Source organism: Periophthalmus magnuspinnatus, chromosome 24 (assembly GCF_009829125.3).
Source record: "Periophthalmus magnuspinnatus isolate fPerMag1 chromosome 24, fPerMag1.2.pri, whole genome shotgun sequence".
NCBI lineage: Eukaryota > Metazoa > Chordata > Actinopteri > Gobiiformes > Gobiidae > Periophthalmus > Periophthalmus magnuspinnatus.
In genome coordinates, this window is record NC_047149.1 from 18,193,301 (window position 1) to 18,250,241 (window position 56,941).

The 56,941-nt window shown below is 39.3% G+C and overlaps 1 protein-coding gene across 2 annotated transcripts; it reads right to left on the reverse strand.

The window, feature by feature from the left end:
* Nucleotides 1-13,971: 13,971 nt before the first annotated feature.
* Nucleotides 13,972-51,376, reverse strand: cd2ap (CD2-associated protein). Of its 2 annotated transcripts, XM_033991072.2 has the most exons (19): nucleotides 51,084-51,376; nucleotides 44,801-44,958; nucleotides 36,930-37,122; nucleotides 35,984-36,084; nucleotides 35,305-35,443; nucleotides 34,387-34,523; nucleotides 33,135-33,246; nucleotides 32,964-33,058; nucleotides 31,584-31,682; nucleotides 31,050-31,109; nucleotides 27,399-27,438; nucleotides 26,623-26,685; nucleotides 22,937-23,075; nucleotides 22,485-22,603; nucleotides 20,926-21,038; nucleotides 20,041-20,124; nucleotides 18,415-18,644; nucleotides 16,838-16,901; nucleotides 13,972-14,217 (listed from the first exon to the last, which is right to left on the reverse strand). In XM_033991072.2, exons 1-19 carry the CDS (start codon nucleotides 51,085-51,087, stop codon nucleotides 14,176-14,178), a joined length of 1,992 nt encoding a protein of 663 aa, XP_033846963.1. In that variant the 5' UTR covers nucleotides 51,088-51,376; the 3' UTR covers nucleotides 13,972-14,175. The 2 variants fall into 2 exon arrangements, with proteins under 2 accessions (XP_033846963.1, XP_055088227.1); XM_055232252.1 differs by lacking the exons at nucleotides 44,801-44,958; nucleotides 51,084-51,376 and adding an exon at nucleotides 39,084-39,154.
* Nucleotides 51,377-56,941: the final 5,565 nt, after the last annotated feature.

Sequence of the window (56,941 nt, forward strand, 5' to 3'; positions counted from 1 at the left end):
TGAGACAAAGACCTCCCTCTGAGTGGAACAGACCAGAAGGTCACTTCATCATGTGAAAGGGCCGAACTCAGCGGGACGCCCTGATTGGTCTGCAGTGAGGAAGCCCCGCCCCCTGGTGAGAGCTTTGGTCAGGTGTGACCCATGTAACTTTTCTGTTTCCAAAGAAAAGTTTTTCCTTTGGCTGTAACCTTCCACAGCATGGCATAAAATTAATCTCCATGGAGAATATTCTAAAGTGTAGTTTGAACTTTCTTTTTCACTAGAATCCACCTCCAGAAAGCTATATACAGTACATTTAAGTATTGATGACAAGTTGTGATATTTTGTCACAATGACCTAAATAAATGGTAGACAAAACTAATTGCACTGTGGATGTGTTAAAAGATAAAACAGAAGCACATTTTATCTTGAAAGCCCTGTTGAACCTATAGTTACTATGGAACGTGAGGTAAAGCAGCCTGATTACAGTCCATCAATCAGAGCGACCCTCACCATACTATAATTACTCTCGCTACTACTCAGGCTTCACTGATTTGATTTGTTCAGAGTGGCGCTGGAGCGGTGGGAGGAGGGCAGCTGAGAAGTCACACAAGATTCGATCACATATTTTCTACAATTTTGAGACAGAATTAACCTTCACTAAAGAATATTCTGTCCAATGTCAGCAACTAATATCATGGTGAAAATACCTTTTATTTCCATATTAGTAAAAAATATTCAGAGGTTGGTTATGTTCACACCACTTGAGTCATTTACAATGTAACAGGTGTCTTGCATGTATTGGTTCCTTCTCCCACTGTAAGTCTACAAGGGACAGAAGCTTTATGTTGACAATCTTAAATTATTTGAACATTTGTGTTTCTTGCACCACTGTGTCAGTTGTGTTGTTGTTTTTCTCATCTTTGTGGTCTATCGTATAAGATATTTCTAAAACAAAAAAATGTTATTTCCAGATAGTTACATTTTGTTCTTTTATTTGAGTAATTTCTTGGATCATTGTACTAAATTTTCTTGGGTCCTTGTTCTTAACAGTAAATCAAATTGAAGAGTGAGTCAGTCTTAAAGTACATGGTAAACAGTCATATTTTTATATAGTGCTTTTCCACCTTTAAGGCACTCAGAGCACTTTACATCAAGGAACCAGTCACCCATTCACACACACATTCATACACCAGTGTACACAGACACTGGGGGCGAGGAGGGTTAAGTATTCATCTGTGGGAGCTGGAATAACATCCACAACCTGTGGGTCAGTGGATCTGACCCCTCAACCAATCGTTATCATTATGTTGAGCGTGAGATTCAAACCACCAACCTTCGGATCAGTGGACAAACACTCTACCAACTGATCTACTGTCATCCGGTCATATACGCATACAGTTAACTGTATAGTCAAGTTTATGAAATTTTAAATCAAAATGATACATACATACAGTTTCTTTAACCCACTTGACTTAAGTTACAATCAGCATGAACAGTAGTTTTGAAGTTAACAGCTATTTTTTTTACGTTTTGTTCAGTAAAGATTGGAAATTCCAGGGCTGAAAATATCCAAATGATTCTAGTGAAGATGTATGGAGTTTAAAAACACAGTGGAGCACACCTGTATTACCACATGACATCACGAGGTGGTGAGTGTTTTCAGTTGCAGGGTTTATGTGTTAAAAATGTGTGAATGAAACAAAACACAACTCCAGGTGTCTTTTTGAAGAGGAAACAAAATTATAACATAGATCAGAAAATAAAGTAAGATGGGCCCTTTAAGAAAGTAAACAACATCTTCAACGTAACACGCTAAGAGAAGTAAAAATAGAACTGTGCTTATTCATGCAAAAAATGTGCTGTATCTTTCCCGCTCTGCTCTGTATTGTGAATGATGTTATAAATGCTGGGATATCATCGCCTGCTAACACAAAGCTGCAGGCGCTGCTCATTAGAACCACGACACAAATTCAGCTCAAATCAAAGTGAACAGTGAGCCTGATTAGCCCCATTAGCCGTGTTTGTGCTACAGCAGTGTGTTTCTAGGGGCAAACATCAACACTGAGTCACACAGCTCCTCTCACATGGATTCATGCAATATAATGTATGCTAATCCAACAACATGGCCAATCCAGGGTTTATCATAAACACACATCATAAACACTGATCACACATTTAGCCTAAACATCATGCCGGCTTATTTTCCCCAAAATGCCCAATGATATCTAAATTAAGAATAAAACTGTTTCTGACAATTATGGAATACACTGGGCTCTTTGTGAAGCTCTGTGTTTTGTCTCTGAAGTCACTCAAAGTGTAACTTAATAATAAAAACATCTCAACTCCGTCAGGTCCAAGCATTTGGGGGGTGTTTTTGCCATTTTTAAAAGAAACTTAACCATTGCAGATCAGTGTATGTGGTTTAAGTGGTAAAGTGCATTGAAATCTACAGCCTGATTTGTGTCAACTATTTACAGACATGTATTTTATTACATTAAACTCTAATGTACCTAAAAGTACCAGATTACAATGTAAGTTTTCATTTGTACTTTGATTGGACATGGTGGTCAATAACTCTTATTACAACATAAGTTGCCAGTTCAAATTTTGGTGCATCGTAATACATCTAATTTGATGTGTTTTTGTGTGTCTGACACATTGAGTTGACAATAATAGAATTATATCAGGAAATATGTCATTATTTTAGAAAAAAAAAGGGTTTTATTTAGAACCAGTTCCTTTATATTTCTGCACAGTTCAGACCTGACTCTACACAGATATACAACTCTCAAAAAATAGACTGTCCTTAAAAAATCAATAGAATGCCCTTAAAAAAATTGAATTACTATTTTCAGAGCTAAATTAAATCTAGTAACTCCCATCATGTCAGACATAGTTTGTAGATTTTTATTTTTATTGAAAATACCAAGAAATCCTTGAATTCTAACAGGGATTGGTTTTTATTTGCTCTTATTTCACCTCAGACTCACAAGTGAAGATCTACTCTGTGTAGTATTATTTCATAGTAATAGAGTAAACACAGAAGTCTGCACTAAACATAAAACTGTTTTATACTAGAATATTTCTGCCTCAGTATTTCATTTTCAGGTGGAAATATTTTGTTTACAAGACAAGAGAATGACAGGTTTTATTATTAATGGACATGGAGTGAGGAATTATAAGTCTATAAATAACATTTGTTCTTCATTATCAAAGTGCACTATGGGTAATAATCAGATGTTACATAATTGATGTGTAATTTCTTGATGTATGCACTGTATTTTCTTGTTTATTTAAGCCAAATTAGTCTTGCCCCAGTATTTATATATTGTATAAGCAGCTCTTCAGATCTAAATAAGTCCACTGTGTGCTGTTTGCATCTGATTGTAAAGCACTTTACTGTCTGATAATCAGGAACACACGTTAACATGCAAAGTATTGATAGCTTTATGCCAAGGTAAAACTCGGCTCTGGCTTCTAAAATTCATGAAAAGTACTTATGAACTCATAACGGTGGATTATTATGATGCTCGGGAATGTGTAATGTAAGGGAGGAATACATTTGGACCACTGCAAAATGAACTAGTTTGGTTTTTCACGTTTTTAAGTAAAAATTTGGGTTTCAGGAGGGAAAAAATCGAACTTTTCTAATTTATCTTATTCTGCCCCGGCCACGTTTGTCTGTAAATGCTACTAAACCACACTTTCTTTCTGACGGCACTTCCAGTTAAATGGGAATCCCATTCATTTCAATGGAGAATTTGAGAAAGCTTTTGCCAATAAAATATGATATAAAATAGGTTAATTTGTGTAAAATGTTCTATGTTCATGTAACCAACAAGTCAATCAGCCCTAAGTGAAATAATACAACCCCAATGACGATAGCGGCGGCCACAGCATCTTTTGGAATAATGATAAAAAACGCCACTTATCCTTATGTTACCGTAAATTTCGGACTACAGAGCGCACCTTGATATAAGCCGCACCAGCTAAATTTGAAGAGAAAATCAATTTTGTACATATATAAGCCGCACCTGAATAAAAGCCGCAGGTTTTCATATTGTAACATGAGATATTTACACAGAAAGACGGTGCACCGACACGCTTTTTTTTAAACTGTGCCTGAAAATTGGCACCAACACGACAACAACACGGGATGAACACATCTGCAGGTTTAGAAAATAAAGCTGCACCAACACGGAAAATCTGCTTTTATTTCCTCTGAAAACTTTTGTCGTCTTTTTACATTGACCAAGTTGGATTCATTGATGTCGAGCTTACGTGCAGTGGCTCTATTTCAGGGGTCGGCAACTCGCGGCTCCGGAGCCGTATGCGCCTCTTTCAGCCTCATACTGCGGCTCTGCGTGGCTTGGGAACTAACAGACACAGCTCACAGTCCTGCGTAAAGAGCCCTGATTTTGAGACGTTGTGCGCACAGGGGTCAGGAGCAACTTTGGCCCGTCCCTAATGACACACTAATAAGCTCGTCCGTAGATGTATCATGAAAATCCTGCTGGAAATCGCCACAGAAATCTATTTGATGTAGTAGCAAGTATATTATCTGCTCTTGTCTCCGCGGTGACGTATCACGTATAACACATCAGACACGACGCACAAAAGTAGAGCCACAAGCGAGTGAAAATGAGCCAAAACAAAAGTCTTTGGAGATCTTTTTAACAAAGGGGAAAAGGACAACTGAGGAGCCAGAAGAGGAGACTACGACCTCCAAGAAAAAGAAAGATAAATTTAACAGACAATGCCTACTTAAAATCTGGGTTTGTCGCTACAGGTGACTCTCACGCACAGAGTCCGCTCTGCGTAACATACGGGAAAAGCAAATACGGCAATGAAACCTTCAAAACTGCTTTGGCACATGGAGAATAAGCACTTGGGATTAAACGATACGCTACGAGTTTTTTTGTTGTTGTTTTTTTAAAGAAACTGCGGAGTAGAGTAGACATAATCACATAATCAGCGCGATGCATGATGCAGCGGTTTGGTGAGTTGTATTTTTTTATGCACTTAAGTTGTTTTTGCCATATTTATCTGCCACGTGTAGAAGGCTTGTCCGTGAAAGTAAAACCTACATTATTCCGTTACATTATTGTTATTATACAGTGTTATCTTCATTTTAGATGTCAAAAAGTATTTGCGGCTCCCAGTGTTTTATTTTATGTGGAAAGTGGGTCCAAATGGCTCTTTGCGTGTTAAAGGCCGACCCCTGCTCTGTTTCCTTTCTGTTTCTTTATCTTAAAAACTGCATCATATCCATTTCATGATGCGCAAAATGATCGTTCAAAATCAAAACTAGTGAATTCTTCAGAGCAGAATCTTTCCCCACGTCTGTCTCACTTTTACGTTTACAGCTAGAGAGCGCCCCCCAGGGTCCGTTATCCAGTAAAATTCCATATATAAGCCGCACTGCTGTAAAAGCCGCAGGGTTCAAAGCGTGGAAAAAAAGTAGCGGCTTATAATCCGAAATTTACGGTAAATCAAATCATTCATCATCTAAGTGCGCTAACAACCGCACCACGATGTCTCCTACATATGCAGCCATCCTCACGTGGACAATAAAACCATCCTTCTAATCTAAGGATAAGTAGTTCCTGGTTGTATTGGTTATAGGACAAATCAGCCATGTGTTCTCCCAAATCCAGAACATATGCTATCCGTCCAAACAACCCCACCTGAGTCGCTGTCCGCCGTCTGACATGCCCCTCGCCTCTTTTCCCCTTTCTCTTATTCCCCATAATGCAGTTCACCTCCGCCTCTTTCCATTATCAGAGCATCAGCATAATACGTCTTTACTAAATCCCCAAACCCCGCTGTCTCCCGCGGTGGGATCAGACTGCATTTAGGTGTCTGTCAATACCATGTGCCGATCCACTGCGCCATCAAGCTAACATGAACACTTCTCATCACGCTAATGTGATGAAACTTGATTGTAATGGGGTAGAATCTGAAAGTCAGCAATGGGGAATCAGGAGTTTGTGGCCTGTGCACTGGGGAAATCAATGGACTGGTTATAGTTTACTGATTTGTTAATTTATGTTAATAGATTAATTTTTTCAGACCTATGTTTAGTTTGTTTTTGACCGCTAACAAGCAGTCTTCCTCAGAGTGAAACACAGAAACATGCCCACGGGACTTTGAACCAGGACAAGGGGTTTATTTCACTCTCACACACCTGGGATACTGTAGACACCTGGCAGACCGCAGATGGCGATGTTGGTACCAAAAACCTGTTTAAATCAGCCGACCAGACACATCACGTAACCACTCTGAGGAAGACCGCTAGTGAGCAGTCGAAACGGTCAGGAACGAAAACAAACTAAATGAATCTATTAAAATAAATGAACGGAACGGAAGAAAAACTCTAGTCAAAACAATTATAAACAGTCTATTGATTTCCCCAGTGTACCACATACTCCTGCTTGTACCGCGCATGCCAATATATATATATATATATATATATATATATATATATATATATATATATATATATATATATATATATATATATATGTATTTTTTTTAATCTTTTTTTTTAATCTATTAAGTCTTTGTTCTTTGACTTGTTAAAGATGTTTTGTTTTCGTGCAAATGTAACTGTTAATGAGGTGAAAAACCTGCTGAAACTAAAGTGCTTTCCCTGAGTTCCCTGGTGACTGGCAATAAATAACAAACCTGCAGATTTGTGTGGATGTGTATCATAATAATGTTCTTATTATGGTCATGGCATTAAACTTATCTTTCTCCCTGGGGACAAGCAGGTTATTAAAAAGCAGGAGATATGGTGAGTGCCTCCGAGGGGCCCAGTATGTGAAGATGTAAGATGTAAAACACAGGTGATCTTCAAGGATATCAGATGAGGAACTAAATAAGCTAGCTGAACACAAGGAAAAATGTTTAGTCCTTTATTAGAAAAAAAAAAATAATAATAATAAAATAAAAAATAAAATAAAATAAAAAAATAAATAAAAAAATACCCCTTATGACAAGTGTTCCATCACCCTGGCTGAAGTCACCGAGGTGGTTAGCAAGCTCCTTGGTGGCAAGGCTCCGGGGGTGGATGAGATCCGTCCCGAGTACCTCAAGTCTCTGGATGTTGTGGGGCTGTCTTGGCTGACACGTCTTTGCAACATCGTGTGGCAGTCGGGGACAGTATCACTGGAGTGGCAGACCGGGGTGGTGGTCCCTCTGTATAAGAAGGGGGACCGGAGGGTGTGTTCCAATTACAGGGGAATCACACTCCTCAGCCTTCCCGGTAAGGTCTATTCCAGGGTACTGGAGAGGAGAATCCGACCGATAGTCGAACCTCGGATTCAGGAGGAGCAGTGTGGTTTTCGTCCTGGTCGTGGAACACTGGACCAGCTCTATACTCTCCATCGGGTCCTCGAGGGCTCATGGGAGTATGCCCAACCAGTCCACATGTGTTTTGTGGATCTGGAGAAGGCATTTGACCGTGTCCCTCGTGGTGTCCTTTGGGGGGTGCTCTGGGAGTATGGGGTCCGGGGCTCTTTGCTAAGGGCTGTCCGGTCCCTGTATGACCGGAGCAGGAGCTGTGTTCGCATTGCCGGCAGTAAGTCAGACCTGTTCCCGGTGCATGTTGGACTCCGCCAGGTCTGCCCTTTGTCACCGGTTCTGTTCATTATATTTATGGACAGAATTTCTAGGCGCAGCCAGGGGCCGGAGGGGGTCTGGTTTGGGAACCACAGGATTTCATCTCTGCTGTTTGCAGATGATGTTGTCCTGATGGCTTCTTCGAGCCAGGACCTGCAGCAGGCACTGGGGCGGTTTGCAGCCGAGTGTGAAGCGGCTGGGATGAGAATCAGCTCCTCCAAATCCGAGGCCATGGTTCTCGACCGGAAAAAGGTGGTTTGCTCTCTCCGGGTGGGTGGTGAGTCTCTGCCCCAAGTGGAGGAGTTCAAGTATCTCGGGGTCTTGTTCACGAGTGAGGGAAGGATGGAGCGGGAGATTGACAGGCTGATCGGTGCAGTGTCTGCAGTGATGCGGTCGCTGTATCGGTCCGTTGTGGTGAAGAAGGAGCTGAGCTGGAAGGCGAAGCTCTCGATTTACCGGTCAATCTACGTTCCTACCCTCACCTATGGTCATGAGCTCTGGGTAATGACCGAAAGGACAAGATCGCGGATACAAGCGGCCGAAATGGGTTTCCTCCGCAGAGTGGCTGGGCGCACCCTTAGGGATAGGGTGAGGAGCTCAGTCACATGGGAGAAGCTCGGAGTGGAGCCGCTGCTCCTACATGTTGAGAGGAACCAGCTGAGGTGGCTCGGGCATCTGCTCAGGATGCCTCCTGGACGCCTCCCTAGAGAGGTGTTCTGGGCATGTCCCACCGGGAGGAGGCCCCGGGGAAGACCCAGGACACGCTGGAGGGACTATGTCTCTCGGCTGGCCTGGGAACGCCTTGGGATGCCACCAGAGGAGCTGGAGGACGTGTCTGGGGTGGGGGAAGTTTGGGAGTCCCTGCTTAGACTGCTGCCCCCGCGACCCGGCTCCGGATAAGCAGAAGAAAATGAATGGATGGATAAATAAAATAATAAAATAAAAAATAAATAAATAAGAAAATTAAAATAAATAAAATTAAAAAATACAATAAAAAATTAAAATAAAATACAATACAATAAAAATAAAATAAAATAATACATGAAATAAATAATAAAATAAAAATAAAAATACAATAAAAAATAAATTTAAATAAATAAATAAAATTTAAAAAATTAAAATTAAAAATTAAATAAAATGAATCAGGCCTATGTGTTTCAAAATGCATAGACCAGCCAGTATATTAAAACGCTTCACTACCATTTGCACAATTTCCATGTGTTCAGGCAGCCTACTCCGTCACACAAACAGATTAACATGTGCAATATAAAATAAGAATGAAAACTGAATAAATGTTAAATCGATATGTTTAATGCCATACTGTGGAGTATTCTAGGCAAAGCAATAGCATTTTCATGGAGACAAGCAGGTGGCAGACCCTTTACAAAAGTTTCATAGTACACCTTTGGACAGACATATCTTGAAATAACTCAATTATTGGAAGTAAAAAGAATGTTTTGGTAGTTTTTTATTTGATTTTTTTTGTAATTTGTCTACTTAGAATAGCTTCACACAACAGGCAGAAGTATTTAAGGTCAAATGAAGTTGATGTCGGGGTTGATTCACAGTTGTTTGGATAGAATCAGTGACAGATCGGATGATGCTTTGTAGACACATGAGTCCGCGTCGCCCGGGGAACTGCGGACTCTAAACCACCAACAGTCTTTAGTACAACGGACTACATATAAGGATGAACAAAGTAGGCCCATAGGATTAGTTATGTAAAAAGTGTACATGTATTCAGCTGTACTAACCACATTTTCAAAGTAAGAAAAGTACACATATTAGTAGACAAAACTTCAGTAGACCCAAATAGTACACCCAGTATAACATGTTAATTATGCACTGACTTAAAAATATATAAATTCTGTGGGATAAAAGTGCCTCTTTTCCATTTGCATTAACAGTTCATTGCCTGCCTGCCAGCCATTCTATCATTCTATTTATTTATCTCTCATCCATCTCTCCCTTTCATCTACCTCTCCCTCTCAATCTCTTTCTCCATCTATCATTCTATTTATCTCTCCATCTCTCTCTCTCTCTCTCTCCCCATCTCCTCTTTATCCTCGTGTCATTGTGATTTGCTGCTTCACTTTGGGACTTGGTTCTTAGTCAAAGTGTTGGATTTGTGCTTTTAACTGTAAACTAAAAGCATGAATAAATCTAAACTTTACAGCTGCACTTATTGTTTAATGACCGAAATGTAATTTGTTTGTTACTTGAGACAACAACGACAAATCCTTGATTCGTTGAAAGACATATTTAAGGCTTTGTGTAAATGTTTGGCTACCAATACTAACCGATTATATACTTAATTTCCTTTTCCCACAAGTCCCAGGCTAACAACAAGTACGCAATTGTTCTTAATGTTTGGCTGGTAAAATTAAAGAAATTGATCTCCCCTGTTTTTCTGCTGGATAAAGTCAAAGAATTATGTCCATCCCTGTTCCCGTAGACTACACCGTTTTTGGTATTTAATTTAACTGTACTGTTTATCGTTTTATTTTGTTCTGGTGTTCACTCTAACGTAAAATCAAAATTAGCTATGCAGTTTTTGAAAGCTTAGAAACATGTCAGAAAATTCCAATTCTATGTATATTAGTTACAGTAGTACAGGAGTCTCAAACTCACGGTCCGGGGGCAAATTGCAGCCCGCAAGACAATATTTTGTGGCCCGCAGCACAATATGAAAGTTTAATGTTAGCGTGGCGTTACCGTGTTGCGGGTAGAAGGTTCCACCAAATTGCAAAAATCCATAAAAATCATGAAGAATTGGCATATTTCTTCATGTACGTTGAAAAGAGCGATGACGTTTGAGATTTTAACAAAGCTTTTTCTGTGGGATACTTGATGTGACCCAGCTTCACCCAGACTCTGCCTCCTGTGGACCTTAGATAATTTGAGTTTGAGCCCCCTGCAGTAGTAGAAACTGCCCTCCTACTTAAGAATGTACACAAATCTGTGCTTAAACTTAGTGCATCCCTCTATTCACTTTTAGTTGCCAGTTGAAAATGTTTTATGAAGGAGAAAAACAACTTGTCAAGCTCACAAACCAATCTATGTCGTGTATGTTTTTGCCCACAGCACAAATCCATATAAACATGGATCTACATTGCATTCAGCGAACCAAAACTTTGGCTCTGAATCAATAAAAGACTCTGCCCTCCACTTTCACACCTGTATGTTGAATATTTACCTGTCTATTTGGAGAACGGTTACGCAACGAAGTAAGAGTCCTCACAGAACCTAAGAAAAGTCTATCGGCGCTATTTGAGTTTGAAAAAGCATGACAAAGAAAACATTTGTATTAAAGATATTTATTTTGTATGGAATCTCAGCTCATGCAAGAATACAGCTCTTGTAAACAAACAAAACAAAAAAATCACATGAAAATATGTTATAAATGTGCTCCGATTTCTTCTCTTCTTGTGGAATGTAGAGTCAGTGGAAGAGTATGCGGTTTTATTGGTCCGATTTACGAGAGCGATTTTAAGACATTTGTGAGTTAAATGCGGAATGTCTGATTTCACAGCAGCTGAAACACAGCAGGTCGGCTGCTCCGCCTCCTCCTGCTGCCGCTGCCTTTAAGAATAGCATCTGTAGATTATATATTATTAAACACCATCTCCCAAATTTGTACAGTACTGGTTTGTCATTGTAAAAGCCCATTTGTGAAGTTATGAAATTAACAAAAACAAAAAATGAAGTAAAAGACGCACTATGTAACTTCTGCACTTGCCTGCTGCTTGTATCAATGGAGACGTAATTGCAGTATGGCATTAAATGTATCCATCTTGCAAAATGTATTCAATTACAGGTGCAAAAAATATATATATTCTTTCTAATTGTGAACAGGGTCTCCTCTCCACAGTTCTGACCTGTAAGGCGGCCCGTTTGCACCACCTGCTCGTCTCCATTCCAAATCTCCATGGAGACAGAGAGGCACAAAAGTTGCATAGTGCTCCTTGAAAGTGAAGTTAGAGAGAGTCTTAAGTCAAAGTGTCCAGAGCATCAAATAGTTTTAAAATGAAATGAAAAGTTATGCAGTTATTTAAGATGGCAGTTTTTCAGATTAGTAGAGTGGAAAATTTAATCTTGGAATTTAAACAAAGGACTTAACGCAATAAGACAAGTCTACAGTGGGGTTAAGTCTTCCTTTTACCCTGGTTTAAGATTTTTACACTTTATTTTTGTTTTCTAGCCACAAGTGAATTCATCCAGTTGTAGCAGTTGCAATGGAGCAACATGGGTTAGACTTGAGGCTCTCTCTTATTCCACTAGTTTTTACTTACATGGACAAGCAATACAAATGTATGAAGCATAAACAGAAATGCACCAATAACAATTAAAAAGCAGCAGAAAAAAAGGAGAAATTTAACTATTTGGGATGACGGTTAATTGTGTTAAAGTTACCATCTGCAATTAGATTGGCCAATCCGGTCCTGTAGTAAATCTGTCATATACTGGTAGGGAAAAATCTAATAAATTTACAGATAGTAGCTTTAAACCCAATAAATGTCATTCCATATTTGCATATAACTGCAGTGTACAGATTTTTCCATAAGAGTCAGCGTTGATATAAGGCTCTTTAAAACACCACACATGCTTTGATAGCAACTTAATATTTCATGTTTATATTTCATGACACTGCATCAGATATTGAGGATTATTACTAAAATCTGTATGCACTCTGTGTGGGCTGACTGCATGGAATTTGAATAGAAAACCAATCTATTCATACCTGTGGACTGCGGTAACCTGATATTTGAAGAAGCCAAAGTGATTGTTTTTGTAAGCTTTGGAATAGGATGAATGTGTGAGTGGACTTTGAGGTACAACTCTTTTGGGTGAATCCAGTTGGAGACAGATGTGGAATGTGAAAGGACAGATAAAGATAAAAAAAAAATTATATATGACTGAGCATCAACCATAACAAAAAAACAAACGTTTTGGATCAAACAGGGAATAGAGTGTGCCCACCAGGCAGGTAATTTGAAGTTTTAACACGTTTTAAGATTTTTTTCGCCCAGAGCCACGGTCAGAAGGACTAACACCTCCAGGTGAAATGAATAATAAAAAATGCATATTGCGTGCATCTGCTGCTCCAGTTCCATGTATATACAGTGGTCCCTCGCTGTATTTTGTGCAATTTTGCATGCTTTTTTTTTTTTTTTTTTACAATGTATGAACGCGCATTGTGTTCTGCGTCCAGATTGGTTAAGGGACTGTAGACTATTGTTAATCACTTTCCTCCGTGCCGTGTCTCCTGTACAGTAAACAATGCGTTCTGCCAAATTTACATAAATGTTCGATTGACACTACAGCGGAGCGGCGACAGGATGAAGAGGCACGGTCAGAGGATCTGTGAAATACATGAGTCACTATTAATTAAACAAGAGAAAAATGTGAGAAAATGTAAATGCCTGTCTGAGAAAAGTGTATAAAGTGTGTGGTGAGGGGTTTTACAGCCTTAAAATATATATAAAAATTGTAAAAAATAAAGCTGACTACTTTGCACATTTCACGGGTTATCCGCAATAAACGAGGGACCACTGTACATCAAATTTGATAATAATGCAAGTCAAAATAGTACACCTGTCAATCAATATATTTGAAATAATTTGGCATTTAATTTAATTTTTTATTTATCTTTTTATTTTGCTCTGGTGTTCACCGTTAGCCCTACATTTGGCTAAAATGCAAAGTAGCTGTGCGGTTTTTGAAGCTCATAAACATGTGGCTATTTCAAAGTTCAAAGTATTTCTAAGTTCAGAAAATTCCATTTCAATGCATGTTATTTACAGTGGCAGAAATATCGCTCCTACCGTAGTTGTCATCACTTAGTTTAGATGCTGAGAGAGATAAAGGACTTTAACAGAATGTGTATGTAATTTCCCAGTTTTAACAGAGATAGGAGAGAGCGACAGAAAAGGCCCTCTAAGTGGACTATAGGTATGTTGTCAGTAGACTTCAAAAATAGACATTTACAATATCATGCTAAAGATTCCAGACACCATTTTGGTAAAAATAAGCTCCCATTATAAACACTTAGAGATTTCGGAACAGGCACAGTAGTGTTACCCTGGATAGGAATGCAAGAAGACATAAAAAAGACAAAGAAAAAATTGCTGACAGGTGGAAAAAAAAGGAAAATTTATGTTAGCTTAAATCATGTTTTTAAAATCAATTCCTGTGGATTATAAAAAAAACAAAACAATGAAAAGAAGTGGAAGAAGCAAGCGCCCCCTGCTGTCCAAAGTCAGTAGTAGTGAGAGCGAGCCTCGTCCGCAGAGGACAGGTTTCAGCAGTAGTCTGCATAAGGCCGCAGCTTGTGTTGGCAAAAGAAAAAGAAACATCTGAACAAAATGATGTCAAGCTTGAAAAATGTGCAAAATAGAAATCTTACAAATACAGAGCGTCTATGTTTGTAAAAAGATTGTGCTGGAGGTGGTCCACTTTGAGACTTGGTCCTTCTCAAAAGAAGAGCCGTAAAACCCGCCCTCCAGTGCTCTGATTGGTCCACATATTGGAAGCTGACCGCCAGGCTTGTGTGTGATTGGATCACGAGCTTCACGTCAGGTGGACAGTCCGCTTCAGTTTTTCTATCTCGATCTGTACAAACCACACAGCACAGAAAACATGCATCTGTTTGAGGTAAAAGGTTTTACACAGACATTAGACCACACCCTGCTAATGTTACATACTGTATGTGAGTTTAAATACACTTCAAATACATCTGATTCATATGAACTCTGTGTGGCCTGGTGCAAAAGGGTTTACATATTTATACTTAAAATTAACTTTTGGAAACTACTTCTCCAAAAGTTCCAAGTTCTTTTAGTGAGCCAAAGGAACTCAATAATTTAATATTTTAAAGTTAAGAAGAGCAATAGAAGAGTGAGCTGTCTGTGTGATGTTAAGATGATGGTTAAAGTGTGTTCCTTGACTAAAAATGGATTTGAATTGAAACATAAAGTGAAAGTTTTAGCAGTGACATACGCAACTGCCAAAGTGAGGTCCGAAGACATCTACTGCAGTACACAACAAGCACATACAAGAAAATTGAGTTTGAAATAAAACACAATATTTCATTTCTTTAAATGTACTACTTCAAATAAGTATGAGGCCTATACCACCGTCTTTATTATGTGTTTATTGAGAATGTATGGCAACATTACTACTATTCCAACATGTAAGGAGTCTGTTTCTCTGAACCACATTGTTATTTCAATTTAAAAATTCTGATACAATGGATGGAAAGTGTCTCTGGTGCTATGTTTGAATTAGCTAACGAGATGAACGCAGCGCTAAAGTCATTACACGAACAAAACGCGCTGCCTGATCTGCGTCACTCATTCCTCCGGCTCTCCTCTCCTTCACCTGGAAACAATGATTCCCGGGGCTCTCCTGTTGGCATGATTCGGAGAATTGATCAGTCGGAGCTCCGCAGTGGCCCGTGGCTGTTGGGGAGGGGGATGGGTACTCTGCAGACCCCCTGGTGGTATATGGGGGATTAGCGTACTCGCAGTGGGTCCTCGCCCTCTCTGCCTGGGACCACGCTGTGCAAAGGTGTTTCTGAGCTCAATCCAATACTCTGACATTACGTCCACTCCCATCAAGGCCAACACGCTCACTCCTCACACAAGGAGAGGAGAATACTACTGACTTTTTCAATGCAACTCGGTTTTGTATGGCGTTGAAAGAACTCGCAATCCGTTTCTGTTTTCAGTCAGCAATAAAAGAATAGGATGTCACAAGTTTAATACAGTTTCTAACATTTCCTACTGGCCATTTTGCATTCATATTCATTCATACTTCAACTATAAGGTCCTCTTTCACCACAGGACAGAGTCACAACCAAGACCTCAATCTTATCCAGAATTTGGGAGAGGATTCAAAACGTCACAAATGGAAAATAAGTCTTAATATCCTTGAAGAAGATGGTTAAATATCTAAAATTAGCACAAATAATTTCACAGCCTTGTACAAGACTTTGAATTTGTCAGTAGTTAAAAAAACAAAAACAAAAACGTACAATTATTTTATTTTGCTTTAGTCATTCTGTTGACTCACTTCCAGTCAGAGACAATTCATTTACGTAGGACAAAAATAGCTTATAAATAGTGTGAATAGTTTGCATCTACTTATGTTCCTCAGTTAATTATTTTAAAAATTGTAAAGTGGAATTTTGTTGACTTCATCTAAAGCTGTAAATAAATTGTCTATATCAGTTAGAATAACTCAAATCACACAAAGGTCAGCAAGGATGGTTTGATATGGACTTTTTGTGCCACTATATTTCCTGCTGCTGTGGCCGATAACCAATAGTCGCACTACTAACATTATAATTTTAAAAGCTGGCCACAAATGTATGATATGCTATAGCAAGGCTCACAAAGGAACCTTTCACTTTTGTAAAAATAATAAGAAAATGTATTTCTCAGGGATATAACATGATTTATTCCATGATTATGTAAAAGTAAAGCCTTATTTTTTGCCTATTGCCTTTACTCTGCCCCTCACACTTTTTCCTCTAAATGCTCCAAACCGCAAAGCCCATTCATCTCAATGGAGAATTTGAGAAAAGTTTCACCTCAAAAATATGATATAAAGTAGGTTGATTGTTGAGATTGGAAAATAATAAAACCTTAATGATGATGACGGCAACTTCCGGGATAAGGTGAATATGCTCTTCCATTTCCATTTTGAGGACAAACTGAGAATGACACATGGGCACACAGAGACTCTGGCAGCTTCGGTCTGTGCCAAATGTCAGCAACTTTTTTAATATGGAAGTGATACAGATAAAACTCCAATCTCATAGATACCAAAAACATCTCTAAATATCAGTAACCTTAGATGCTTCTCACTAAAATGTAGAGTAACAACAAATGACATCTGTGACTCTGTCCCAATGCAATAAAACAGACTGGAAGATTTAGTTTATTCGAATTTAGATTGAAATCACAAACACAAAAAGGCACTGTGGTCCACCAATCAGGCCTGAATAGTACATAAATAACCTCGAATTAGGACTGCGTAAGAAGTCAGAATCCAATTGAGCAATAAAACCAATTCCTAGAAATATCCCATTGATCCCATGAACTTAGAGGTAGAATTTAAGTATTTCTTAGTGGTCCATTCCTGATCGTGTGTGTGCTCTGGGTGTGTGCTTAGTGGCTCTGATGTGTGTGGACAGGGCAGAGTGCGTCTCCATGGAGATCGTTGGTACCTGCAGAGCTTGCCGCTTGTGTCGCTCCTCCTCCAGCTCTCCGCGCAGTTCCAAGATCTCTTTCCTGAAAAAAACAAACACAAAAACACGTGGATTAAGTCAAGACACGTGTGGTCGATTCACTGCAGCATACTTTAAAAAACAGAGGCAATGTTCAGAAGCAGGGCTTTGCAATTAATCCAAGTTTAATTAAGATTAAATCATTTCTAATCATCAATGATCAGCTTGGGTCTTTATATTCCATTAGTATTGTAAGTATTTTTTTGTGCTTATTTGTGTTAAGGAACTTGATATTGAATGCATTTTTATTTGTTTTTATTAAGACAAAAAAAACACATCAAGATCAATATGAGAAAAAAAAGAATCCGAATTTTCCACAGAAACGTCTCAGTGGTTAATGTTAAAATTGAGATGGGACATACAGCGTCTACAAAAGTTGATTGAAAATGTGGTTCATAAATGTGTCTATAAAATGAAAAAAAAATCATCTGTCATTTATATGCTAGGATTATAAAGTTGGTCTAAGAGACTTTCAGGTGCTGAAAATGCATTTAAGGCCATAAAAGATAAAAACGCATATAATTTTGGCATGTAATGTGTAACAGGCAAGAGGACCTATTCAACATACATTTTAAATTTTGGTTCTACTTGCAGAGCAATAATGGCTTGAATATTTTCTATTTTTTGTTTTTCCCACAATTTCACTTTTAAGGTTCTGGGGTGTCTGTGGCTTTCATTCAAATACATTAAGATATTTACCAGCACTTTTTAACAAATTTTTTGATGAATTGCAAAATATATTTTTGTCAGTAATGCACAGCCCTTTTTTATCACTGGCACTGGTCGAGTGTGTCGGAGTCTTCCATCAACCTAATGCATGCTCAAAGACTAATCCTCCAGGGGGAACAAAAATATATTTTATAATCCCTGGATATTCTTCTCACACTGCTAGAAATCTCAAGTCGTGTTTCACTGGATCCGTTTCCCCAGAGATCTTATTCATCATTGGAGGTGGAATGAGGGCTCAGCTCAAATGTAGGTTGCAGAAGTGTGTTTGGCTCATAGTATTACTTAAGAAATTTAAATGGTTAACAGTCATGTTTAGTTGCTTGTTTTGCTTTTTGTCTGTCCTGGCCTAGAACTCTAAATCTGTCTGACAGATATAGATGTCATAAAGGTCACTCAAATTAGACTTTAATCTGACCTTTTCTGACCCCCCAAAAAATGTTGATTTAGTTAAAGCTACAACTGGTGAGTTAATTTGTGCTGTTAAACAAGTCCCTCTCAAATAACATTAAAAACCCAAACTAGACAGCATTTAGCCAGCAGTTTTTCAGTTAGTCACTCTCGCCATTTTGTTGAACACTTCACATCTCAATTGTTTTGACTGAAATGACTCAAGTAGGGCTGTGCATTTTGCAGTGCTCTGAGTACAGTCTGAGTCCTCCAAATGTGTTCAGTTGGAGGGGTTGTGACACAAATCTGCCAGTTTCGATGAAGTTTTGAGATTCAGTTTTTCTGGTGTGCATGTGTCAGTGTGTCTGAAATGCCTCATTTGCCGTGTTTAAACGTCTTACGATTGCTGAGCCTTGAGCAGCTCCACAGTCAATAGCAGCTCTCTCATCTGTCTCCTGAGCTCCTCGTAGCCTGCACCGTGGTCCTCTGGCTCCAGACGACCTTTCACCCCTGCGCTGGTGCTGTCCCCGCCGCCACCGCCACCACTAGAGGCAGGAGTGGTGGACTTGGCCTCAATGGATAAACTGGTCTTCAGATGAGAGGGGGACTGGGGCACATTGTTGATTGAAGGCTAGAAACAAATTGGAAACAAATCATTACACGGTTGACTGATAAACAATACATGAGATTATTAGTATTGCTCATGACACTGAAAATGCACAATTACTAGCATCAGTATCGGAACAACCGTAAATCATAATATGAGTATCAGCAAAAGCCCATTTTTTGAGGTATCAGCAAGTACTCAGAGCTAATCAACAATCCGATACCACTCTGTATTTTCCAGAATGTATATGCGTAGATGCGAGCACTGCCGCTGTTGACGTTGGTGGCAAGTGTTACCGCTAATACCCAGAGAAGGTTAAATGCAGACTGTGGAGGCTCTGCAAACACTTTAAACACGCTAATAATGGCAGCGAGACATTTGTGTTACCTCTTTGATACCTTCATTTAGTCTCTGGTTTGGATGCTGAACTTCATAAAATAACTACAGAGCACGCAGCCCAGCAACAGCGCTAACATCAACTTATAATAGCATAATTAATAGCACATGGTATAATAAACAATGTGCTCTGAGGATGAGCATCTTTTTTACAGATCTCCCTGCTGGGGAGGTTTTAAATATTTTTTTTCTTAGTGCTATTTCAGGTCTGTTTTGGTCCTGGTTCCTTTTTTTTTTTTTTTTTTTACATAGTCTGAGTAATAAATTATGTCTTTTACCTTATTTTAATTCGCAATAAATTACTGTGGCAAAAAGTATATTAAAAAATCTATTTGATCCATATCAAATAGTGCATGTGTTCTAGCACTGTGCTGCTCTACTGTGGAAAATAATATAAGAACTGTATGGATGTGTCCTCAAAGGCACTGTAGATCAGGATGACTCACGCACAGCCATGTCATTTCCCATTAGGCCTTCACTGTCAGATCAAATTGAATTTAATTGAACTGCACAATATATAATGCGTGTAATGTATGTGCAAAAAAAAAATAAAAAAAATCGGCTTTTCCATTAATCTGCTGGATAAAACTATTACATTTCAACAGAGGCATTCCTAAACAATGTGAAAAATTCTAATTAAAAACACTAGTAAACAAATAACACAATATACAACTGGAAGACGGTTGTAAAAACAGACAAACCCTCTTTGGGGAAGTTAAAGCCTGTACATGATTCTTGCAGATATTTGAGCAAAATGTGTCTTGCCCCAGTACAGATATAGTATATAGGAGTCAAAATAAGTCTACGCTCTACTGTCAGCATCTAATTATTAAGTGCATTATTGTCTGAGAATCAAGAAGTGCACGGTTAGTATTCTAGTTGATGTTGATAGCTTTACCGTGACGGCAACACTTGGTTCTTTGAAAGTTGTGAAAAGAACTTATAAACTCATATCTTTTAAAGTATATGCTCTATAAGAAAGTAATCCGCTCTTTATAATGGATTACTGCTTGCATTTCCTCACCTTTCTGGTTTCTGTTAGCTTTGGCTTGGTTGCATCCTCTTCATCAGTCTTAAAGGACTTCTCCACATTTACTTCCTTACTGGGCTAGAAATCAAACAAAAGCAAAAGTTATTTCAAACTTGGGACAGTTGAAAAAGTTACAAAATTATACAGAAAAATAATTTCATGGTGCCGAGTAGACTGGTTAAATTGGTTTTGATTGTTAATTAAGCATTTTGTTTCTTGATGTCAGACCGCATATTTTCGTGCCCTTTATTTTTCCCAACTTTGGCAGGCAGGAATAGGGACCATAAATGAAATCTAGTAATGGCAACAGACAACTATTAAGACTAATTATAAAATACAACATGTGATTGTATTTATACATAGTGACAGAAAATCCTGATTGAAATTTCCATTAGATGGACTGCAGAGCAGCGACTTCAATAGAGCTATTAAAGTGCCATAAAAAGCTGTCAGTGACATTTAATCAAACAGGGACGTTGTGTCCACTAGTCTCCTCTGAAGGACAAGAGAACAGAGAATAGACATGGAGGTGTGACTAGGTTATTTTCTGCGCTGGGCCATAGTACTACAACAAAGCAGTAAGAGGCAACTGACTGCATTATCCCCATGTCCATTCAATACAATATTATGACAATCCCTCAGAAATATGCTAAAACAAGCCTGTAAATGTCTTGGTTGACACTCAAAACGTGAATGAACAGTGAAGTTAATCAGAGAGATATAACTGTATGCCTTGGTGTGGAAAATTACACTGCAAATTTGTTTTCATTCAAATATTTCAGCTGCCTACCTATTATAGCTTGTTTGTTCAACATTCTCAACAATTGAGATATATCGGTATACACTGACAATACAGTATATCCAGAACCACTGACTTACTGAGGATGCTCCAAACTGTGTGGGCGGTCTCTTCCCAGTCATCTTTGGTCTGTCTGCAGTGAGGTGGGAGAGCTTGTGTGAGGTAGACGTCAAATCGTCAAAACTCATCAGGTCTGAAATTTAACAGGAGAAATAGTCACTATCTACAGCAGAGAATGGATTTGTTCCCTCCAGACACAGGCAAAACACATTTGAGCTAAATCTCCAAAAAAAAGAAAATCTGCAAATGTCCCCAATAATCTTTTTTGTAAAAAAAATATCCCCCTAATTGCCTTTAACTGCTATATACTGCAACCTTTTAAGATAAAACACTATGCTTTTTCCCTGGCATTTAGCAATTCTTTTACTTTTTATGACTTAATAAAACTTAATATGGCGCATTGACTTTATTCAAAACAACTGTTTTTACGTTTGAAAAATGTCTACATTCTATCGTGTACTTTTTACAGAGCTGTGCGTAAGGGGTGGGTGCAAAAATATTTTCTGATCAATGCCAAGCAGGGGATTGCAGAATTACTCATATACATGAATGACTTAACTCTGAGTAAGAAAATGATAAGGGTGAAAGATTATAATATATCAATATTGAATACACCACATTGTATATAACCTATGGAAGTGTGACACAACCATGCTAGAGATGTACAGTTCCATAGTACTAAACCAGTCAAACCAATACCAACAGGGACTGGAGAAACATGGCAGAACATACTTATGTGTGCACAGAAGGGCGTAGCTGCTGTCTATAGAGGCCCATAGGAAACTTAAGGCACTGTTGAGCAATAGCACTTTGCACCTTTGCTTTGTACAGGGCTGGGTCCTCTCTGGTCTGTAGTCTGATCTGTGTCAGACTCACCATGGGACGACTTTTAGCAGCTTTTTAGCACCTTTTATCAAACACATCCCAAACCTCGACAGTGGAAACAACTAGACAGAGTAACTACAAAACCCTTTTCACGTCTTCCCCCCTTCACGTTCCCAAGAGCTCAAAACGCAAAGCTAAGATTGACACATTATTGAGCCATAAACTACTGCAACATGCATTGTTTTATTCCATCTTTGTGGCAAATCATATCAGAAAAAAAGGTTTGGACACCTTTTATTTATACCACATTTATACATACTACACTTGATATATTAGTAAGATGTGAGGTGTGAACATCACATTTTCATTATATGCAACCCAATTCAAAACCAAAGCCTAACCATAACTATAATGTAATGTTATTACATTATTGCAGGTTGCTACATAGAGCAGATAGTAATTTAAAAGTGTTTTGTTATAAGGTAACATAAAGAGTGAGTGGGCTTGCCTCTTCATAGTTCTGATCTGTAACTTTGTAGCGTCACCTGCTTGTCACCTTGAAGATGAATACGTTCAGAGCTATACTGTGGAACATTCTCCTTAATTCGATCTCCATGGAAGCTAGCATATCAGGGACTTTATGCCAGAAAAGTTACATAATGCACCTATGAGCTTTTGTTAGCGTAAGAAAATAAAACTTGTGTGCAGTTGATTACGGTAGCCTGCAGTGGACATGTGACACTGTGGTGCGTACCTGGCTCTGCGGGCTTGTCTGTGACCTCTGCAGCAGGAGCCCTGGGTTTGGACACGGGTAACTGTGGTAATGGCTCAGGCTCTGGCTTTGACCGAGTAGAAGGCACCTCTCCATTGTGTCTACAAAAGAGGGGAAGAAACCATAAAATGCAAATAATGGAGCAAATGATTATTGGGAACAGATGGAAAACAAAGCCTCAAAAATTACTGCAGTAGTGAAGAGAAATACAAGATTTCTAAAAAAGCAATTATACAAACAGTGACAAACTATTCAAGCACTGACCTTTTAAAGTATTTGTATAAAATGAAGGAATACATTTCAAACAATAAAAACAATAAAACAAACTTAAAATTGTATTATAACATACTGTACTTCTATAACAATTAAAAACACAAGCTTGAGTACCACCAGAGTGATGACCGCTACCTGCTCTGCTGCTCCAGTGCGCTTACCTGAGGCTGGCTGAGGGGGCGAGGGGCTTGTCAGGACGTTTGGGTGGGTGACTCATGGGGCGGACTTTCCCGTGGGCCGTTGGCTTGGGAGGGGGCTGCGGCGCAGGCTTTGAATGCTTTTCTGGCACTGGTTTGTCAACTGTGAAAAAGAACACATACACAGTTAGAGCTATGTCAGTGGTGGAATGGTTTAGACCACAAAAAACTAATTATATATATGTGTATATATATTTACACATATTTATACACACTCACACACATATATACATACATGCACATACACACTCCGTATTTTCCCAACTATGTCAGACTTTTTTTCATAGTTTGGCCAGGGGTGCAACTTATATGTGAAATTATAAAAATATATCATTTCTAGTCTTCGTTATTGTCACACTGACAACTGCGTGAGGGCACTCTAGACTTGTGTACCAGTATGACTGCCACACTGCCTTCATCTACTTCCGAAGTTGACGAAGTTCAGAAGCGACACCGAGGACGAAGAATTCAATGGATTTAGTGATTTGGAGAGTAAACTTGTTAGCTCGTTTTTTATGCTTTAGTTATCTGATTAACTTAATATATTATGTTAAAATACCAGACACGTATTCAGTTCGTTGTCTATGCTTCATGTGGCTGAAAACATAGAAATGTATTACATTAATATGCTGCACTGCTATTCAGCCTGTTGTTCTCTATTTTATTGTTATTATTATAACCTGCATTTTTTGGGGAAGAACAGAACATTTTCTCTTTAAAAGGCGACTTATAGTCCAGTGGGACTTAAGTTTTTTTTTCCTTCATTATTATGCATTTTTCCGCTGGTGCGACTTATATTCCGGAGGGACATATAGTCAGGAAAATACGGTACTTTTTAACAACTACACCTAATTAGCCTTAAACATGTAAAAAGTCTTAATGATTATGAATTAAGTCTTTCTTTATGCTTTAATGAGGCTAGTTAAGGTCTGATGAGCCATGTATAGAAGAAGCATCATAGCATCATAAACAAACATGACTGCATGTGCACCGCGCCGATAACAACAGTTTAATGGATGACCCTCCTCTTCCCTGAGAGCTCTGAATGACTGCCCCATGTTTGGCTCAACGTGGATAATAGTATGCAAATAGCTGGACTGCCTTATGGGAAATTCAAACAGTGTGGCAGGCTGTATTTACATGTAATTGGTTGCTGATTGAAGGCAGACTGTCAGGTGTATTATTACATGTGCACTTCAACAGTGCGCAATATCAGTTTGAAGAGTAAACATGCAATATAGACAATTGGTTACCAATATAAGACAGGCAGTAGCTGGTAGCTAGTGGTGCTCCATCTTAATTTCAAAATTGTCCTTGGGCTCTTTTCTACTTGTGTGCATATAGCAATTAATTCTAAGTGAAACGAATTGGCCAATGAGAACACGCATGCAAAAACATGTGTGTAAAAATGTGTCTCAGGAAGGATGAGGGTGCGCAGTACTACAGTGTACAACACAGTTTTAGCTGCTGTGCACATTTAAATCAGATTCACATGATTGACAATGTTGCTGTAAACAATGATGTCATTTCAGTATTTCTGGCCCAAAGCATAGATATACTGATATATATTGAATCCAGCTGTAATAAAAAATAAAGTACATATATGTTGTATAAGCAGGTCTTGAATGTTTTTATGTGTTTATTGTCAAAGTATCAGGAAGTGCGTAGTTAGCGTGGTAATTGTTATTACTGTGACAGCCAAACTCTGCTATGGTCTCTGAAAGGTCTATTTTTCATGTTTAACACAGTAAAATGTGTTGTTTTTTTTATTTTTTATTATCAAAATAAGCAACACTACAAAATCTTGAGCTACTCCTCTGAATTAGAAACCTTCTTCTTGCCTTATGGTCAAAGAGTGTGCCTGCCTTGAATGTAAATGTGTCCATTTCAAACACATTTCATTAGCAGGAGAGGCAGAAATTCTAATTAACTGATTTAAAAAAGCCATGCCCGGCGATTCTTGTTCATATACAGCATATTTCCCCATTAAAAGTGTGCATGCAGCATTTCTATTACTGGACGTGTCTGATGTAACCGACATAATCCAATCTTACAACTTAGCTAAAATTCAACTTTTATGGTTGTGTTAAAGAAGATGACAGTAAAGTTTTAAATAAAATAAATACATTTATAAAATTACGTTTCTAAAAATAAAATGCATTAACTTGCCAAAGTTGTGGTAGAAATGTCATCACTTGAAAGTATATGACTGTGCAATATATCAGATCATGTGAAATACCACAGTCCAAGGCCCAGTAAGTCATTATAATAAGGCCTGTCATGATAACAAACTGAAGTGTGATATGTTGCAGAAGAAAATATACTGGACATAAACAACCCTTTTGAAACTAATTTATGCCAGTGACAGATAACCTACAAGATCATCCCCCCAAACCTATTCCAAATGTACACCGTTTCATTCTGATATACATTTTGCAGCTCAAGTAGTAAAGAGTCATACAAGTTTTTTTGTTCAAGCTGTTCAAAAAAGTATAGGAATAAAAATATTATACTTTTTCCACTTAGATGGAACAAATATTTTTGAGGGTCAGTGGTTGCCATGAGTCTATCATTTATGAGTAGTAGTATGAGTAGATATATTAATACACTTTGACAAGAGGGAATCAGGAAAAATTGTGATGAGGGAAAAAAAAATGTCAATAGTAAGTTCAGACTGTCTAGACAACAACAGCATTTTTGCTAATCATGCAATCAATTTCAATTAATTATATTTGAGGATCAATACAACATCTTATGACCAAGATTGTGGCAGCTATCTTGTTGACAAGATGTGGAAGTGAGCTTTGGATTGTGCCAAGAAAAAATAACTTTATGAAAATCACTTGATATGCCTAATACCATAATAGATAACAGTTAATCTCGTAGAGAGCTGCATTAAAAACATGGCACATGTGAAAAAGAATCTGGGCAAGGCTACAACAAGAATGCAAGAATCACTTAATACCACAATGGATTATTCTGTGTAAATCTGTTTGGGATTTTAACACAAAAATTACACTGTTTTATGTTTTTGCAATAACAATCATGACTTTGTGATACAATGAGTAATATAATTAATATCCTGTTTTGTTTTTTTTTCATATTTTTTTTACCTTCTCTCTATCTTATCTGATGACTTTTTTTTTAAACACAAAAACACAACATGAAATGAACAAAACTTCTTCTGCTAAAACCATCAGACACCAATCGCACCATCACCTGTATCTAGCAGAGTTTATCTTGATTGGTTATTGTATTATTTGTATATTGTATTACATTCATTTACTGAAATATGAAAAGCCCTGGACCAGAGTTTTTTTTCCATGTATTTGACTGACAATAAAACACTCAAGACCTGTTCATAGAATATATCTGAACTTTGGCAAGATCAGAGTATCAGGAAGTGCATTTTAAATGCATTCAGAGGAATAGCCAAAAAGACTGAACTGACAAATTAGTACAAGATCCAGCCTAGAGGGTGTGCATTTTCTAATACTTTGTTGTACTATGTTTGTGGTACTTTGCAGTAAATTGCAGTCTTTGCAATTTGTTAACTGCATCCATCCAAATTCCGATATTTACTCGATTCATCTTGCATCTCCATTACATTTATTTAAGTAAATACTACAACTAAACAGAACATAACCTACCTTTATCCTCTGACCGGATGGAATGAGGTTTCTTTTCCGCACTTGGCACCTCTGGTTTATGCACTGAAAAACGAAACATTTTGATTTTACTTTTTTTTAAACCGTCTATCCTCTGTCTTGTGTTTTCTGCTTTGAATAAATCAGGTCATGAGCAGACACAATCCCTTTTGTAGCAAACCACAGTTACACTCACACAGGAAGTCATGAAGTGGAGCAGACTGCTACAGTACTGTCAAAGCAATAGTCACATCCGGGGTAGACAGGGGCAGAGTGGTATAAGTGGCATCATATTTTTATGTTGTTTTTTATTTTTATTTTATACCTGTATGTTTACTAATTTCTACATTTTATATAACTCAACTTTCTAAAAAAATATTTTTTATATTAAAATTCCTAGTAGCCACCCTTTGCTTTGTCGACAGTGCTGCAAATTCTTGGTCTTCTCTCTCTTCATGATGAAGTCCCTGAAATGGTTTTCACTTCAGAGACATGCCATGTTAGGGTCAAGAAATGCCAAGAGTGCAAACCAGGGTTCAAAGCAAAGGGTGGCTATTTTTTAATCAAAAATCTAAAACAAGTTGAGTTATTCTGAGTTTATTTTTTGTTTACTACATTCAATATGTGTCCATTCATAGTTTTGATGCCTTCAGTGAGAATCTACAATGTAAATAATAATGAAAATAAAGTTGATAAATTAATGAACATAAATGAAAAAGTGTGTCCAAACTGGCAGTGTATACAAATATGTCTTTTAGTGAATTAAAAAGTGCCCTTACCAATACTTTGCTTTGACGGTGGTGGTGGCTTTCTTGGTTTCTAGAGGGGGGGGAAAAAAAAAAAAAAAAAGGGTCAGATTGTGGTTAATGTAAACATGCAATTAGGTAAGAGCCAAATATGTTAAATCTAATATGCGTGGTTCTAAAGCACTGGATGAGCGATGAGAGTAAACAAACTATCCAGAGCCACATTCTTGCATCAGGTGAATCCTCATTATTTTAACCAGTGAAAAATGACTGGTCTCTTTGGAGGAGCTCTTAAGGGCCCAAATGAGGTCAATAAAGTTTACTGGTTTTGGATATGAGAGTGCTTTTTAGTATGTACTTTAAATACTTGAAACTCTACTACAAATAAATGCATATAACCAGTTTTAAACATTACAGGAGAAAATAGGGTTGTGCAATTTTGGGTTGTGGAAAACTTAATAGAGATTCAGTCATCACTAAATGTCAATGATCAGCTTGTATCCGGGGGGAGGGGGGGCCCGGTGACGTCAATCCTACATTAGTAAAAGCATGTGGTTTGGAGCAGAGTTCAGATATTGGAGGAAGAAGTCTGCATTAAAGTCTGCAGAAGCATGAAAGGAGATTTAGGGGTGTAGCAAAAGAGCACATGGACTCATTTGATGTGGGTAATTCTACCATATAGTGACAGGCCATCATAGAAGAACATACATCATACTTCATAATGCTTGTGTTTTACATAGAAATCCTATTATCTGGGGAATCTAATGATGTAATATGAACCAACTCGGGGCCACATTTCTTCTTCTTCCAATATAAAGTCGTTTTATTACACTGAATTTCATGAGTAATATAATGTGTTGGTCCTGGCCTTACAAGCTGTAAAATATATAGTTATGTTTTGCATCGCTTTTTAATCCATTATCATCAATGAGTAATCCGGGGTGCCGCCTTCCATAATAATCCTTCTTAGTAATTACATATTGCCCATACTGGCTCTGCTCATAAATATATACCTGGTGAACTCATTCAATTATGTAGCCAAACGTCAGAAGCATACAAAAGAGTCACGCTGTCACTTAGAGCACAATACATACTCACACACTGCAAATACTGTGTTTTAATCAGATGTACGTGAATATTTGTAAAATGTATTATTGAAGTTAGTATGAGCATATCCTTGTTTTGTTTTGTTTTTTATGCAGATATTTAAAGGAAAAACAATTGGGTTCACAGCCTTAGATTATTTCACTACACGGTGTGCTAAAAACAGAAAAACAGGGTCGTCCAATTTGAATATCATCAAGAAGTGAATGCATTTGTCATGGAAAGTATAACTGTTTGGACCAGTTTAATTCCTTTAATAACAAAGCAAAGAGGTTATTGCTTTGGTGGAATGTTCCACAGTATGTAATTAAACTGCTCTATCTCCATGGAGACATAAGCGGGTAGCGTCACCTGTAAAATGCTTTTTCTGGCCTGTCACGATAATTACTACATCAACTTATTGTTCAATATTTGACAGTTGGAAACTTTTTTGGGGGAGTATTTATGAGTGTACATTTTCTTTGCAATAAATTGGGGAATGTTTGGTTATTTGGGGGCTATACAATAAGGTTTAAGCCATGAGTCTGTAATGAGTCACAAGTAACTATGACTCATTACAAATGCAAACTAAGTACCGTACTAAAAAGTTTCATTCTGCAGTTCATTTTTTGCAGCTCATGATATTTTTAACATCAAACATTTAGAATAGTTTTGTGGTTTCTGCTCTTGGTTGATTATGTCAGCGGCATAAATTAGTTCAAATATTATCGTTTATCATTTATATATACTTCAGCAGTAAATCGCCCTTCAAAATGTGTTATCATGACATGCCTAATTCAAATTTTTGCTAATACTCTACATAATGAAATGACAGCTCCATGAAGACAAGCAGCTGCAGACGCCACCAACATTGTAAAATTGAGCACCTGTTTGCAGAAATGTGTAGACTTGACTGTGCATTCGAAACTTTCCATTACAAAATCTCACCTCTGTTCAGAAGATGGGTAGATATAAAAGTATTTCGCCGTACAAGTCAAGACACAGAGAGTGCGGCCTTTGAAATCTGAGTCCCATCTTTTCATACTACAGGACAAACTTAGTCTTTTCTCACCTATATTTATACAGTTTACTTTCATACAAGATAATGACGATAACCTAAACATAAATAAGTCATTCCATTTCCATCAACCTAAAAAAATACAGACGAAAGAGCTAACCATCTGGGTTACACAAAGACAGAAGGAGCAGGACTTGCACAGTGTTCATATGGACAGACAGCTTACCTCATTTACCGTGACTACCCTATACTTGCCAATAATCTCTGCAATTTCTTTCTAAACTTCTGGACTTTTATATAATGCATTATTCATCCTTGTAAAGCTAAGGTGTTAGAAAGTTATTTTAAAATTCTATGTAGATTACCAAAGATACAATAGGTTTTACAATTTTAACAACCCATAATGTGCAAAAGTAATATAGGAGCAAACCATTTGTGAAGTTTTCTGAATGGGGGTGTGAGATAATGGAAAAATGAATCCATTGATATGTCTTAAGTTTCTCAATTAGACAATTAGAAGATATTTTGGCAACCCAGTGGACATGTTCCATAATGTGTGTTTAAATCTACTAGCTGGGGTTTAATTATCAGTCAGGTTTTTTTGTGTTGTTTTTTTTTTTTTAAAGCTTACAACATAGGTTTGTTCCATTTACTCATTATTATTTATATAGCTGTGAAGCAATGTTGATTAAATGTTTAAGCTAAATTCCTACATGCTAACAACCATTGTGTGTGGGCTCTGTCATTACAAGGCTACTTATCAGATTGACTCATCTTGGTCAGCAGTCTACATCTACACCTTTGTACAACCACAATTACTGACTCTATAACTCTCCTCGAATTCAGTTATAAATTATTTGTTTGGTCCATTACCCACCACACTAACAGGCTGCAATAATAGACAGGGAGGAGTTGGTTAGTGTTTGATGGGAGTGTATTCAGAGGAAAGTACAAAGAGGTCCTCACATCTAAAATAAACCTCATATTACCTCCTTATACAAAACTGACCTTGGCACAAGAGCATAAAGGACTCATTTATAAAGAGGAAGTGTAATAATATATGACAGAAAATATTATGGGGGGTGTGACTATACATACGTCAGCCACAAAGACTAATATGTTATAATTTTCATCAAATGGTAAGAAAGGTTTCAAAAAGATATTCCTGATGACTATGTTTAAAACCTTTGATACTACTAAATTTACATAACTTTCTTTCACTTTAAAGTTTAAAAATTGTGCATTTAAATTTGCTGTTCTTTTCATAAAAATTTCTTTCCATTTTGCTCATACAAAATATTAGTTTGATATAATCCACAGACTTTTTAAAGATCATTAAAAATCTTACAAATATTTATATATTTATATTAATAGTTGATAGAAACATAAGAGATGCACAAGGTTAATTAAGCCTTGCCCCTATAACAAAAGTTGAGAAAAAAAAAGTGTATATGAGGGAATAGACTACTAAATGATCATCAACATAATTATATATCAGACTTTACAAATGATCTTCCCCAGTGATATACTGTGCAGGTCTAGCAATCAGCTGTATACTTTTCTGCCATGTAACGTTCACTCACCTCTTCATGGTCTGACCGTAGTGACGTCTTCATGTTCAGGGTCCCCCTTGATGCTCCAACCTGAATTAAAACAAAGCTTGTATTTAATTTAATGGTCAGTGAGTAGTAGCAGATAATACATAGGTGTAACAAAGATGGTGAATGATCTAAGATACCAAAAGGCAACTTAAAATAACAGGAAGGAATACTGTACAGAGCAATAATTAACACACTTGTTACTTGAATATTACATGAACATTTGCAAGTCTATTTATAAAAATAGCCAAGTCAATTATTTGCATCAGAAACAATACAAGAAGCAATACAGAAACAATACCCTTCTTCTTCTATAAGATGGGTATTAAAAAACATCAAAAATGGTAAAGTTTTTAAAGTAATTTTAAAGTAGGCAAATCATTTTATTCGGCATAATTATTTTTCATAAATTATTAACTGCTTCTGTGTGGGTTATGTTTTTAATTTTGCAAATAAAATACAAAATATAGCAGAATTGCAAATGTTTAAAATGTGACTAAGTACAACTGTTATACTCACATCTTTGTCTGCGTCATTGACCATACTGACAAAGTTGTCAGGGAACACGCCCTCTTTCCCTCCGACTTCCCCTCTCCACCAGCCGGGCTCCCCTGTGTCCTTAAAACAACATAGACAGAATTTACTACACCCCCCTAACACATAACAGAAAACCTCTACACAACAGACTTCAGAATATTTAGTGGTACTTCTGACAATTCACCACTAGATGGAGGCAGCTGTCTAAATTAACCCCAGTCGTGAACCAGAGAAATCCATGTTTGTGCTCTCAGATGACAGGAGAGTAATCTTTATCATGTCCCTGGGGTGGCTGCGGCCGCTGATCTGGTTTGGCTGGTTCTATGTGCTCACCTTGTCCCGCCAGGATTTCAACAGAAGGTTTGTTAATTAACTGTGATCGCTTAAAGGCGTAGAAAAGAACTATTCAAGCATAAAACAATCATAGAGTGAACCATCATTAGACTTTACTGCTGTCTATAGCAGTACTTTGCAAGAGTGTACTGTACTATTATGTATTATTTAAAAAGGCTATATAAAAAGATACAGCATGTAACTTTCTGGAGATGGCATGATACCTGCATGATTCCAAGGAAACACAAACCTAAAACCATACCAACCAAAGCCACACTTTCTCCATGGAGATAGAAATATTATTGTGGAATATTGTAGCCAAAACATCGTGTCCATAGAGACAAGCTATGGATGCCCTCATCCAGGCCAAATAACAGTCAGGTTTGTGGAGATGCAAGTTCCCGCACAGTAATGACACATGTTTTTTCTGTACAATAAAACTAACCAAAATAAAAAGCTTTTACTTTAGTCCATTACTGGCTAAAAGTTACTTACTGTGGCTTTAAGGATTTAGCCGAGATTATAGTTACAAATCAAAACAAAGAACTATATCAGTCCATTATTACTGCTGGTACTTTCTACCTAGGTCCAAGCAAGTGCAAAGGTCAGTCATCTCAGGATAATGAGAATTCATGTATCTCAGACACATAAGACAGAATTGACAATCTGGGTCAGCCTTGCAGCCATCTACGGTGACGTTCTTGGCACTCTGCGTCATTGATTTGTTTGATTCACTTTAATTCAATCTCCAATAGAATCTGGACAAACCTGTCTGAGCGGTTGTTTGAAGTAAGCCTCACGGCTCAAAACAGGCTTCAGCAGCATTATGATTGCGTAATGTAAACGATGCAGTGTTTTGAAAAAGTCTTATTTATACAACTATCATTGTTCACTTAAAGTCAGAATTGAAAGTTTTGTTGTTTGTTTTTTTTACATGGAGATATTGGGAATGGTCTTTAATAAATATTTAGTGCAGCTGGATGTGTACTCAGAGAGCAGAGGACAGGAGCAGAACCAGGAGGCACTGACCTTGCTGAGGATGTGAACGATGTCCCCCTCTTTTAGTGTGAGCTCGTCTTCATTTGTGGCTTCAAACGCAAATGTGACTTTGCAGTATTCTTTTGCTAAAAATAAAATACAATTACAGTTCTAGAGAATATCAAAAAGAACTAGACACAAATCTAGTTCTGTAGTACTCACTGTGTCGTTTCATGGAGCCCCTGCTGTCTGCGTCTCCCTTGGGTGCTTCTGTTGGGGTGGGGGTGGGATGGTTGGGATGGGCAGGCTTTGCAGATGGTACAGATGGGACAGGCTAAAATGAAGCAAATTAAACAAACGTAGATGGGTTTGGATCATGAATGAATGTAGTACATGACACAATATGAAGGTTCTTTAGATGACGGCTTTATGAGTAGCACAGATATTCAAAAAACAGGTGGAATTGTGTGCTTAGAATGGAGAGATTTTAAAATGACAAACTTTACTGAGAAGCAAAGTAAAAGCATAGTTTCACCTGGCTGTGGGCTATTTTGCGGACAATGCAGGGTTTTGTGTAAGATTTTAAACAGGTTCACAGAGGGTCATTTCTAGAGTGCACATGCAAGTGCCTTATTGATATAAGCTGCAGATTTATAGCAAAAGGAAAATTCTAATCTGCAAAATGGACAAAAAGTTATAGGAGTGAAGATGTTTTGCTGCTCATCCAAGTCGCTTCTTCAGTTCTGGTCAGATTACTGGTGGACACTGCCTTAGATCTATCTGAAGGGAGGAGCTAACTACAGATTGCAGTCTTATGGACATTTGATGATAAAATGAGCATCTCAAGGATAAACTGAAGGAGATGAGACACTGTTGAGTAGAGGAGGGTAATGTTAGTGGTGGAAAGAGTGAGCTGCAGTGGAAGAAAGACAACAGAAAACAGTTACATGATACAAGTACAGACGTTCAAGTGCAGAGCGCCACATAAACAGACAGATTTTAAAGTTAACACTATTGTTAGGTCATGTTCTTAAAATGTGATTTTTTTTCATTCAGTAAAACAAGTGTCTACCCATTAAAAATTGAATTTCCCAAGAGAAATACAATTTTGCTGATTTTGTTCTATTTGGTTAGGAATTTGCTCTACAAACATATTTTAAGACTTGTCTATTATAAAAAGCACACAGCTTAATCTCTACTTAAGTCATTTGTGCTGCCTTTGTGCCAGTTTGTTCTATACAGAGAGATTCAGAATAATTAGCTGTGATATCTTGAATAGAGTTGTCCTTTCTTCCAAGAAAACATGGAAAGATATTTTAAAACATGGACCTCAATGTTGTTTCATTTATTAATTAATTTCTGGTTGTGTATAGAACATGTGGGGGAAAAATCTACAAAGACGGTTAACAATAATAAAGGACAGGAAAAGATGACCAGAACGCATCAAGAATATGTCTACTCATTCTTAACTCACTTTTAATTTCAAAGGAGCTCCAGCGAAGATGTCCCCAAAGCCAACCCCCATGATCTTAGAGGGGGGCCGCAGCGCTCCGTTCCCCGCACTCCCTGGAGGTGACGTGGGGGTGCTGGCATTTTCTGTGGCAGCTGCTTCTACAGATCCAAAACAACCATAACACGTTTACTGTAACAACTTGCAATGTGAGTTCTTCCAAGAGTTAGTTATTTATAGACAGACAAACAAACGCAATTGGTGTGGCCTTTTGTTTTGTTGGCTCTAAATCAGTTCACACTTATAACATAACTGGTTCCAAATTATGGAGTTTTTCTTTTCAGGCTTCTACAGTGGAAAGTCACAGAAGACACTCAGTAGTACTTAGATATAGGGCTGTCATGGTAACATTTTTGAAGTACGATATATAGCTGCAGAAAATTACATTTTTATATCACAGTAACTCCGACACATGATCCTCCCGTAAACCTCAAAGTAAAACAAACTGTATAAAAAAAATACAAAATGCCATCAATAAATAGCACAGTTAAACAATATGCAAATAACAGAACTAATTACCAAAGTATCACAGATGCTAATTATTTGACCAACTACATGTCAAATATTAAATAGGCAAACACTACAGAAAAAAATCCCTGCTAGTGCAAAGAAAAGGTACATATAATAGGTCAGGTCTACTTGGATACTACTAATATGCAGTGGTTTAAGCTTGTTTCAGTCACTATCACCTGTCTCTATTGAAAAGGTAAGCTTCAGTGGCATCGCACAGTCTTACAAAGTATAAACATTAGATTGTCTTTAAACCCGAGTCAAGCTCAGACATGTCGAGAAAGGTCACACCTAAACTCCACAACTGCTCCACATTTTATTCACTACAAGAGAAGACAACATATCAAGGCTATGTAAAATGCATTTCAATACCGTCTTTCATCCCCGGCTCCTCTGGCGTGGCCTCACTGGACTCTCCGTCCTCTGTGGCTGTGTCCAGTTCTTTGACAAAGTTTGAAGGAAAAAGTCCAGACTTCCCATTAAAAGTGCCACTCCACCAGCCTTCCTCCACCTAAAGAAGTAAAGTAAATACTATAAGATTCCACATCAGACTATCTTTTCACAGGGGATTAGCATCTATATGCTCCATGCACGGCACCAGCTGCAAGCTTTGTTTTGTAACCATGTTTTACTGCATCGTCCCTGCCAAATAAATACATTTTTCAAAATGTCACAAAAACTTTAGAGAAATCCTATTAAACTAAATTTGAGCTACTACTGGTTTCACAATCAATGAAACATAAAACCAATCAGAAATGGATTACATGAACAGAACTCTGCTTTGGTCAAGGATTATATATGAATGCATTGGCTGTAAATACAAATGCCATTCAAATGTAATGACGTGGCTTATTGTAGAAACCGCAATTAGCTGCTTTCTTATAAAATCAACATCTTTCTCCAAAACGTAAAGTAAAATTTTCAATCTTCCATAAATAAAATGATAGACAGGTTGGAGGTTATGAAATCACTTCTCTTTGTCCTCTCTTGCTGGCCAAATTCAACCCAATTGTTTAAAGTAAATAAAATAAAACACAGTGAGTAGTGGTACCTCTTCTGTGACGTCAATGATGTCCCCAACCTTCAGCTCGAGCTCGTCTTCGTTCTGGGGCTGGTAGTCGAACAGCACCTTGCACTGTCTCCTTTTGGGCTCTATAATTATGAGACCAGAGGAATTAGACCTGTTCGCTGGCATAATACATGTCACCTGTGTGTGTCAAGGTTTAAACTCTGGATCAAAGGGGCAGGGCACAACAATAATATGTGGGGCGGGGCATATAGATAAGAGGGGCAGGGCATGAAGAGGAGAGGGGCGAGTCCAGGAAGTGAACCTAACCATGGTGCTTTGAGTGAGATGATCCTCCAGAAGGCACACACCCATTCATAACACAGCTGCTTTTACACATACTCCCATAGAGAATGCAGTCACCGCTTTAGATGTGGTTAAATGTTTTACTTTAAAGGCATCTAGTGGATTAATAAATGCACAGAAGATCCAAATTTTGTTAATTTAATAATGGATAAGCAAAAAAAAGTGAAAATTCAAATATAAAAATATATAGTTTTAGGTACACAGTTTTAGAATTGACTAGCTCTATATCAGAAGTACTGCTGGATATGGCATTCATTATGTAAAAAAAAAAAAAAAAAATCTGTATGGAGTATCAAGCCTTTTCCAAAGTAGATCAAAATAGAGCTTGGAATATTTCTGTATCATGACCGCACAAGTATCTACACTACAACATTGTTCACTGCAGAGAGGTAGTGAATTTGATGAAATACATTTTTAACTCTATCCGGAGGGGAATATTTTCTGTGTCTTATCAATGCAGTCTTGTTCTACCTAGGACCACAGAGCAAGACTGGACATGGAGAAAGTATGCAGCAGAGTGTCGATCTCGCTCTACCCCTCCCCCACCCTTGGTTAAAATGAGCTATGATTTCAGATAGATGACTGGAGTGTATAGAGTGAAAATAAAACAGTTTCAGGATCATACTCTTAGAGGCGGCTGGGGGGTGTGGCTGAAAGCCTCCCAGAGGGATCCCTATGGCGCTCATCCGATGAACCAGGTTGGCCACGTTCCCTGCGGACTTTTCCCGGAGCTGAGCCGGCTGAGCGGGAGCCTCCTCTTTGGACTCATTCTTAGTCTCCTTGGTCTCCTTGGCCTCTTTAGAATCCCTTTTCACCTCCTACAAACAAAACATACACCACATCAGTAGGGGACCATTTAATCATTTTATTTTTTGTCCCCAATGAGGCAGGTTTGATTGAACACCCGAATTGCTGTCTTTTAGCAACAAGTATGTTACCATTCTAGGGATAACAACACAAGATAATTCGATAAATGAATAAACAGAACATACCATAATTGTAAGTACTACAAAAATAAAAATAATTTTTAGCAAATTTTATATGCTAAAATAACTATTTCAATTCAATCTAGGCTCCATAAAAGTAAGTGTACAGATACAAGACTTTATTCTCACGACATTTATGTCACAACAATATTACTTTTCCCATTCAGACAGTTAAAGATCATAAAACCAGTTGCACATACTTGGTCTTGTCTAGGTTACAATAATTACTATATAATGTATTAATAAACTCAATATGTATAAGAAAATAAAAAATACAGACTATACCACCCTGTCCTAAAAACAAAATAAAGTAAAAAATGTAGTAGAAAGTCTTGGAAATGAAGGAGTGACTGGTGTTTTCCCTTTACTACATTAAAATACAAACATTACTATAACTCATATTATGCTCAACATATGACTGTTGCACTCACTTCTCTTTTCACAGTTAAATTCACTACAGTTTTGGTGCTGAAATGTGTTACAGCCCCCTCATGCTAAATGTAGCAACAACAACCGCAGTCATTTACACAGTCCACACCTTCACCAAACACCAGATACCACAGCTCTGTGTCCCAACTGATCCCAGCATGCAACTCTTTACAGCTGAACTCTCAATATAACTACCATAATCAAAATAAAAGAGAATAAAATAAAATGGAAGAGGCAAAAAGATTATACAGTTAAAATTTCAGGATTACACAGAACATTTAAACACATGGGAAGCGAGAGTCATGTCACTTCACAAGAAACCCAAAGGTCACAAGACCATAACAGAAACTCACAAACTAATTATACTGTCATGCGGATGCAGATATATGCAATGTACAGTAAGTCTGATATTCTCAAGGGACTTGATACAAATGCATGCTATTCCCACTGATCATATATTTTATCAAAAACTTAATTTACTAAAACAAAAAAGTAGACTCCAGGTGCAGTCATAGCATGTTACTTTAAAGACACGTAAAAGGAAAAACTTGACATGATGTTATGGTCATTAGGCATCTGTATATTGCCGTAATAAATGCACTCAGTCAATGCCATTTTTATTTCAATGTAATAAATGATCCAGCCTTTCAATAAATCTCTAGTGTCTACTTTCTGGTGTAACAACAGTGACACTTGACCAAAGCTATGGACCTATAACCATAGAAAAAAGGCTTAAAGTGTGAAAATCTGGAAACTGCTCCGAATGTGACGCATTCTCAAAATGTGTGAAATGTCATTTGAAAAATAAAAATTATTTTTTCAATTTATAAAAGGAACCTTCTACTTCACTAAATCAGCAAAAATCTGTTGGTAGCTAATTTAATAAAACTAAAAGGTTTTCTATGCAGATTTTCTGGTGGACACCTGCTTATCTAGAATGTTGCCTAGAATGTTACACAGCATAGCATTAAACATATAGATCCCCATAGAGATGCGTTCTGCATAAAGACAAGGTGACTCCAGTCTGAGTAGCATGTCAGATCTATGGAGAGGTGTGCCCACTCAGAGTGCATGTTTGTAGGTATTAAACGACACTTTTAATAAACACAAGATAGATTAATGCCAGAATATGGAGAATTCCAAGCAAAGCTATATAATTTCCATGGAGACAAGCAAATGGCAGATCCCCACAAGAAAAGTCATGTAGTCTACCTTTAAATCAGGATATCCAACATTAAATTCCTAATATCAGATTCCAACCATTGACAAAATACTACTTTGTAATAACCATGTAATTGCCCTCTGTAAATATAGTCCAGTTGAATAAATAAAAAAGACAGAATTCAAAGATCAGAATTACAAACCAAGATGGATCTTTTAAAAGTCAAATTCCTGGCGAACATGTTTCATTGCGAGCCGTGGTGCCGACAGACGGAAGCAGAGGGAACGCTCTTCTACCGGGAGCAAAGTTCAATGGGCTGCAGCTCCTTACAGGATTACCCCTCCCTCTTCTCCCGGAGTGGAGTGCTCAGAAGATTACCCATCTCACCGCAGGATTAACGCTGCCGCGAGCCCAGAGAGACAGGTAAACACAGGAGCGAGCAGAGATGAAGATGCCAACAAGCACCAAAAGTCAAGTTATATTTATTAAGATGAAAGTATAGGGTCATATAGCAGCTTGGAGCAACAGGGCTGGAGAAACAGTATTCAACAGCAACAGCAAAAAATATATATCAGTTATGGTTGTCAAAACTAGGGCTGCATGATATGAAAAAAAGATGTGATATGTTTTCTTACCATAACGATATTATTGCAATATTTTAATATAGCCTACGTACCATAACCCACGCCAAAACAGGAGCAGTCCAAAAGTCAGTCTCCAAACATACCAGTAACTGACAAATACAGAACTTTCATACATCATATGAACAGCATAGCAACCAAGTGTCACATACAAAAGGAGTTTTATAACACAGAAACACAAAAAGGTCAAGATTATAACATTTACCACAGGAAATCAAACCAAGTCATAAAACTGTCATATGCACTTCAATTTCTTCAAATGCAAACTTTTATCTTAACATTTAACGCAAAAACTCAGAACTCCAAACCTGTTTTTACTGACAGATGATTGGCTGTAGACCTTTCCATTAAAAAGACCCAAGTTGATCATTTTGATAGGCCTATTTAGAAATCACAAAACTGATTAACCCCCTCCCCGAACCGCCACCTTACCGTGGTGGAGGGGTTTGAGCACCCGAATGATCCTGGGAGCTATGTTGTCGGGGGCTTCATGCCCCTGGTAGGGTCACCCATGGCAAACAGGTCCTGGGAGACGGGTCTGACTAAGAGCGGTTCAGAAGCCCATCATGAAGAGAAATCCAACGAGGCCGTTTACGTCGCCCGGACTGGCGTTACCGGGGCCCCATCCTGGAGCCAGGCCTGGGGTGGGTGCTCGGCAGCGAGCGCCTGGTGGCCGGGCCTTTCCCCACGGGGCCCGGTCGGGCCCAGCCCGAAGAAACGACGTGGGGCCGTCCTCCCGTGGACCCACCACCTGCGGGAGGAGCCATGAGGGGCGGGTGCGGAGAGATCCGGGTAGCAGTCGAAGGCGGGGACCTCGACGACCGGATCTCCGGACATGGAGACTAGCTCTGGGGACATGGAATGTCACCTCGCTGGGGGGGAAGGAGCCTGAGCTTGTGCGGGAGGTTGAGCGTTACCGGCTAGATATAGTCGGCCTCACCTCCACACACAGCTTGGGCTCTGGAACCCATCTTCTTGAGAGGGGTTGGACTCTCCATTTCTCTGGCGTTGCCCGCGGGGAGCGGCGGCGAGCTGGTGTGGGCTTGCTCATTGCCCCACAGCTCAGCCGCTGCGTGTTGGGGTTCACTCCGGTGAACGAGAGGGTCGCGTCCCTGCGCCTTCGGGTCGGGGACAGGTCTCTCACTGTTGTGTCGGCCTACAGGCCAAACAGCAGTGCAGAGTACCCGGCCTTCTTGGAGTCCCTGGGAGGGGTACTAGACAGTGCACCAACCGGGGACTCCGTTGTTCTCCTGGGGGACTTCAACGCCCATGTGGGTAACGACAGTGACACTTGGAGGGGCGTGATTGGGAGGAACGGCCTCCCCGATCTGAACCCGAGCGGTGTTTTGTTATTGGACTTCTGTGCTAGCCACAGCTTGTCCATAACAAACACCATGTTCGAGCACAAGGGTGTCCATCGGTGCACGTGGCACCAGGACACTCTAGGTCGGAGGTCGATGATCGACTTTGTTGTCGTGTCATCTGACCTCCGACCGCGTGTCTTGGACACTCGGGTGAAGAGAGGGGCTGAGCTGTCAACTGATCACCACCTGGTGGTGAGTTGGATCCGCTGGCGGAGGAGGAAGCCGGACAGACCTGGCAGGCCCAAGCGTATTGTGAGGGTCTGCTGGGAACGTCTGGCGGAGCCCTCCGTCAGGGGAGTCTTCAACTCCCACCTCCGGGAGAGCTTCTCCCTGATCCCGGGGGAGGTTGGAGACATGGACTCCGAGTGGGCCATGTTCTCCACCTCTATTGTTGATGCGGCTGCTCGTAGCTGTGGTCGTAAGGTCTGTGGTGCTTGTCGCGGCGGCAATCCCCGAACCCGGTGGTGGACACCGGAAGTAAGGGATGCCGTCAAGCTGAAGAAGGAGTCCTATCGAGCCTTGTTGGCTCGTGGGACTCCTGAGGCAGCTGATGAGTACCGGCAGGCCAAGCGTGCCGCGGCTCGGGCGGTCACAGAGGCAAAAACTCGGGGTTGGGAGGAGTTCGGGGAGGCCATGGAGGAGGACTATCGGACGGCCTCAAAGAGATTCTGGCAAACCGTCCGACGCCTCAGGAGGGGAAAGCAGTGCTTCACCAACACTGTTTACAGTGCGGGTGGAGAGCTGCTGACCTCGACTGGGGATGTTGTCGGGCGGTGGAAGGAATACTTTGAGGATCTCCTCAATCCCACTGTCACGTCTTCCGAGGAGGAAGCAGAAACTGGGGACCCAGAGGCGGACTCGTCCATCACCCTGGCTGAAGTCACTGAGGTGGTTGGCAAGCTCCTCGGTGGCAAGGCTCCGGGGGTGGATGAGATCCGTCCTGAGTACCTCAAGTCTCTGGATGTTGTGGGACTGTCTTGGCTGACACGTCTCTGCAACATCGCGTGGCGGTCGGGGACAGTACCTGTGGAATGGCAGACCGGGGTGGTGGTCCCTCTGTATAAGAAGGGGGACCGGAGGGTGTGTTCCAATCACAGGGGAATCACACTCCTCAGCCTTCCCGGTAAGGTCTATTCCAGGGTACTGGAGAGGAGAATCCGACCGATAGTCGAACCTCGGATTCAGGAGGAGCAGTGTGGTTTTCGTCCTGGTCGTGGAACACTGGACCAGCTCTATACTCTCCATCGGGTCCTCGAGGGCTCATGGGAGTATGCCCAACCAGTCCACATGTGTTTTGTGGATCTGGAGAAGGCATTCGACCGTGTCCCTCGTGGTGTCCTTTGGGGGGTGCTCTGGGAGTATGGGGTCCGGGGCTCTTTGCTAAGGGCTGTCCGGTCCCTGTATGACCGGAGCAGGAGCTGTGTTCGCATTGCCGGCAGTAAGTCAGACCTGTTCCCAGTGCATGTTGGACTCCGCCAGGGCTGCCCTTTGTCACCGGCTCTGTTCATTATATTTATGGACAGAATTTCTAGGCGCAGCCAGGGGCCGGAGGGGGCCTGGTTTGGGAACCACAGGATTTCATCTCTGCTGTTTGCAGATGATGTTGTCCTGATGGCTTCTTCAGGCCAGGACCTGCAGCAGGCACTGGGGCGGTTTGCAGCCGAGTGTGAAGCGGCTGGGATGAGAATCAGCTCCTCCAAATCCGAGGCCATGGTTCTCGACCGGAAAAAGGTGGTTTGCTCTCTCCGGGTGGGTGGTGAGTCTCTGCCCCAAGTGGAGGAGTTCAAGTATCTCGGGGTCTTGTTCACGAGTGAGGGAAGGATGGAGCGTGAGATTGACAGGCGGATCGGTGCAGCGTCTGCAGTGATGCGGTCGCTGTATCGGTCCGTTGTGGTAAAGAAGGAGCTGAGCCGGAAGGCGAAGCTCTCGATTTACCGGTCAATCTACGTTCCTACCCTCACCTATGGTCATGAGCTTTGGGTAATGACCGAAAGGACAAGATCGCGGATACAAGCGGCTGAAATGGGCTTCCTCCGCAGAGTGGCCGGGCGCACCCTTAGGGATAGGGTGAGGAGCTCGGTCACACGGGAGGAGCTCGGAGTAGAGCCGCTGCTCCTACACGTTGAGAGGAACCAGCTGAGGTGGCTCGGGCATCTGCTCAGGATGCCTCCTGGACGCCTCCCTAGGGAGGTGTTCTGGGCATGTCCCACCGGGAGGAGGCCCCGGGGAAGACCCAGGACACGCTGGAGGGACTATGTCTCTCGGCTGGCCTGGGAACGCCTTGGGGTCCCACCGGAGGAGCTGGAGGACGTGTCCGGGGTGAGGGAAGTCTGGGAGTCCCTGCTTAGACTGCTGCCCCCGCGACCCGGCCCCGGATAAGCGGAAGAAAATGGATGGATGGATGGATGGAAAACTGATTAACTGTATATATATGAATCTTGATCTAGAAAATCATTGAACAGATTTTTGGCATATGACCCACCCCTAGAAGGACCCATCTCATTCTGCATATAAAGTGCATTTTGGAGGACCATCCTCAGCTAAGCAGACACATCCTCTAACACTGGGAAGACCTTCTGACATACATGATTTAACACCGCTTTTGGACTCTGACTTGGCTTACACAGCTTCACTAAATCAATAAGGAGCAAAGAATAAATGATGAATACCAAAAGTCTTCTCACTTTTACCACTGTCTGAATCGTGACTATTGCAAAATATGAGACGCCAAGTACTAGCGTTACTAGGCTTTCTAAGGCCAACAGAAAACAACACTGTCCAGGCAAAGCTAAAGTTATATACTGTAATGATCTGATATTTTGCATTCAATTAAAGAGTTTTTGTAGTTCGTGTAACTGTGTGTGTTATGTGTCGTTGTTAATATAACTGCTTTTGTATGTGACTATAATCCCGTTTACATTCATGTTGTATCATGTCTGTTTATTAGAATGCATTGTCCCAATCAAATAAATAAAATGGCAGAATGAACCAATAATTTAAGTTATTTATTCACCCGTCTACTGCTCAAATCTTAAGTTATGTAATAACTTCTAATTTCTTTTTGCAAAGAAAAAGTACCAATGATAAATACTGAGCCCCAAAATGTATTGTTCAAGCTTTCATTTATTGAACAATAAGTGGATATTGAAATTATCATGACAGGCCTTGTTTAGATCTCTACAAACATCTTCTGAAACACATGGAAATCTAGTATTCCTTTAACATTTGAGAGGAGAATGAAATGTGTACTTAATGTTGTTTAAAAAAATAGGATTCTGTTCATAAAGCGTACTTTCTAAACATATGACAAATCTAATCACATTACTTTATTTCACAAAATGGTGCAGCCAAAAAGAACATGCAACTCCATCATAGATTATATCAAGAAGTGGACTAAGTGACGACCCCCATTGGAGCCAAGTTCCATATTAGGAATTCCGACTGCGTGTATCATAGCAACCAAAGAGCCAATCCGGAGCAAGACCATAGAAAGTAACGTTCCTCCCTGCCCACGCCGTGGGTTTAGCAGGGCCGCACTTAGCAGCGCTGTCAATCAACCCTGTGGCTAATGCTAGTGGGAGCCACCTCGGGGAAAGAAGGTGCCTAATCTGTCTGTTATTAATGTTCATATCTTGATTTAAGGACACAATAGCAAAATAAAGCTCACTGCAACGGTTACAGAGAGAGGGTCAGTGTTTCAATGTAAAGTGAGGTGGAGTCAGGGTCGATGGAGCTGGAAGTGCGCCTATGATCACTTCCTATTTGGAACGCAGCAGCTAGCTGTTAGTTAGCAATGTCCATTTATATATACAGTCTATGAACTCTAAGCAAAAGTAATCTAGAAGCATCCGCCTAGGACAGTTCCAGATATGTGGGAAGTATAAACCTGACTGCAAACCCAAAGTTAAGCCCACCTTGACAAAGTTGTCGGGGAACAGCCCCCTCCTCCCATTGAGCTCTCCCTCCATCCAGCCATCCTCCTCGATGCAACGGACATTTTTGATGATGTCACCGGGTCGCAGGGTCAGCTCGTCCTCGTGCAGAGCCTCGTAGTCGTACTCCACCACCACCTCTGCAACAGCACACAAGGGCAAGGAATTAATTTAAACTAAAACTAGAGATTTTGCTGCAAAACTGGCCTTGTGGAGGCTTTGGAGCTGTCAGATTGGTTTATCCCAAAATAATTCCGCAATATTCCACATTGTGTAATTTAAAATCACAACAATGTTTTGGAAGATTACGGTAAATGTTTAAAGGTCTTTCAGGTTAATGAATAATCAAAAAGCAATACAAACGTGAAGGCTGACTCAGATCACATCTTCACATACTTAAAAGTAGGGCAGCAAAATTTTTGGGAAAACAATCAAAAACAAATTGCTTATTTTTACATTTTATATTGGGATTAGATTGGAAATGTATGTCTCATGTTTCAGAGTGCACATTATCAAATACAATAAGGATCATTTGCTCCCCATAAAGAGAAAGGATATTTTGTTGTTTGTAGGCAGCCACTGATGTTGCAATATATTGTGCAGCCCTACCAAGAAATCTTCATGAAAATGGTGATGCAAAACATCTCTATTTGAATACCTTTAACTGAGCCTTAAGAAAATGAGGAACCAAACAGCGGCTCGTCACAGGAAAACAGCTTCATGCAAACCCAACCATGAAACAGCAAAATGTTCCATTGAATATTTCATGGTATTTCTGAAAGTTCCACTTTTTAAAGTTCAGTTTGAATAGAAAAATGTACACAATTTTTATTTATAGGGAACATTTAGGATAGTCCAAAGAATTATTCATAACTAGCCCTTTATGTGGCTTTAGTGCATGACAGCTGCTGGCCCAAAGCAATGCAGTGGATGCAGCCTGCTTGGTTTGGTCCAGAGGAAATGCCAATTAATTTTCAAGTAGTAGCTTACAAGAAATACACTACATACTACACTACATGCATCCTCTGAGAGTCAAAATTCACTGTGATTGGTTTGATTGTCCTGTCACTCAACAGGACACCACTATGATGAGTAGTAGAGCAAAAGGACCTTGTTATTGGATCCTGGTTAGAAAACGGCACTTTAACTTAAAGAAGTATTCTCAGTCTGAGTATTTCTTCCCCAGCACTTAGTTTGTCCCAGCAAGAAATAGAAGGTTTAAATCTTTTATTACCTCAGAGTAGCGGCACAGACAGGACAGTGGGTAGCAAAACGGTATAGTGCAGATTTATGACACAGGAACAAGAGCAGGAAGTTCAGGAACACATTTAAAGTGCTGAGGCTCATGTTAACGCAGGAACTGGATGTGCCCATTTTCTGAGCTGGTCCATGCCATGTGGAAGACAGTTGGTAGCTACAGTAGATATATGCTCTCCACTCTTCTCCATCCATTTCTTTCTGTCTGTCTCCTCCTGTGCTCTTTTATTAATGAGAAGAACCATGTCCATCTGTATAACTGAAAGGTCTACAGCACTTTGTTCACAACAGAGCTCAAGATTCCACATAGTATTCTGCAGGAACAGGCAGCAAGTCTCAATATACAGTGAGTATTTTCAAGCTCGTCAGATGTGAGACCAAAACAAAATGCAATGTATTTCTGTTAAGTATAAGTAAGAAAGCAAAGAATTGTTAAATTACAAACAATGGTCCATAACAAGGCTATAAAAAGGTCCACTGAGTAATTTTTCTGGAAGAGAGTCCACCACTTGCTTGTCTCCATGGAGAATTTATTTCTTAGCCTGGAATACAGGATTACTAAACTTTATTATCTAATGAAGACAGGTAAGACTAAGTGGCGCCAAGTTACTAGGTGGCAAGCTACAAGTTACATGTGTGGAGAGGCAAGCTGACTCACAGTAATGCAACTTTGTTTTTCCAAGGCATTTTTAGCAATAATCATATCTGAAATCTACAAGAACCTATATTTTCAAGTCGGTACATGCAAGTGTAAAAGCATTTCAGTCAGGTGTTCAGTTCTTTAGCTGTATGTGTAAAGTGAACAGGTCCCTGCCTCCCTCACCACTATGTGTGCATTATTTAAATGTCCTTCTGCAGACTGTATCTTGCACAGATGAGCAGCATGACTCAGACTCAGGCTGTTACACAGTGAGTGGGAGCACAGTCTGCAACACACTTAAATCACAACATCTCTTTCACTCAACTCTGCAACATATTGGTTATGTCAATGTATCATCAGTCTCCTAATGAAAGTTTTCATTTAAAATCAAAGTCACATGCACATTCATGGCAAAAAGCATGAATTCTCTACTGAATTGGACAACAACCACAAAAAAATGTGTCCTTCATTTGCTATGGACATATCTGGACGACACATGGATTACACAGACCTCATAGTTTGACTGAATTTAGCAGATGGTATAAGGTCAACCATTTTTCTTTTTACTTTAACTAAATAAAAGTAAGAAGCAATACTATAGCAACATGTACACTGTTGTCAAAATGAATGCGTCGCATGTTGCTAGAGGACAGACGAGGATGTGAAAAGAGAGAGAGAAAGAGGGAGGAGAAGAAGAGAGGAAGGAAGTGAAGGAGGAAGTGCAGAGGAGCGGCATTCCACTGACCTGAGATCTGCTGACCCACAGGGAAACTACAGCAGCACACTTAACTCACAGCTACACTTAGCTACATGCTACATTTAGCACATGAGAATGAAGTTGTGCTTCTCCATTCAGTGTTTATGTAAAGTCAGGGCTGCAGGTCTTTAGTCATTTAGTCGACTAATTGGTCCTAGTCCACCAAAATTTGTATTCTGTATATTGGACTAAGCATTTTATTTAGAATATAAGGATTTACATGGGATCACAACAGAAAGGAAAAGAAGTTTGTATTTTTGGTATTATTTACATGTAAAAAAGGCCTAGTGCATTTTCCTGTATAAATATATATATATATTTTTTATGAATGCTGGTGCAGTTGTAGTCTTGCGAGTGTATAGAGATATATAGAGTTACATAACAGCTTAGAGACCTTTTGCCACACCTCCTTTTTAGACGACTGATCGATCGGCAAGATACCTCTTTAGATGACTAAAAATGTCTTTAATTGACTACAGCCATGGGGGGTCACTCCTCTTTATATTTGCTACACTTTCATATTCCTCAAAATGCCCTGCCCTTTACACTGGACACATGAGGTAAATATTAGCTCAGAGCAGATTGTGCAGGGCTGCTCTGAGTTTACGAGCTAAAGACATGTTTGAATTCAAGTTCAACAGCTTAAATATTTGCCGTTTGGTGTGACATAGGGCTGCAACGATTAGTCAGATCAATCATGACTATAAACCACTAAAATAATGGTTAACCAGTTTAATACTTATTAAAATATACACATTAAAACATATGACAAAGGTTGTTTTATCAATAAAAAAGTGTAATGTTCAATCAAAATGGCTGCCACATGTATTTAGCGCCGACAGAACAAGCTGCTCAGTCAAAACTATACACGTGGCAGTGTACTTTCTCTCATAAGAAAGAGATGAGCTCATGTCTAAAGGCTAAACACTGGAAGATCTGCCATTCGTGATTTTAATCAATAATACACTATTTGTAAATATTCTACATCTAGAAGACCATAAATCTGCATATTTTTACCTTTGGTTTGCACCCTGAGGAAGGCCATGCTGGGTCCAAACACGTCGGTGTGTATTCTATGTCAATAGTCATGCAGTAAGAAAGACTTTTTTATTTTTCTTAAACAACAGACGCCCACAGATTATACTCAAAAGACAGAGCTGTTTGCATATTTTTAACTTTGTCTGGTTAAAAATGTGTTTCGAAATCTCATTGTATACAAAAACAAAAAAAATCATTTGACTAATCAACTATTGAAATTATTTGTTTTTTATAATTTGCTTCTTGTACTATCATACACACTGTAAAGAGTTTGCTAACAATTAAAATTAATTAATTAGTAACATATTTTCTCCAAAATAATAAAAAATAAAAAGTGCATTTCATTGTTCCTATACAGACTCTGAAGAAACAAGATATGTATTAGGTTTATTTCTCACATTCAGTGGTGGTGGTGTATTGTGCTGAGCAGTGGAATCACTTACACATTCATAACACTTTAGGATGTTTGACATCTGAAATAGGTGAAGAATGTATCAACCAAAAGTTTTTTAAGCAAACTATAGATAGACATGTAAAAATTAATGGGTTGAATAATGTGAGTGGTCATGCAATAGTAGGAAAATGTCATCTTTTAGTTTATATTGACTTTCTTCGCTGTTGTCACTGCACTAAACTGGGTGACAGTATTTTGGTATGAGGCACTTGTAGGTTGTATGTAAATTCCAGCCCACAGATGTGAATGTAGTCAAAGCAAACAGAAAGTGAGGGTCTCTGAGCGCAGACGTGTTCAAACACGGATCTGCACAACTCTGCTCCTGTCAGCCCGAAGCACTTAGAGAAGTCCCCGGTTCAGTCCCCGGTTCAGTCCCCGGTTCAGTCCCCGGTTCAGTCCCCGGTTCAGTCCCCGGTTCAGTCCCCGGTTCAGTCCCCGGTTCAGTCCCCGGTTCAGTCCCCGGTTCAGTCCCCGGTTCAGTCCCCGGTTCAGTCCCCGGTTCAGACCCCGGTTCAGACCCCGGTTCAGACCCCGGTTTATGTCACAGGTGACTTTCTGTCAGGCTAAAGCATTGAAAGAGTGGCATTAGTTATCAATCTTCAGTATTTTTAGGGTCAGTATTACAAAATAATAAGGTCAAAAGCAAAGTTTGGACAATGTTGGTCAATTTTACAGTATATGTTATTGGAATGTATTGGAATGAAAGTATGCATGAGAATGTGCAAAACTACCAAAACAACCAGAATGAGGGTGTAAAAATACTAGTGGTTTCAGGGCAGATTGGATGCCAGTCACAAAAAAGTTCTGCTGGTCTAACAAGTTTTATTCAGCAGCTGCAGCGGTTTGGCAAATCAGAAGAATAAAAAGACTGTTAAAAGATTTTATCACATTTAAAATGTTTGAGTAGTGACTTATGAGCTAAGAAAAACATTTAACATTTTAAGCTTTTTAAAAAGATGAACTATATAACTCTAGAGGGTCTGTCACTTTACTAAGATACAGGTCAGATCAGCGGAGTGGTGGCCACACTCTCAATGAAGAATGTTTTTTACAAGTTATTTCTGAGCAATAAAAAACTTTAGGTGAAGATACATAAACACACTTTAAATTTAATGTGACGCTGTATAAAAATCTAGGCCTATTAAAATATAAATGATCAGAATAGGTTTGCGGTGATGTAATAAAATGAATAATGCTTTTAGTTCCCCTTGTAGATCCAAGTTTGAGCTTTTTTAGACTGTGGGAACCTTGGTGACTTATAGTACACTTCTCATCACAAACTTTAACATGACAGCAAAAAGTTAAAAGAAAATCTTCAAACCGGTTTCACAGCATAGCACGGCTGCAGCGAGAACCACAAAACAACTTTGAGTCACATTAATATGGACTGGTTTCATAAGTTGCTGTATGACATATCAGTCTTCTCTGCAGTCTAACCAAGATCTGCTTATAGACAGACCTGCAAATAAACAAACCATACACATCTCTGAATGTTTGTGATTTACTATCCAAATTTGGGGCAAAGTTCGGTACAGTAGCTTAAGTGTTGACAGCATCTTTATAGTATGATGTGGGTGTGTAAATAAGGATGTTGCGCTAATGGAAAGAATGTAAGCGTTAAAACAAGATTCTAGTCTTTTGATCAGTCAAAAAAGTCCATTAAAGAGGAAGAGGAAGGCCAATTTTACAAGAGGTTGCTCTGAAGTTTGGAGTTTCCTGTCAAGAAATGAGCAGCCAAAGACTTAGGCTACCACAAGTCCTAAAACAAGCTCCAAGTTTAGGAATAATTTAAGCATGATCTTAACATGCACAACAGCTGCGTTTGAAAGAGCAATGGCATTTTCTTGCACACGTATTAGCTGTTAATTAACCTTAAAAATCGCTTGTTTAATCATTAGCAAAATGAGCTGCAAAATCCATGGATAGAAGTGGCGTTATCCAGCTAGCGAGCTATGCTAACAGGCTAACTCCCAACTGTTCCATTTTTACTGCTCTTCATCCTAATGACATTTTGAGTATAAACGCGCGGACTTTCGGGGGTTTTTCATTGTTACATAAGAGGGAAAATGTAGCCAACGATTGTACGAAAGTAAAGCGCCACATCACGGAAAAAACTCACCCATTCCAGACCTTCTCCTCACGACTTGGGAATGACTTTATCCGGGAGGCAGGAGCAGCGCCACGGCTAACTTAGCTTCAAACCAGGTAGGTACAAAATCAAGATGTTTACGTAACCAGCGCCGGGAAACGAGTTAAATCAGAAGTAAATCCATTTGCCCTTGTCTCCAGCCGTAGCCAGTCTTCTTGACGGTGATGGTGGCGGTGCCTGAAGTGCAGGAAGTTGCAGAGTCTCCACCTTTCTTGGACAGCCCTCCTCTCCTCTCCTGTGGGGCTGCCTGCTGCTGTCTGCTGCCTGACACCAAAATACAACCGTCAGGAAGCCCCGCGAGGCTTCGACCGGAAAGTCCCGCGAGAGGACAGGGGTCTTAGGGGAGAGGCCCATTCACAAAGTAACCTACAGTGACTTGTGGCCTACTGTAAGTAAAGGGCAGGGAAAGAGTGTGGGCCTACAGAAAGAGACCTGATGGGATGAATTAATAAAACAAAAGCTCTATTCTAGGGTTAACACCTGATTATTTGAACTACAGGAAAAGACATTAAAGCAATTGTGATGATGATGTTATGATTATAGATTTCAGCTTACTTAGGCAGCATTTTGAGGATTTTTCTCCACTCAAAAGATACAATAGGCAATTTTTTTGTTTTGTTTTTGGCTTTAAATTGTTCATTGCTATCAACAGTCCTAATTTTTCATCATTCTCAAACCAATGGGTAACAGATAGAGCCTATATTGGGTAGTCTACAGTACCTAATAAAAATAAATCAATAAATAAATACATACATACATAAATAAATACATAAAATACAATAATAATAACAATAATAATAGGTTACAGTTGTGCCCTAAAACTCAAACCTTTGCATTACTGACTAGATAAATCAACATAATTAGCATAGAAAGCTTAAGCATGTTGGCCCGCTTTCTTGCATAACACTTTAACCACAACGGCTGTCATAATGTGGCGCCAATGCCTTTCTGTGTCAAGAGGCAGCACCACTCTAGCCATTCATTTACACTCATGCAAAGTGTTTTGCCCAGTGACACAAATCCAATAAGCCCATGTCAGCAGCAGCAGTTCTGTTTGTTTATAGATAGGCGTAAACCACACTGAGCTACTGTGTCAAACATAAGCATATTGTACCCACACTGGCTCTAATGTCCGCAGTCTGTTCGGAACTATTGGTGAATGAGGAAAAGTGGCTGACCTCGAGGCTCACGGCACAAGGGCATTTTTATTACAGTGTGTGAGTGTGCAGGTCTTATCAGAGCCTGAACCAACACAGTTCATTGTGTGAAAAGGGTGTAGGGAAAAATGATACTGGGGAATTGCTTCAGTGCAAATACAAGAAAGAAGTAAAACAAAAACGCAAAACTATATAATAAATGAGAAGAAAATTCATGTACCTTGTATATGGATACATGCAACTTCCTCCAAGATTAATAATGATAGCTATATCAATATATATGTGTTGGGGTTTTTTTTATTACAAATGTTATGTGAACACTGTTCTATAGCACTGGTCAACACTAAATTTATTGTCTAAGATTTTTTAGCTGATTTAGGATCATTTTGATGTGGTGAATCCAAAAATCACATTGGTTTTGCTCAATCAGGTCAGCTTTCTGAACTAAGCTACATATTTGTTTTTTGACGATTTTGTTTACATGTATGAGTATATAGTTCTACCTGCTTGCATGTTTTTTCCTCAGTCCGGCTCAGTTTTTCAGCCTGTTCCAGCCCTTCTTTTGTTCCCTCCCTGGTTTCCCTGCAGCTGCCTCTCGTTTTGTTAATCAGCCCAGGGTAGCCTATATATACCGCTTCTGTTCAGTTAGTTTTTGCAAGATGGTTGACCAGTCAAGAGCAACGTTGAAGCTCATCTGAAATACTCTGTTGTTTGCATTTCTGCAATTCTGATCTTGCATTTGTCTCTGTTTGAGTGACCTGTTCCTGCGTTTATTTTCCCCAGCCTGTTTTCCTTATTGAATCCCCTGTGTGGAAGAGATTTTCGTTGATATTAAATAAGACATTCCTCAGTTCTTTATTCCCTGATTTACCATATTCTGAATTACCTACTTAAAGGACACTTTCTGTTGTAGTTTATAGGACATTATATTACAAGTGAATAAAATGGCTTCGACTAGAAGATCTTGCAAAAATAAGCCTGACATATTCTGCTACATCTGCGGTGAATACACCATTGTTCCTAATAGGAATCAAGTCACAAGTTTCATAAAGCGTGCTTACCATGCTTATTTTGGTATTAAATTTGGTGACCAAGATAAAGCTTGGGCGCCACACATGGTATGCAAGTCATGCACCGAGTATCTGCGTCAGTGGACTAAAGGCAAGAGGAGTTGTCTGAAGTTTGGAATTCCCATGGTTTGGAGGGAGCCGACAAACCATGTCACTGACTGCTACTTCTGCTCTATTGATGTGACTGGGATCAACAGAAAGAACCGAAGCAGCCTCAAGTATCCTGATCTTGAATCAGCACGTCGTCCTGTAGCTCACTGTGATGAAATTCCAGTACCTGTCTTTGCAGAAGTTCCTGACATCAGTGACAAAGGTTCCTCCAGTGTTCCAGAAGATGAAGAAAAAGAAGAAGTGTTTTTTATGGATGATGCTCCACATCCTTTTTCCCAAAAGGAGCTAAATGATCTAGCGATCTCAGCTTATCAAAGTCCTCTGCTGAGCTATTGGCATCCAGATTGAAGGAAAAGAACCTCCTCTCTGACAGTGTTCGCATAACCTTTTACCGCAATAGACATCAAGAGTTCCTCCGTTTTTTCTTTGAAGAGAAGGACTTGGTGTACTGTACAGATATTGCTCAGCTTCTGCATAAGCTTGGAGTGCCACAGTATGAACCCAAAGATTGGAGACTGTTCATTGACAGCAGCAAGCAATCGCTGAAATGTGTTCTGCTTCACAATGGCAACCAGTTTGCCTCTGTACCCCTTGCTCACTCGACTACAATGAAGGAGAAGTATGAAGTGGTGAAGTATGTGTTGGAGAAAATATGTTATGATCAGCATGAGTGTCTTATTTTTGTTGACCTGAAGATGGTGAATTTTTTGTTGGGACAACAGTCTGGCTTCACCAAGTACCCATGCTTTCTTTGCATGTGGGATAGTAGAGACACTGCTCAGCATTATACAAGGCAGGACTGGCCTGTGCGGGAGGAACTGGTGCCTTGCAGAGCAAGGAACATCATCAACCATCCTCTGGTAGACAGAGACAAGATACTCTTTCCACCACTGCACATCAAGCTCGGCTTGATTAAACAGTTCACCAAAGCTCTAGACAAGGATGGTGGCTGCTTCACTTACTTGTGCCATGCTTTTCCAGGATTAACCATAGAGAAGTTGAAAGCTGGCATCTTTGATGGTCCTCAAATCCGTCAGCTCATCAGAGATTCTGAGTTTGAAAACTCAATGAACGAAGTGGAACTGCAAGCATGGAAGGCTTTTGTTCTGGTCGTGAAGAACTTTCTTGGCAACAACAAGGCCAGGAACTATGCAGAACTTGTCACCAATATGCTGACTGCTCTCAAAAACCTTGGATGCAACATGAGTATCAAAATGCATTACTTATTCTCACATATGGATCGGTTTCCTGAGAATCTGGGATCACTGAGTGATGAGCAGGGGGAGAGATTCCATCAGGACATAAAAGAGATGGAGACCAGGTATCAGGGACGCTGGGATGCAGTCATGATGGCTGATTACTGTTGGACTCTGAAGAGAGACATCCCTGCTGCTGAGCATTCAAGGGGTTCAAAGAAACGGAAGTTCATGTCCTGAATTTTGCACAATGATAATGTAACTTTCAAATTTACATGTACTTACCTTTATCAATTAACATAACGTAACATTTAATCAATACATTCTGTTAGAAAACTATTTTTTATCTCCTAAAACATTTTTGGATGAGAAATATTAAAGAAAATCAACTGATAATGTCACAAAATTGTAATCAATTTAGTCAGAAGATCGGATTTTTCTAAATCAAATTAGCATAAAAACTTGACCTGATTGAGAAAAATGGATATCATTTTTGGATTCAGCGGTGCAAAATGGTCCTAATTCAGTTGAAAAAACACAGACAACTTTCAAAAATGTTTTTTTTGTAACCCAGTGTAGATATCTGATTTATATGGAAATTTCATGTGAGATGTTTTGGACACATTAGATTTAGACATACACACATATGAACATGAGTATAGTGAATGAGTAGCTGGGGTTGGTCCTGGATGTACTGCATAAGAGGTTAATAAAGTTAATAAAAGAGAACATGCAGCAATGAAGACATGTGACCAAAGAAAGATTGCTTTGCCTGAATGACCTTAAACTTATCGAGAAGCAAGTAACGCCACGAGGCCAGGTCACAAGTCACATCTGTGTAGAGGCTTGCCTGGTTATAGAAAGAATGCATGTTTTTCAGGGTATTTCTGTAGTAGTATATATATATATATATATATAAAAAAAACCTTGCTCAAACTGAAGAATTGCAAGATGTGTTTAATGCCATACTGTGGGACATTACAGAGTACGCAAAGCGATGAAATCTGTGGAGACAAGAAGATGCTGGACCCTCACCATAAATTACATAGTGCATTTAAAGGGCCCATATTACACTGTTTTTAAAATCTATGTTAAAACGTTGTTTCCTTTGTCAAAAAACAAATCTGGAGTTATGTTTTGTTTCATTCACACACGTTTAACACACAAACCCTGCATATTTAGGAGTTCTCTCAAACAGAAAACACTTTACTAAACAAAAGGTAAAAGGTAGCTATTAACTTGAAAACTACCGCTTCATGTCATAAATATTGTGTAATACTGTATCATGGTTCCTCGTCTGCTTTTATACAGTGGTTAATTCCAAATCTAAAGGCTGCTGCAAATGCATATCTCTCATATCTTCCTTTTCAAAGCCAAAGGAAGTATTTGAGCATAACTCTGATCCCACGGGAGCCTGTTGCACTGTGTCAGCAGGCTCAGCAGTCAACACGCTGTCACTCCACACAAACACAAATACTATGCAAATGCAGCCACACTCACTGCATGCCTCATTGTTGTGGAGAAAACAGACAATTTCCTCTTTGCATGAAATCACTGTCCCACTGGAAGCTATGTGGATGTGAAGCTTCCTGCTAAAGATTTGGACCAAATAAGAACTGAAGAACTGCACTGATAAAAGTGGCGAACCTTTGGATATTTTGGGTTGCATGTTAAATGAATGGATGAATGGGTTTGCAGGCGTCCTTTTATGAAGTTTATATTACCTTCTTTTTGTACATTTGGTGCTTGAGATGGAAACTGTTCGTCGAAACATGTCAAGGTAAAATAAACATTTATAAATAATTTGCTATGATGAATCGAATTATACCTGAAACTGGATAAAGTTAAAGAAAAATTGAAAAAATAAAGCAATATTTAGTGTTGGTTACACTGTAGAGCACTGACTAGAATCAAACAGTTCATCATTAACTGAAAGTGAATATAACTTTCACATCTTCTATGGTGATCTTGTGTAAATATGACATTTAACATCTGAGGATTTTCCCTCTAAGACAATGTCCTGATTTTAAATGTGAAAAAAACAAAACAATTAATGCTTAAGTTGTTTGTTTGTCTGTTTGTCTTTTCTTTTTGTTTTTGGTGAATATTTTGTGGTTTGCGTGGTGATATGTGTGGTATAAAAATAAATAAATAAATACGTGGCTGTAAAAGTGTCAGAGGTTGCAGCAACTAGAGTGTGCTGGGCAAGTTAATATATTATACAATTGCATTTCAGTCATGTTTACAGTACAGTGTGATGTGATTAGAATGTGTCACATCTATAGGGCTGTGTG

Coding starts and splice junctions, on each gene's coding strand:
- cd2ap (XM_033991072.2), bottom strand. Junction 33,059..33,134: donor GGGCTCCATGAAACGACACA/GTGAGTACTACA, acceptor TTTTATTTTTAG/CAAAAGAATACTGCAAAGTC. Junction 21,039..22,484: donor AGACAAGCCCGCAGAGCCAG/GTACGCACCACA, acceptor GTTAAATTTCAG/ACCTGATGAGTTTTGACGAT.